Below are 72,089 nucleotides of genomic sequence, written 5' to 3' on the forward strand. Positions count from 1 at the left end.
CCGACACACACACACACACAACACACACACACAACACACTCGACGTAGTTCACAGCCTCGTAGTACGATCGCTGAGGGCAAAGTACGACGAAAAATTTCTGATGATAATAGAAGTATTTTCATTGTATTGATCGTTATTATTCTATTCAACAAAACCAGAGAACTTTTGCATGACAATTCGGCAACTATAATATACATTTACACTGTACATCTTGGTAGAACAGCTCTATTATATGCACATATTATTTATCGGCCTCCTCAGAAATCGTCATCAAAACAATTAATGCCAGACTAAGATGTAGTATAGTTTACATGGTAAATAGTGATTTTCGATTTCGTGTATCCCGAGAAGTTTGAGAATGTGAACGATAGATAATAGTCTCAAACAAAATTATATGCGATAAGACGGAACTTCATTTTAGCAGTCATATGTATATATTTTTTTCTCAATGGTTCATTTTAAGCAAAATTCTTTTTGAAGTCTTGATTTTAAGCAACGAGTAGAAATGTTTCCGAAAGCGTGACTTCGCAGAGCAAGTTGTGTTATTCTTTATCTTTACTTAAAAAAAATGGTACGAAGAATATTCTCCTTTCACACAAAAAAATTTGCACTGTATTTTATATAAATAAGGCGCTTTTTAATATTCCTGTTATTTCAAGGCCAGATTCATAGTTTCGGCCAAATGAACAGAACCTGTTCTTAAAGCATCAAAATCTGAACTCTTATGCATGTAGGCATTATCCGCCGATTAATTTAAAAACTATACACAAATCATCGGCTTGTGATAATCTTTTATATTATGATAACTACTTATGTAGGAGAGGTGTCATCTTATGACTGCATAATTATGTTGATGTAAATATTAAAGCGTACTCTTTTAATGTAAAGCGCATATTAGAGAATTAGGTGTTAATTATTATGCGCTAAATAAATCAAAAGTAATTACTACAGTTAAAAGCATGTGGAATAGTTTTGTTATTTCCGTGACATTTTCTAAAATGCATTTGTTAAATGATGAATCAATCAAAGAAATAAGAACAATTAAAAAAAAAGCATATAGTTGAAAATGTTAAAACCCTTATCTAGATTAAGTCGAGTGCACTATATATATATATATATATATGAAGAGCTTGATTCCAAAAGAAGCTAAATCCATATTTTATCAAAACTGAGTTTTTTGTCTTAAAATAATGATTTCCTACATGGGGACAAAATGCATTATATCACAGTCGAAAATTTCATCAGGAAGTATGAACAAATTTAGGTACAGTATCATGTTTCATTCCAAAAGGAGCTAAATCCAAATCGGTTATTAAAGTTATGATACAACATCGATAATTCTCGGTTTCGTTTTTTTCTGGGACGTACTGTTTGTCGCATGACCTTGATGACATTTTAAAAAACCATCGACTCGTTCATGATCACCCCAGTACGCAAACAATCACACATCAACATAGATTTCAATGGATAATAGCAACCTACCTTGTATCAATATCGGAAAACACACGAAAAGAGACAGAGTTGATAAAAACGGTATCAGCACTTTTGATGATGCCATTTTCTCCAGGATTCTCCGCAACATCCACATACAACACTCCGCACGTAATCTCAACCAACTGTCAGCCGTAAACCGTGGTCCCTCACCCGACATTTGGTGTGAATATCCACAAACAGGTTCCTAGTCAGATGCCGTCTGTATAACTGTTCTACCCGGAAGTTAGTGTTGGTGTTGTTGTATAGGTTTAAAGGCGTTTATTATTCAGGAGTAAAGCCATGATGTTAGTCTACCATCAAGTCTCTCCTGATAAAGTTGATGGCAGGGCAAAGAAATTACAATAATTCAAGTTTTAAAGTATTAACCCTTAAGCTGCCAAAACCTTGAACATTCATTTACATAGAAATACTAATTACGTGTAAACTTGTTTGCTTGTTATAAAGCAGTGGATTTACTAATTGGCTCAATGTTGTATGCAGAATGTTTTTTTGTTTTATTGTGACGCTTCACTGCCTGAGTAACATTCACATTTTGGGAGATTTTTTTCTTTTCATTTTTACTTCTTATTTGGTACAACAAATTGGGCAGAGATACATGGGTCAATTCCTGGCACAGGGCAAACTATGGGTTATAAACTGAACATGTTGAATGAGCTACAAGTTTATGGATATGTGTTTGTTTTAGTTGCTTAAAAATTAAATCAAAATTACATAACAAATAATGTACTTTATTGACAATATTCATGCGCCGTTAAGTTGTTTCTTTTAAATTTTCCATAACAGGAAGAAAAAGGTAAAAGGCAGTGCATATAATTCAGGTCTACATTACCAACAACTACAAGTACCTCTTGTTATATTAATTTAATGGTGCAGTGCAGTATTTTCTTTCAGGCCTACGCTTCATAGTATTGCAAATACATGTACAGTGCCTGCTACTTTGGAGCTAAATTCAATAAATATTATGGATAGCAATAATAGGAATACAAATAAGTAAAATGCAGTGCATATAATTCAGGCCTACACTACTAAGATTGCATGTATACGTTACTAAAACTACCTCTTGTTTTACTTATATAATGGTGCAGTGCATTATGATCTTTCAGGCTTACACTTTATAGTGTTGCATATACATTGCCTGCTACCTTGGAGCTCTAATCAATATATATATATATATATATGTATATATATATATAGATTATTGATAGCAATATGTCCCCTGAAGAGGATAGACCCTCCTGAGTAATAATTCTTTTTGTTTAACTATAATTTATTTTTGTGTTGGAACAAATAAATAATGTTGTCGGCCACTACATCACAAAGACATTACTGTCTTTGCCAAGGGGATTAGACCTCCCTGCAAGGTCACTGACAGCGCATTTAATAAGACAAACAATCATGATTACCTTTAACATAATAGCAACTACCTAATATGAAAAATCTAGAAAATGTCCATCGCCATCGGTTTTAGCTTCAGTACAGACGCCGTAAGAAGACATTGTTTTTCGTCAAATCCTGAAGCAGCTTCTGAAGCCCTGAATCGGTGATATTGATTTTATTCTCAAGCTTACCGAGTCATACAAGAGCACACAATGGCAGGTAAGATCCACTTGTACTAAGTTTTTAGAGGACTAAAAAAATGTTAAACTGTTTCTGAAATAATTTTTTTATTCAAGAAAAAGTGGAATACATATAAAGTATACATTGCATGAATAATTAAATAATTTCACAAAGTAGTGATGTAAGGGGAAAAAAAGGGGAACATGCAATTATACCAGGTCCATTTGCTTTAATAGCAGGAAGATCCCAGGCTTGCTTCATTATTTTGTACCATATAATCATACAAAATATACATCACATGCATGAAGCAGGTTTGTACTACTATAAACTGTCATATTGGCATGTAAAGTTTCCTATTTTCTATTCATCATTACGTTATTGCCAAGATCGATTTGCAATCAATTAATTTAGTTTAAGTATGCTAAAGGTTAGCTATAAACACGTTCCTTAACCCTCACTGTGAAATTAACAAAAACGCAGACTTTAATTATATATTCATGAATTTAATCTGTACACGGTAGCAAACTTAAGTAGTGACAAGACTAGTTTTTCAGTACAATGTGAAAATAAATTCATAAACGTTCCAAATCTGATAACACCAAAATTCCACTGTTTAAATAAAAATAATAATTATAGAAACAGCTTCACTGTAGGAAGATTAAGATTAAATTATAGTATAACAGTAATAAGGTTTATATTTAAGATCTAACGTCATAGAGATGCTTTTGTTGAACCAGGTCTATGTTCTAGGTGCGTCTGTTTATTATTTCAAATTATCGATCTTTAAAGTTTGCTACTAATGATCTAGTGTCATCTGTAACTGTTTTAATACAGTGATTCCTGTAATTACTGTATTATATGCACTGTACATATAAGTGACATCTCGTTCTCTACCCCCTCCCCCTCCCCGCCCCTTTACCCCCTTTATCTCTATCTCCCCTCTCTCTACCTCCCCACTCCCTACCTTTTCCTTTGTTTCTTTCCCTCTTTCTCTCTCTCTGTATCTCCATGTCCCTTTCCCACCCTTTCTCTTCCCATATTTCTCCATATATGTATATGTGTATTCATATATATAAATACATCTCCCTCCCCACCCTTTCTCTCTCCCTCTTCCACCGCCCCTCTCACTATCTCTTTCTTTCTCTCTTTATATCTGTCTTTCCCATCTTCTGTAGTCCGTCCATTCCCCCTCTGTCTGTCTGTCTCTCTCTCTCTCTCCACACAAACACATATATACACAATATATATATATATATATTTATAGATTCCTACCCTCTCTCTTACCCCCAACCCCCTGGCCCCTCCCTTTCTCCCTCCCCTCTTTTCCTCTCCTCATTCTTTGTAACTCTCTCTCTCTCTCTCTCACTCCTCTTCTCTCTTTCTCTCTCTTTCTCTGTATCTCTCGTTCTCTCTCGCTCCCCCTTACTCTCACCGTTATGCCCAATATAATCCGTTACTCTCTCCTAAATTACAAGATAAGAGATACCTCGTGGACGCATCTAACCAAGGTGCTTACGATACATCCTACACATCAAGCCCTTACGATGGGTCAATAAATTGGGGTGCAACCCCATCAAAGAACCTGGACTACTCCACACAGGGCCAGGGAATGTTTTCTAATGGTCCAGCGACTATGCGATCAACAGGAGTGGACATAGACAGTTCGGTAAGTCTAAATTCGTATGTTTGAATCCGAGGGGGGTGGGGGTGGGTGCAGTTCAACAGAGGTGGCCTTGGGTTAAAACCCCTTCCACCCCCCCCCCCCCTGGTGACAAATCATATAATGATTTTTAACCAATTTAAGCACATTGAGCTTGCTTTCTTAATGAGAAAGCGAACCTTCATTTTGTGGCGTACAGTGCATCCATTTATATAGGGGGTCCGGGCATGATACGGAAAGCAGGCATCATACATATTACATGGAAGAAAGACCAGGGTGTATTCCATATCGTAGGGGTGTCCGAAGTTGTCATTCATAGATCACCCCCCACCTCTCTCCCTCTCTCTCTCTCTCTATCTGACTCTCTCTCTCTCTATATTCCCCCTCTCTCTCTCTTTCACCCTCTGATACTCCCTATCTGGCCATCTCTCTTCCCCCCCTCTCTCTCTCTCTTTTACCCTCTGATACTCTCCCTTAAATTAAAAAAAATAATCTAATTTTCAAGGGGGGAATGTTATCGATTTTCCTTTTATTTGCAATAGTTTTTCAATTTACTCTTTCTTAATATCATTTATACTTTACCATTTAACTGAAACTTCTTTGAGGGTGTACGAAGGGGTCATAGATCACCCCCCCCCCTTTCTCCTCCTCTCTCTCTCTCTCTCTCTCTCTTTCTCTTTCACCAAAAAGTGGTGGTAGTCATTTTGAGGGACGCTATCGTGATTTTAATCTTACCATCACTTTTACCTTTTTTTACCTGGAACTATTTCTTTTTAGCCATGTAAACTCATTTTGACCCCTCTTCTACTGTCACTGGATCTTTTAAAGCGCTGGGTTTGTGCTCATAAGAGGTAATTTATGATACTGTAACTATTTGTATTTTGAGACGTGTTGCTTCTGTGAGACTTGGACTATAGTACAGTCCCATCTACCAATTTTTGCGTGCGGTCATTTACATTTTCTGTATGCGTGTGTTTACATGCCTACATGTACATCGCCATCGACTCATTTCATGCGAACTCACCTGACCTGTGCCGGAATCTGATTACTTTTACTTCCGCTGTGCAATATATTCTTCATCATCCTTCTCATCAAACGTCTCGCTACATTAAATTTACCTCGTTTTCTATTAGAGTTTTTATAGACTATCGGCAATGAATACTCGAGCTAAGCCTAAAGCACAAACCCAGGCCCAGCCATCTCAACCTCTCATCAGTGCTGAACAACTTGTTGATCCGCTTCAAAACGATGAACTTCTTACAATATTCCAAGGCGTTGTCAACAAGGTGATTGACAAGATACTGACAGGAGTGAAGGAGCAACTTCTCGAAAGGATTGAGCAGAATGCAGGAACTATTTTGGATCTGCACTCTGCTGTCGAGCAGAAAAGGAAAGAGGTTGATCATCTCAATGTTGAGCTGACTAAGCAGCAAGACACCATCGGTCGCCTGGACGGGGAACTTGAGGAGCTGAAGCAGTACTCTAGGAGAAACAACATCAGAGTTTTTGGTTCTCCTGAAAGTGCAGGTGAGATCACCGATGATGTCGTGATTGACATCATGGTAAAGCAACTAGGAGTCGAGCTTCGGTCTTCTGACATCGACCGCTCGCATCGTGTGGGCAAGCCAGGTGGACCGAAAGCGCGTCCAATCATCGTTAAGCTTACTTCCCACAAAAAAAAGAGAGAAATCTTGAAGGAGAAAAAGAAACTTAAGAAATCAAAAATCTCAGTTCATGAGGACCTTACCCGCTATAGACACAGTTTGCTAATTGCTACCCAGAAGAGCGATAGAGTCACAACCTGCTGGACTATGGATGGGAAGGTATTTGCGAATGTTCCATCCACTCATGGTGAGTCTGTAAGACGACTTATCCCAAACATTGACTTTCTAAACACTCTCCCGAAACTTCTGTGGTAGTTCTCTCTCCTCACTTGCCGGTAATATGTTTATTTTTTTTCACTGATTATGATAGTGTCAAGATTCATGACAGTGACATTTCATCTGCTGTATTTTTCATACTGATTTATATTTGTTATTGTGTACATAGTTGTATGAATATAATGTATCCTAGTCTTTGTCAATGAGACTTTACTTTTTATTAACTTAAGTAAAATATTTTAATCTTTTTTATAAAGACCTTTTTATAATTCCTTGGTTGTGTGTAATTTTTGTAATTTTTTGTAATTTTTGTAATTTTTTGTAATTTTTTGTAATTTTTTTGTTGTTCTTCCTCTTAGCTGTTGAAGATACTGTTGTAGCTTAAGTTTTATTTTAAGTTTGATGTTTGATGTTAATTATTAGTTGTTTGTGATGTTTTGTGCAGATTGTAATCTTGCGATAAACACAGATTCATTCACTTGTTCCCATTGCAGAAACTATCATGATGATCGTCATACTTCTATAGATGATTTACATGATATACATGTATGTCAATGTCAATGTCCACGATGCTTCCATTCTATTTTTCCTTTCAATGATATCGACGATACTGAACTGATTGATATGTATTTTGACAGCGCCAATACTCAATCGCTCGGAACTCAAGATTTGAATAATTTGTATAAAAAATTTAATTCGACTAGTGATTCTGATTTTGAATTGGAATTTGATTTTAATTGCAAATACTATTTAGATGATCGATTTATAGACAGTTTTAAAAATGTAAATAATAGTTTTAGCTTACTGCACTTTAACTCTCGTAGCTTGAACAAAAACTTCGATGCGATATCTGAATTTGTATCTACATTGTCGTTCAACTTTTCTATCTATGGATTTTCAGAAACCTGGATTAATAACAGTACCCCTTTATTGTTTGATATGAATGGTTATGCATTTGTTCATTCTGATCGGAATCTTGGGAAAGGTGGAGGAGTAGCTCTCTTGATTTCTCATTCATTGAATTATGTAGTTCGAACAGACTTATTAGAACAATCACAAAATTATGAATCACTTTTTATTGAAATAATGCTATCACAAAGAAAGAATATTATTGTGGGTATTGTTTACAGAAAACCCTCATCAAATATTATTAATTTTAATTGTAACTTTGAAGATTGCTTGAAGAAAATCGATTTAGAATGTAAGCATGCATATATAATGGGTGACTTTAATATTGACTTGATGAAGTATTCTAATTGTAATTCTGTAAATCAATTTCTTAGTATAATCTATGCATATAGTTTCTTGCCTCTAATAGATAAACCGTCTAGGATAACTCAGTCATCGTTTTCTTTAATTGACAATATTATTACAAACAACTTTAATTCTGAGATTTCATCTGGCCTATTTGTGAATGACATCTCCGACCATTTTCCTGTATTCCAAGTTTCAAAGAAATACAATTTATCTAAAAATGCTTCGATATATGAACGTCGTAAAATCAATGAAAATACTATTACTACTTTCAAAGAAAAACTTGTTGTTATTGACTGGAATCAAACACTATTTTGTGAAAATGTTGAAGTTGCTTACAATAGATTTTTAATGAAATTCAGTAACTTATATGATAATGTATTTCAAAAAGTTTCCAAAATCAAAGGGAATAAAAAAAGGAAGAAACCTTGGATCGATTCAACGTTATTAAAAAAGATTCGGAAGAAAAATAAATTATTTAAGAGATATCGTGAAAATCCAAACCTTAATACCAAGAAGAAATATGCACAGATAAGAAATGTTGTTAACAAGTCGTTAAAGAACGCTCGGAAAAGGTTTTACGAACATAAATTTCAGGAATCTAGTGGTAATCTAAAAAAGACATGGAACATTATTAAAGAGGTACTTGGTAGTAAAAAGAATAATTTGCCTAACTTTGTATATGATAATGGGAACACTGTATGCGGGAATAAGAATATAGGAAATAGTTTTAATCAGTTTTTTATAAAAATTGGATTATTAATAAATAATTCCGGAAATCACCTCAATAACAATGATTACACCAAATTCTTGCTACAGAAATGTTCTAAATCATTGTTTTTTAAACCTGTTACTGAAAATGAAATAATTGAAGTTACTAAAAAAATCAAATGTAGCAGTAGTTGTGGTATTGACAATTTGAGTCCGGTAGTTATTAAGAAAATAATAGTACTTATTTTGCAACCATTATGCCATATTTTAAACTTATCCTTGTCTTCTGGTATTGTTCCTTCTAAGCTTAAAATTTCTAAAGTGATCCCTATATACAAAAAAGATAACCTACATAATGTTTCTAACTATCGCCCCATTTCACTACTCCCATTCTTTTCAAAGATCTTAGAAAGAATTGTGTATAATCGATTATACGATTTCCTTTTCAGTAATCATCTTTTAAATGATTATCAGTTTGGCTTTTTAAAAAATGTATCTACCGAAATGGCTTTGATTAACCTGCATGATTATATAATTAATGCATTGAATAAGAAACTTCATACTGTTGGAATATTTTTAGACTTAAGTAAGGCGTTTGATTGCATCGACTATACCATATTATTACATAAACTGCAATTTTATGGAATAAGGGGTCTTCCTCTACTCTGGTTTAAAAACTACTTATCTAGCCGTGTGCAATATGTTTCTTACAATAATGTTTTATCCGAGCCTTTAAATGTTACATGCGGTGTGCCCCAGGGATCTATACTTGGGCCACTTTTATTCTTGATATTTGTTAATGATCTTCCAAACTGTTCAAATAAGTTGAGATTTGTACTCTTTGCGGATGACACCAACATTTTAGTTTCTCATGATTCTTTACAATCTTTGAATAATATTCTCAACTTTGAATTGCAGAAGGTATCTGAATGGTTTTATTATAACAAATTATCCTTAAATACGGACAAATCAAATTATATATATTTTTATGTTAAAAATACTAAAAAAAATAACATAGAATTATTGGATATAAAAATGAATAATCAAGTTATAAAGCGTGTAAGTCACACAAAATTCTTAGGCGTCTTGATTGATGAAAAACTTACATGGAATAACCATATAACAGATGTAACAAACAAAGTATCCAGAAATGTTGGTGTCATCCGCAAACTTAGCAATTTCTTCCCTCAACGTATTCTTATTACTTTGTATAATACCTTAGTCTTGCCTTATTTATCTTATTGTAATGTAGTGTGGGTGAACACATATCCAACAAAATTACAACCATTGTATTTATTACAGAAAAGAGCTCTTCGTATATGTTCATTTTCTTGGAGACAAGCCCATACTAAAGAATTATTTGTTAAATTTAATGTTCTCACTGTGTTTCAACTCAACTCTTACTACTGTTCAATATTACTTTTTAAACATAAGCAGAATATGCTCCATAAATCATTATCATCAATGCTCACTTCTAATACAACTGTTCATGACCATAATACAAGAAGCAGAAATAAATATCATCTATGGACTGTTAATAAAAATTACTCACTATTCTCTTTTAGACATCATGCTCCTGTTATCTGGAATAATCTGCCACTTGAAATAAAATCACTTAACTCAATGAATATCTTTAAAAGAAAACTCAAATCGTACTTAATCACAAGTGTGTGAAATTTTAAATTTTTGATTTTATTGTCTTGTATTGTCCTGTGGTGGGTTTGTGCGGTTATGTATTTTTTAAATAAATTATGTTATATTTTCATAATTGTTTATTCCTTTATGTACTTTATTATCTTTTATTTTTTTAAATATTATATTGAATGTTCAATGAAACGTATTTTACCTTCATCAAGGGTGGTCGTCTCGACAAATCCACATGGTTTTTTATGGCCACCCAATTCCAATAATCTTATGTTGTTATCTGATGTATCACTTTATAGTTTTATAATTTTACCTTATTTTGTATTATTGATCGACTTATTCTGTCATGATTGTATTCTGTTTTGTATATTTTATTGGAATTGAATAAACTGAACTTGAACTTGAATAAACTGAACTTGAACTTGAACCATCTGATACTCTCCCTTAAATCTTTTTTACAATTCTCAAAATCAAGGGGGAATGTTATCGTGAGTTGTTATATTTTTCTTTTATTTGCAATAGTTGTTTCCATTTTCTCTTCCTTAATATCATGTATACTGTACCATTTTACTGAAACTTCTTTCGGCATGCAAAATTCGTTTAGATAACCGTTATGGAGTCATGATGTGTGTAAACCTTTCTTGTTTCAAAATGTCTTTTACTTCTTCTTCTTTCATCTAGTTGAACAAAACGGAAGAATGGTCATTTATTTAGCTATTTTAGTTAGCTATTTATTGAACCAAATAGAACCAGATTGAACAGAATTAAACTGAATTGAATAGAATTGAATTGAATTGAATTGAATTGAATTAAATGAAATTGAATGGAATTGACTTAAATTGACTGGAATTGAATTAAATTGAACCGAATGAAATGAAATGGAATTAGATTAAATTGTATTTATTTAAATTTCATTGAATTCATTTAAATGAAATTGGATTGAATGTAATGGAATGGAATATTTAACAATAACACAATACAATTAAGAGAGTATATGAGCGATCATACAATGCAAAAGAATAATAATGATAAACAAATACGTAAAGGAAGAGTAATCTTGTTTGAACAGTAATGGCTTTACAAGGAGACATAGATCTGCATCCCATTTCATGTACAAGGTAATACACACAACCTTGTGTATTATCTATAGGTGATGTTGTTAATGGGAAATAGAAATTAGCACAAATGCTATTCGAACCTAGTTCAAAGGTCTTAGACAAGATCTATGTTTTTCTAATTTATGCGTATATGCATGTAATTGTTTTGTATTCAAATGAATAAAATAACGTATGCAATATCATGCAGCATTTTAAATTTCTTGAAAAATGAAAAAGAAAGTTAAAGTGGTAAAGCATTAAAATGAAAGATAACGAAACTTTAAACAAATAATGATGATTTTAATATAGTTTCATCTGGGAGATCATTCAACAGCTTTGTTCCTAAAAACAAAACAAAAATTGTTCTCGCGTTCTCTTAACATGTCTCAGTTTAAACGGAATCCCTGCTTTGTTCCATTAACAGTTTTTTATCGTCTCAAATATTCATGATTGATTGATTAATAATAGTTGTTTCTTTCTATTGAGCTCAGGTCCGTCAGACCTGACTTTTATGGGGTTCCACATTTCATGCTTACCTTCAGTTTTTTTTCAGTTATTCACTTATTAATCTATAAGTCATATGCTTTTGATAAAACGATTAATTAAAAACTTAATTACTTGTTAATTTATCTATTTATTTATTGACACATTCATTCATTAAAAAGTTTACTAATTATCAAATAAATAATTTGTTCAAGTAGGTATATTTCATTATCTAAGGATTCATGCATTTACTCATTATCCTTCCTCTCCTCATCACCCTCAAACAATCATGTCCCTCACAACGAAGTAGATAATATCGTTCTCGGTTAATTTTTGCGTTAGGAAACCCTCTATTGTCCTCTTATTGTCAGTATGTTTGCGTTTTTGATCATGTATTTGTATTTGGTAGTAAAACTTTAGGAGCGGGCATATCGTTTCTATAATAGACTTAATTTCAGTCGTTATTTACCTTTCTAAACTTCCGTTCTGTGGTTGTCTTTATCTCCGAAGCTTTCTTCACGTACCGTGGTTGTCTTTTAGATCTCCGAAGCTCTCTTCAATTCTGTGGTCGTCCTTATTTCTGCAGTTATCTTTAATTCTGTGGTTATCTTTATTTCTGCAGATATCTTTATCTCCGAAGCTTAATTTATAATTCTGTCGTTGTCCTTATTTCTGCAGTTATCTTTAATTCTGTGGTTATCTTTATTTCTGCAGATATCTTTATCTCCGAAGCTTAATTTATAATTCTGTCGTTGTCCTTATTTCTGCAGTTATCTTTAATTCTGTGGTTATCTTTATTTCTGCAGATATCTTTATCTCCAAAGCTTTCTTTATAATTATGTCGTTGTCCTTATTTCTACAGTTATCTTTAATTATGTGTTTGTCTTTATTTCTGCAGATATCTTCATGTCCGAAGTTTTCTTTATGATTCGGAGGTTTCTTTATGATTTAAAAGTTGAGTTATTTTTGTAGTGGTGTTAAATTGTGAGGTTGTCTTTATTTTTGCATTATCTCCATGTCTATTTCTGAATCTTTGTTTATTTCTGTCATTGTTTGTTTATTTTATTTGATTAGTTCTGGCCCTTTTGGCCGCCCATATTATTACACTTCCGAATTACTTTCGTAAATATGATTTTCAATTTTTCGAAAATTACTAGAAATTTTAAGTGCAGAAAATCAATTTAAAGAACATCTTACATGTTTCGTTTGAGAATGTTTCAACGCAATTAATTTAGTTATTTATTTTCATGTTTGCATTAGTGCAACTATTCCACAATCTTACTTCTTAAAGTTTTGATTACGATAACATAAATGTTCGATTTAAGTTTCTGCATGCAGTTTTGATATATAATTTCCAGACGGAAATAGTAAATCGATCGAATGTAGTCAAGTAAAATTTCTTAAAGCTAAAGTAATATCAGTCTTGAGAGGGAGCGATACAACATAACGAGTTTATTATTCACAATTGTATCACTTTAGACTCGATTTCAACCACGAAAACAATCATTGAATATTGTAAAATCGCATAAGCTTCCAATATGTTCAATGAACCAAATTCATGGCCCAATACCAAACCAACCTTTAAGGTTAAACTTTTGTAAATGAATGTCGGAAAGTCAGCTCAAATGTTAATACAAATAAAGTTAACCCATTGTTTAAAGGCTAAGTCCACTCCAAAAATAATTTGCTTTTAACAAATGCAGAGAAACAAGAGAAACGAGCAAGAACATTGAATAAAGTTTGATAACTAATAAGGAAGTTATGACAAAACATGTAAGTATGAACAGTGTATGGAACTTAAAAATTCAATACATAAATTGCCAATTTGGTTTCGGGTTCATGACGTCATTGCCTCACCATTTATCAATTATTTCTATTTTAAACCCAATAATTTACCCTTTTCCCCCTAAAACTTGAATTTTCCCCATGCCTTTGCCCAGGTTAAATGATTTGCATCATATTGCATGCATGCCATTTGATACTTTTGATACTATGATCTGAATATTATATATTCATTATCATTGATTTTTGTATAAAACAGTTTATCAAAATTCACATTTATCATAATTAACTTAAAAATCATTATTCTATATTAGTGCATCGCCCCAAAAACATATTATAAAATAAGATTTTAGGGGGAATAGGAAAATCATATCATCAATATAAAGAAAACAGTATATGGACTGTGAAGCAATGACGTCACAGACTCAAAAGTGAGTTGCTAATTTGTCTTATGATTTTCAAAGTTTATAATGTCTTGAAAATTCCTAACTTTCTTATTCGTTATCCGATTTTTTCCTGAATTTTTTTTCATTGTTTTTCTGATTTTTGTGCTTAAGCCTATGGGAATTTGATAATTCAGTAATCAGCGGATTGAGGTAGTCACAATGGCAATGGAACGGCATGGTCCCTGTGTTAAGCCTAAGGGAATAAGATAAGTCAGTAATAAAAGCAGAAAAAATAGAAAAACAGGCTGGCGAAAGTTTGAACGAATTCCGATAAAAATCAGTAAGTTATGACGTTGCATTCAATTAAACACAGATGGGTAGCTCTGTTATGAATCTTGCAAACTCCTCTCCAATTTGCTCTGTGCCAGAAATTTCATAAACTTTAATTTTCTTCGTTATTGATAACGGAATAGATCTTTTAACATTGACAATCTAAATCGTAATCGATGTAGTTATTTCATTTCTTTCTAGAGAACTGGATATCGTTGTCCCAAAGAATTTAAAACCTGTCATTTTTTTATACGAGTGTTGATCATAATTATAACACCCTTGAAATAAGCAGGATATTTTTTTTTTGCTGAAACAATTATATTATACGGAGAACGGTTGCGAGTGTGTTAAAGGTACTATGTCCCATTTGCAGGCCCAAAAAATGAAAAAGTTAAATTCCAACTGCATTTGAAAGATAATACTAATTTAGTACTTCCCTAAAAAAAGGTGGGGCTTGAAAATGTCTTCAAGTGGGAAAATAACGACTATTAGTTGTCAAATCGACTTTTGGGCTATAGAGCCCAAAAGTAATAGTCTTGATTTTCAGACAATTGTACCGAATGGTCATACGTTTTATGCTGCGCAAAGATTCACTCAGTTTAATCTTGGCCATCACAAGAAGTGGGTTATTGATGTAGACAAATGCTCATGTACCCTTTACAACTCTTTTCATGTATGTTATTACCAAAGAAGAAAAAAGCCAGTCAGTCACTCAATAGTGTCTGACAGTGAAGTCTAGCAAGTAAACGGGTTTCCTTGCATAATTTGGATATGAGGACACTGCTAACGTTTAAATTTCACAGATAGGACATATATGACATATTCATAATTCCTGCAAAGTTCTACAGAATTCGATGTTGGCTGCAAAAGGGACATAGTATCTTTAGGGCAGGACAAGTGCACGAAATTTAGTCAGTGCCCATAGTGAACTGATAATGCATGCGCCCGCAAGGCAAGTGCCTTATCGATATCACACTGCCTGAGTGCACTGGAACTGCCCAAACACACGAGCCCAAACAATTGAGCAAAACAGTGCATTATTTGTGTTATGATACGGGTCGGCATTATATTCTTACAATATAGTCTAGATCTAGAGTATAGGTAAACATTAGATCTATATCTATAGGCCTAGAATATTCTAACGTAATATTTCAAGACAGGATGTATGCACAAATTCAATTTGGCTGAATTACGCGAAAGTGATATCGGCAGATATCGAGTATTGGTTATCATGTTTTGATGGGAGATGTCTATCACGGTGGGAAAAATAAATGCACGCCCACGTGATGTCAAATGACCAATCGGATTGCATAGATTTTAGAAACCGTCTTATACATCATGATTATGTGATGTAGATACTTAGTTCAGAACTGTTTATTCATATTGTAACAACGTCAAGATAATATTGTCGAAGATAAAGAAATGTTGATATTAATCAACTTTCTTAAAAACAACTATACATATATGGTATTTTGTATAATACTGTGTGTCATTTGTCAGCAAATATGTCTTGTTTTTAGTTTCATTAAGCAGTGCAGTTATTAGGATCAATAGTTTATCCGAAGGTCATGTAGCCTTTAAAGAGGACACGATGCGAACAAGAAGAATGGGGGGGGGGGGGGTAGATCAGAGGACATTTATCTTGAATGCTACGTGTAGCATTCAAGATAAATGTTCTCCAAATGAAAGCCCAATCGATACAAGGATCAAATACAAGAATCACGATCGCAACTTTTACGAGAAAACAAACAAATGTGATTTCAGACCATTGTGGTACATTTTATTGCACACTTCGAAATCATGTTCGAATTGAGTAACGTTCGCATATTTCAAAAGGTGACGCATAAGGATACCGACATTATCTTCAGTTGAGTTTCTTAAAAATAGTTGAAATCGTGTTAGAAATGAACCATTAACATCATTGAACTTGTCCAGCAGCGAGGCGCGTCTGAAGCTAAGACTGACATTTATTTTATATATTTATATTTAGGCTGTTTAGGCCTTATAAAGACACCGTTCAAAGCTAAGACATATTTCTCTATCTCTCTCTCTCACTCTCTCAAATACCCACGCGCACCTTAACACACACGCACACGCACACATGCACATCAAGCTTGATTTTTCCTCGACTCCGGAAACTACCGAAATACATAGTACAACACATAGTTCAATGTTTTGGGAAGTAAAAAGAATCCAGGAACTACCACATCCGATGATAATTCGATTATTCGAGTAATCGATTCAGAGCAATTGTGAGGGAATGCAATGTAATTTAGTTCAAGTTTAGCATGCGCGGCACAAAAAATGAATTCACATCACACGCTCAACAGATTCCAATGGGGTAAGACATTTTTCTCTTCCCGCCTACCCACCCTTTCTACACTCCTCATATAATAGGATAGGAGAAAAGAAGAAGAGAAGGGCCAAACGAAAGGAGGATAATGCACACAGCAGAGCCCTGGGACCCAGGGGCATCAGTCATGTAGAAATATTGTAATAATGCGTTACCAAAGGTTTTCCAGACAAACTACTAAACGAGGATTTATTCTGAAGCCAACACCCCCCCCCCCCCCCCATACTCGGTGTTATTTAGGGTACGCATATGCATGTTCCCTCCTTTTGAAAACGCTACTGCGGGCCGGATTGTTGTGTACTACGAGCCGGACTTTGGTGCGTGAAAAGAATCCCTTTACCGGACATTTTGATAACACGCATGGTATCTCTCCCTTCACCGAGTGGGGGGGGGGGGGGGGGGGGTGGGGGGAGGTGGGGGGAAGGGGAGGGGAGGGGGGAGGGGGAGGGGGGGGCTAAAATACACCATAAATGAGGATTTCGTGTGTTTTTCCCCGAATTCACACCCATATCGGGTATTTCACAAAAGTGTACTCCTAAACTACTATTCTAAAATTTTGAGCCCTAGAGCATTTTAAAGTGCGATAGGGATTAACATTTTAGTTGTTGGCAATGTAAAATAAATCAAATTGCGCTTATTCACAAATTTACAAATTCACAAAGTAAACATTTATTTCAATAGAGAAGCAATAACATCAACCTGTACACTTCAAACATAATGCACAGCCATCATAAGTCCTTTCTTTGAAAAAAATATTTACATTTCGAATTTGATCTATTTTATAAAGAGTACATGGAGTGTTTACAAAATAAGTACAAGGAACGTGTACTATTCTACTATGCAAAACAAAACATTAATCTATAATACCGGAGGAACTCATAATACAAATTTACCGTATTATTTGTCAACGCGTTTAGGGTATATTAACCCCTGGGCGATCGACCCAGGCCTATTAACAGCCGGACAATCCCCCCGGAAGTTACCACCTAGGATAATTACCCCCTCGGAAATATACTCCCCTTGGACACTTACCCCCCGAAAAAATGTCTTTTTTATGTCTTCTAGTGATATGTCCTATAGAGAGAATAGACCCTCCTGCGTCGTAGTTTTCGAAAAAATGATTTCGTAATTTTGTGTTCTTGAACGAACGAAAAAGTTGCCCGGCACTGCACCACAGAGACATTACCGATTCAGCCAATATGAAGAGCCCATACATACAGTGATATAGCGAGAGATACATCAGTATGTTACTACATTTTCGAGGACACACATCTTAGTAGGAATATATCACGCCTAGAACGATCTGAAAATGTACTGTACTACCATGGACCTACTGTCCAGTGAAGTATTTATCGGTACCAGTGATACAAGGGTTATCATCGAGCTAATAATACCCAAAATATGTTATTTTACAGGACCATTGTGTTGCACAAAGCTGTTCTTTCCTTCATTGGTGCCTATTATTTTGTGCAAAGTTGCAATGGTGGCAAACGAGCTACTGACAGAGAGGTGAAGAAAGACAGTGTAGTCTTAAAGATTAACTTGAGTTCTGGTAAACAAAAAAAGAAAAAATAATTCTCACAGAATCAAACGAAACTTACACTGAATGTTCAATATTACAAATAAATGTAATTTGCCGAACAATTTTGGTAGAAAATGTATACTGGCTGAGTAATGAGCATAGAAAGATAAGGAAATCATGGTTAGTAGCCCCGAGACCATGTGTGTTGTCCCATAAACATCTTTCTGTTTACAGTGCTTGTTACTTTACCTAGACTGGGTCAAATTTATTATGATTTTGATGACTCCAGAACCGTGCAATACACATCAATACTTACAAGCTACATGATAACATTTTCTGATCCATTCCATACATTTTCTCTTAAAATGCAATTGCATGACCAGAACTCAACTTTATATGTAACTGTCTATCATGCATTTTTACATTCACGCACAAGAGTGACCGACTAGTTTTAAAGAAATTATACTAAATCTCTAAGACAATTGTGCTTGTGGGTAATAGGCCTTCAATTAAATACTGAATAATATATAGTCTTACATAATACCAAAACTAAATAGTTTTTATTATCTATACACGTCTCAAAAATCTAAAAAGAGAGCTTTGAATTATCAATGACGAACGTTTCACTACCTCAAGAGAAAAACAGATTAAAAAATATATATTTCCTGTGCAATAGTAGTGAATAATTCAAAAGCGGTATCTGTGCATTGTGAATATTTGTTAATTTGAAAAATTAAGACATAAATCTACCCTTTCATCCCTTTATTTGCAAGCCAGTAATAATATAAAAATGACATAACTGATTTACTCTTTCTATAAGATTTTGAAAGTAGCAAGTTTTGTTATAAATTCTTGTAATAATTGAAATAGATTATCTCCGTATTATGGACATTAGTAAGGAAGTATGATCATCATGATGAATATTGCCAACTATGTTAATTGCATAACATGGTCATTATTGTTGATCCAGGATGTATCACTGTCGGCACCATAACTCTCTGCCTCGCTTGATTTGCTTCTATATTTCTTCGTAAGTGTCTTCCAGATCTGATTTGTTGATATCTGGATAGGGTACGGTAATGGTGGGTTTCTTCAGACCTTGATAGGTATGGGGGTCGGTAAGATTCTGGTAGTATGGTGTATCAGTATTTTGGTCTTCGTAAGTATTGGGGTCTTGGTTGGAGTCATCAAATGCACGATTCTCATGCTTTGATGATGTCTCACGTGCATTGTTTGGTGGCGACGGTTCGGCCTTTGAACGTCTTTGTTTCTTCCTGGAAGTGAAATTCAATTAGAAAAAACACATTTATTTCCTTCTTCTTGGTAAAACATTGCGATGACACACACACACACACACACACGCACATACACTAAAAGTTGAAATACAATTGAAGGAGGAAAGGTCCCTTATAATCATAACAGCTGCATACGGGTGATTGTGGATGTACCTTATAATACACACCTTAAACAACATTATAAACAAACTGTCTGCATCCACGTAAACATATAAAAACAAATCCTGTAAAGTCTTATTATTACCAAAATATGATTAAGAATCAGATTTTACTTTCATTTAACATTCATTTTCCTCAGGTTTCGATTTGAATATCAGATTATTAATGCAACAATTGATCAAGATTTTCCTTGTCGATCCAGCAAAGATTAAGTTTTGTGTGCAAATATTTCCTTACTAACCCTAAGTAGTGTACTGTACGTAATTAAAACACACATCATTTTAAAGGAAAACCACAGAGGGTGATATTAAATCTTTGATTTCATTTACGTTGCAAATATATTGATTCTTTCTGTAGTGTTGTTGTTTTAATCATCTTTTTGCAACTTATGCACAAAATGGATGGAACTTTGTTATTGTTTTAAGTGTTTGTTAATTTGGTGTCTATTTACAGTGCATTTTAACTTACTTAATGCATGACCCTTAAATAACGGTCTCCCTGTCACTTACCTTCTAAAGATGACGAGGGCGAGAACAATGACCAGGATGATGATAATGAGGGCAGCCATGGAACCCCCTACTATCAGTCTAACTGATGCACTGGAAGGGCCACCTAAAGTGTTGCAATAAATGAAATATGCCTCACACACTGTACCAATCAAATACAGGAATCCAGTGGCTCTCGTATTAAAATCTATGGAGACTGTGGAATTTAGTATTTATTTGTATTCGTTTATTTATTCCCTTGTGTGTATTTATACAAGCGTTGTGCAATCAGGAACATTGGCCACTTTAAGATTTTTGCAATATTGACAGCTGGTCACAGCAGCAGTTCCTATGAGTAAAGATTGAATCGCTGCTGTTAAGAAGTTCGAAAGCATGAATAGAAGAAACAATGAGCTCTAAAAGTATGTGATAGAACCTTGCCATGGGTTGTGTGCTGTCCATAGATTTTTTCCCCCCGGGATTTGTGGGATCTCAATGACAACAAATTAATTACAATTGACATTCTGTATCAAAACTATTATTTATCTGGCTTTGTTCATTGCTGGAAGGTTAAAAAGAAGTACATGAAGCGTTGTTGCTAAAGGGTGTTCTGGTCTTTTTGATAAAACGATGTAATGTAAATTAAACGGTAAAGGGTTCAAGTCTATTTTACCATACATGCAACAGCGTTTTTCAATTTAACCTACAAATGCTTGTTTTGTTGCTTTTGTTAGTATAACTTATATTCTAATGGAATGCAGTACCTGACGCCGACAGGTGTTGGTTTCTGTGTAAGGAAGTAAAACATAACAATTCGTATATAGTTCGACAAAGTGTTTGCAGACATACTTTGGAATATTGTGGCACCAATGGAACAGGAGGGACTAAAGAATGACAAATTACGTTTACATTGAGATACACAATTCATTTAAGTACTAGATGTTAAGATAGAAATTTGTGATACACTTCTTAAAACATTGCCAACGCGAAACATAATTATGGTCCCTGTATCAAATATGGGAATGAGTAGAGTTTAGTAGTCAAAGTTTTAATTATCATGGCAAATGTCTTATGTTAGAACATAGTATTGATTAGCCTTATAATGCTCTTACCTGATTGTATAGTCTTAGCATTCACAGGTTCTGACCAATTACTAAAACCAGCTCCATTAACAGTCCGTACCTATAAAATAAAACATGGATATCATTACGAAAATAGTTATATACCGTTTATCTTCTTTCTTAACAATGAACGATATTGGTTATTGTCCTTTTAGCAGCCGAGTCAGGGCGAATCTCAGGTTTTTTATAAAAAATACTTGCTCTTTTATGCTTTTTCCACAATCGAACCATAATAACTAAAAGCATATCTATAGCTGTGCTTTTAGAGGCCAAGTGAGGTCAATTCTCAGACCCCTTCCCCCCCCCCAAAAAAAAAAAAAAAATAATAATAATAATAATAATAATAATAAATACAAAAATACAAAATACAAAATACAAAATACAAAATCAGCTGTCAACGTTTGGTTCAGGCTTCGCATCTCAAGTGCGGATTCTCAAAAGGGATATTTGACAAAACATGCTTATCAATGTGTGTCTAATTTAGAGGGCAATTTACCAGTCTGAATTTAGTGTTCGTGTCCTCTGAGTGCATTCATTGTTAAGTCCATTCAAATATATTGGATCTTTGCATTGTACGCCCAAATACAGTTACCCCCAGTCAATAATGAATTTTTGACACCTATTTATATATGCATTATGATTTATTAAAGTCAGCATTTTCCCTCTTACGAGGGATTACTGACTTTCACGCCCTCCCTTCGCTTCTTCTTGTCTCAACCATCCTCCTCATTTAAACCAACCTCACTGGGTTTTCTACTTTACCATATCTTTTTATCAAATCTTGATCTTCCTTTTCCTCTTATGCCACCCACCCCCAGATCCCACGCTCTTTTCACATGTTCATCATCTTCACTTCTCAAGCAAGACACATCCATGTCAATCCACTCCTCTTTACCAGTTCCCAACAGTTTCTTCCATGCCCAACCTTTTTATGCGGTATATAAATACATACAAGTACATGGCATGTATTACCTGAACTGAGTAGATGGTTTCTGCTATCAGGTCTATAACAGTATACTCTCCTTCAAACGCACCATTCAATACTTCCTCCATCTTATAGCCACCATCAGTTCGCTTGTAGCGGATGATATACTTCTGGATGTTACCATTAATGTTAGATGGTATAGGAGTAGACCAGGATACAGTGAAGGAGCTTATAGTACTTTGTGATATAGCCAAGTTGATCGGACTAGGTGCAACTGTTAAGTGAAAGCAGATAATAAGAGTTTTTATTAACAAACATTTACCAACCTTGTATTATACCATGTACATGATTGTACATATAAATCGTCTCGGACAGGTCTCAAGATGTCATAGGAAAGGGTCTACACAATATGTATTCAATTCAAACTGTATTCAAATAAATAATATTAATTTTATCTCATTTCCAGCGTAACAATAATTGCACCAAAAGAGTGAAAGAAAAAAATGTACTCCGTATTTGGCAGGCAAACTATCACTTTCTTCATATCGTTTTGCGGATAGTCTTACTCCTCCTATCATTCTCCTCATGTGAAATGTGTTTAACTCAAACAATATCAAAGTAAATAACAGCGATTTGCATATCTTTTGTATATATGTCAGAATTATAATAATAATTTTTCTTACAACAATCCAAGAAAACTAGCTGATGAGGTCTCACCTTCTTCAATTGTTTTGCCGATAGTCTCCCTGCTCATATCACTCTCTTCGTCTTTATTTGATGCAGTTATTTGAATGGTATAGTCCAGATATATATCTAACCCTCTTATCGTGTAGGAGCTTGTGTCATTAGGAACCATGAGAGAGTTCAACAAAGTTGAACCAGAGGCAGCGTAGTAGATCAGATAATGAGTCACTCCACTCCTGCATTCTGCTGATTCCGAGGGGATGTGCTTAAACATAAAGGTGCAAACACATGTTACATGCAACACATTTACATTAAAGAACTAGTAAACGAAACTAAAATATGTTATCAAAGTTTAAATACAGTTTCTCGCATTAATAAGGATGCTGCAATCAACGTGATGGAGCTTTCTGCTGAACCAGAAAATCTTGATCACAAAACATCTTTATATTAGATTTCTACTGTGAAATTAAATTAAAATTGTATTTGATGAGCCCCAGAGCACACACTTTCATCTTGCGAACAGGAAAATTGATACTCATGTTTTCAATTAGGAAACATTTCATTTAATCAAATGTTCAAGTATGTAAAGAATGTCAAAGGTATTTAAGTGAAGTAATGGAATTAAACGTTCATATTTGACATATCTCGATGAAATTTTAGGCAAAATTAAGTCTAATATGGTTAGTACATACAATTGTCTAGCTCCATTGCCTAACGTTGAGGTTGTACCTCTGTGTATTAAATTGTGACTATTACCAGTTATGCATTTGGCAGTTCACTAATTGACCAAAATAGCCATTCTTAAACAGTTCATACCTCCCATGTCACCTCTAGCTCTTTCAGGTTAATGGCTGAAACTTGTAGTCCCGTTGGAGAAGCACTGGGTTCTGAAGTTTAAAATTATATATAAGATATTAAATGGCTTTGATCTATAGTAGATGATGTCATCACAGGTACACACAGGTCATGGCATAATCGTGCAGTACTCTTACATGTACTCTTCGTGTGGTTCTAAATTATAAGTAAAAATAAAAGGAAACTACCATCAGGCAAAACACAATGAGGGGCATTATAACCATTTTGGGGGGACATGCATGTTTTGTAGAAGAAAATGTCTTTGTCACATTTTAGAAAGATAGAAAAGTTTAACGACAAAAAATATGGAATCACAAATACAAACATTTAGATGTGACAGATTTTACTCATAAAAGTAGATATTTTAAAGACCCTTCAATCCAACGCGCAAACATATCCTAACTGTATGTCGACATCGTTTACTTATAATGTTATACGTGTACTTTCTTGTAGACAAGTGTACTTTGAAAAATAACCATCTTCAAATGTTTTATTCTGCACTCTAAAATCATGTCAAATCCTTGGCAGATTAAATTATCTATCTTCTGAGCAAACTTACTTCTACAGCGAGTTATTGCTTTGCTACTAGGAGACACAGGTCCTGTTCCACCGGTTCCTTCCCTCACTGCTGCTATACGGAACATGTAATCTGTGTCGGGTGTCAGGTTACTAACGATGGCTGATGTTGTGAGTTGATCTACTCTCTGTTCCGTTACCCAGTCACCATCCTGATTTACCAAAAAAACATATCCTACAAGAGTAGGATCACCTATGTCATCTTCTTCAGACCATGCATTCCATTGAAAACCTACTGTAGTTGACGTGGTGCTCGCTATCACTGGTGCTTTCTCAATGACTGGCAGAACTGACAAAAAGAAAACAAAAGACAGAAATAGTTACTACAATCTATTGAAATACCCGTTAAAATCAATGACAGACTATAATCGAAGTTCTTCTATCCAGTCAATATGTTTAACATTTATCAAAATACACAAGAAAATTAGCAATTATTACATAACTGATGCAATCTATTGTAACCCGGCCTCTATGCAGACAGCGTGACTGGGGGCGATTTTTCGTTAAAAGCCCGTCTGAACTAGTTTGGCCAGGGGGATTTGACCACCCAGCGACGTCACTGACAGGTGGGTATCTCATCAACTCGGCTTTCAATTAACATAACAAAACGAGGATCATGGGGGACCAACGGGCACCGCTTAGGCTTTGTGTTCTGTTAAGAGGGAGCAAGTAGCTACAAGTAGTACAGTGGGGCTTTAATATATTGAATTAGTGCTTCCTATTTCACACGTATCTCACAGAAGTGCAGTAGAGTAAAGCGATGTCACGCAGTTTACTCACCATAGGTTGCGTTGGTAACGGGCGTACTGGGATAGCCGATGTTTCCAACATATAGAATGCAAACGTATCCACCATATTCCTGTGGATACACGCTATCAACATGAAAGACAACAGCTCGTTCTGACCCTGAGACAGTGCTAGATGTTCTGGTGATTCCTGTCCTGTTATTGGTGCTTCCAGTACGTCTATAAAGATCGACCGAGGATGCATCGGGAGGTGGAATATCCTCAACATAACATGTGAAGCTAGATGGTTGGTATGGGTTCACTCTCTCTGGAACCGATCTTGATATTCCTATCAAGAATTAAACCAGATATCAAATATCAAATTATTCACATCAACACATCAACACAGAGCAAACTCTAACTCAAAACAAAAGGGAGCGCTATAACAATAGAGGAGTTAGGTTAACTTGAAAATGTTGGATGGTTATTAGTTTGACATTGTATATATTTAAAGTAGAATAGAATAAGTTTCGACTTTCGAGGTACTGGTATGTTTCCGACAGTATGCCAGGGATGGGGACACAACGCCTGGCCTTAAATTTCTGCATTATATTTACGGGTGTTTATTTGCAATAGAATGTCCTAGTCATTTTAGACAATAAACTGTTTTTTTAGGGGATTTAGCATTCTTGTGTGGCTGTGGGCACCCCCTACTTTCTCCGGTTCACAGTCTGTACCAATCTAGTCATTGGTTATATTTAATTTAATTTTTAACTCATTTTAAACTCATTTTTTAACAAATTGTTAAGGTCGGTGGCTTAAGGTCATTCGACATATCTTATTTTGTAATTGGTTGTTTTCCGATTGGCTAGTAATATCATGTGTTTTTAATATTGAAGCCTTGTCGAGCGCATGAAGAGTTAAGCGCAATGTGCATGAGTTCGTTTTGGCCAGTTTAGTTTGTTCCGTTTTCGAGTTAAGATGTGCTGATAAATTCTTGTGGGTATAATTACTTTGACAGTACGGTCCAATCCAGCCTTCATGGCATTGTCGCTTGCAAAGACCCCTCTCCGTCTCGCAAGCCTCTGGAGCACAGTGACATTGCTGAAGACAATCCAAACCAAAGGTACCGACTTCACACTCTGAAATATAATAAAACAAAAGCGTGAGGTCACATATTAGAAACAAATGGTAGAAGCATAGTACTTTAACCAGTTGAAAGCAAAGCCCTGAGTAATTTGTCCTAGGGTGTAATGAAAGCGTGTTACACTAACATCAAACATGTTTCCATCAAATGATGTCAAATAATTATATTTTCATCTTGATTCCTCCTAATTCAAAATATAGTTTTTTACATAAATTGTTCACTGCTGACATGACCACTTACATCAACAATCATATAAAATCTTATTGTGCTCTCTCGAATTCGCATTCAACATATTTGTCATGTCTTCAATTATTGTTAAAGCCCCACAAGTAAAGCGGTTTGTAGCCTATTAAATATGGCTTGCTTTGAACAACAATGTGATTAATATTTGAGAAAAAATGATGGACGTAGATATATTTAGCATTTTGTCAACAGCAAATCAAGATTCTAGGTCCCTGATTGGGAGAACTGCAAACATAAAATTTACTACTGACTGCTGTGCAGAAAAGCAAATATATTATGTATATACATATACATATATATATATATATATACGCATGAAGTTAGCAATGGATACAAGTAGTTAGCACACACCCTTATTTCAGAATGTTAAACTTTACCTCCATAGATGCTTTGTCAAGATATCTTTTGGGTAAATCCACACAATGCATACGATATATTAAACAAATATTTACTGCTGATTTGTTTTAACTCACGATTTAAACTATACTACATGTACATGTAGCTCTTCCGTGTTCTCTAGACTGCACTATGCCCTTCAATTTTGTCTCGGGGCACAGTACAGATTCAAGATGACTTTGGGCGTATAGTAACCATGCCTTTTGAAGAAGTCAATATTTGTCTACCAGAATCCCCCTCTACAGTGAACATTATAATAATGTTTTTACGATCCCAGCACTATGAACATATATGTGGTTGATATGACCATTACACATACAAGTATTTATTAGCGTCATACATGTGTACTAACAAACAAAATACCGTGTGTGTCGAGCACGCTATACAATTAATGTATGGACATGTTGTATGTATTCTGGAGATAAATAAACAGGAATAGATATGGAAAATTCAACACCCTTTAATAAATAATGGCATTTCACCTTGACATTTGACCTGGCCACTGCGTACTTTGTATCCTAGAGCACACTTCTGTTCAGGGCACCGTCCAGTATCTTTACCACATGGTTCATCATTCAAGCAATGACATTTATCAGAGCATTGAGATCCGTAGTAACCGTCTTCACATTCATCTGGAACTGGTGATGATAAGAACATATTTTAGGAATCACAATTAGCAAGTACTACAAGCAAATATGTTAGCTCATTAAAACTAGATTGTTGCCTCATGAATATGTATCTAAATTATTTGCACTATCGATTTCAATTATTACACATACTCTAAACATTTAACAGTGCATTCACTAAATATATTTGTGTATTTTAAAAAAGAAATCATCTCCTCTTTTACAAAACCTGATATGGACCTTGTGGCAGATAGAGCCTGGTGCTAAACAAGATATCCCAAAATGTCGTCCGGTCGTCTGCTACTACTACTACTACTACTACTACTTCTTCTACTATTACTACTACTACTACTACTACTACTACTACTACTTCTACTACTACTACTACTACTACTACTACTACTACTACTACTACTCATACTACTACTACTAATAATAGTGATAATAATAGTAATGATAATAATAGTAATGAAAATGGAATATATGGGATGAGTTGTTCCAAAACACAGCTTAAGAGTGGGTTTGTTTACAAAAATAAAAAATATAACAACTTCAAATTTACCCATTGACTACTGAATTATCTTATTCCACACAGGTATAATACAGGAGCCATCGAGTTATGTAGGCAATGGGGTTAACAAATAACAAAATTAAAAATTAAACAATATTATATAGCTGCAGTGTTCATGTTCAATTCTGATATATCTTATTTGGGGATAGCATTTATGGCATAGTATATTGTTATCATTGCTAACCATGACTTACTTTGACAGTTGTCCCCAGACCAGCCAGTCTGACATCCACCTGTACATATTCCACTATAGATGTCACATGATGTACCTACGGCACAGTTACATATCTGTGAACATCCTGGACCATATGTATTATTAGTACATACTGTAATAGAATTCGAAATACAAAACAGATTAACAGATTCAATACAATCATCAGAAAGAAGTACAAGATACATGATATTTTATTTGGTCTTTGCAAACAAGTTACATATAAATAATGTGCATGTAACAATAACTTCTTCTTCTCCTTCTTGTTTTTCTTTTCCTTCTCTTTCTCCTTCTCATCCACATCCTTCTTCTTCTACTCCTTCTCCTTCTCTTCACCTCTGAGTCGCGCCTGACCTCACTCATGAATCCGGCCACATTATGGTATGTGCTTTTGATATTCAAAGAAAAATACAATTTATATATATATTTTTTTACTATTAGAATTTGAGCAACATTAAATGACTATCGGAATACTTACATGTGTTACAAGCAAGACCATGAGCACCGACGTCACATGAACATCCATAAGGATCAGGAAGGCAAAACAGATACCCATGACATCGTGTGGCAGCATTATTCTTATATGAACATCGAAACTCGCAGTTCAATCCAAAGCGATTTCCACCGCTAGTTCTACAAACTGAAAATAAATAGTTGTATTGTTGAATTAAAACCTTATTGTCTTTCATAATAAATGAGATTTCATGAGATAAATTTCAAATAAGGTTTTTTTCCTCTAATCTCCTTTATAAATTACTGATGAATGACCCGCATATCTGGTAGACAGGGTCACTTTACACAGTATTTACAAAATCATTTTACGTTATATAACAGACCGTGTATAATACATAACACATTATAACAAATCACAAATCTACTTGATATATACAGAATCATAAATTAAAAATCAGCATTATTCTTACAAACAATTCCTAGTAAAATAAAAGATGTACAGTACATAATATACAAATGGTGAAATACATGATATAATAGTTACGAGGTTTAGTTTAAGGGTGTTTGTGTGGATTTGTGAAAAACCGAGACAGGAGGCGTTCCATGGATTTATCAGGTGGTGTCGTAGGCCATTAGCTACAAAATTATGCAAACAAATCAAAATGTCAAAAATTGAGATACGAGGTTTTGTCACCCCACCGACGAATATGGTACTATTCTGATTTCTGTATCTCCTCGTCAGGTATAAGAAAGACATGTTAGGAATGAACATGTAAAATAGATGTACATTACTCTGTTCATTTTCAAGTGAATAAGACAATAAATATTTTCCTCAATTCCTCTATTAAGAGATGAAAATAAATATCATTCCACATGAAGTTCTACAGACCTACTTACTTTCTAAACAGTTCGGGCCCTTGAAGTTGTTAGGACAGATACATAGACCAGACTTGTCATCACAAACTCCACCATTGTAGCATGTATCACAGATACCATAACACTCAGGGGGACCCCACTTACTAGCAGGGCATTCTAATATGAGATAGGGAGAGAGAGAAAAAAGTAAAATACATGTCACTAAAGATTACATTATAACAAAGATGAGGATAGATATAAAATAAGCAGCTTAATATAACATGGGAGTAGACAATTGAAAAGTTAGATGCTGCTTGTAAGTATTGGCGTGCATGGTGATGCAGATATACAGTAGGTTTGCGGGTGCACCATATAAGAGAGAGGGAGGATTGAGAAGTCATGAAAAGGACTCTCGGTAATCTTTCTTGAGGATGTGTAATCCTGAAAAGGGACTGTTTGTGTAGTCTTGAAAAAGACTGTTGGTTATCTTTCTTAGATTATAGTTCTAAGGAGAACTATAGCGCTTGGAGAGGAAGTGTGGCGGGAGTGGCTCGACCTTTCGAACAGGTTGACTATTGGTCGTCAGGAGTTTGTTACACAATAATGTTCTCGAACGTAACAAAATAAAGTGTATGTCATTGCCTCTGTGAAATTCTAAATATACATACGGGTAATTCTGAAATACCCATATTTTCAATTCACATCACAGATCATGACTAGCTTACATATTTTATCATTTGAAGTTTCATAAATCTTCTGAAAAAAAAATTTGCAAGGGAAAAAGCGGTCCATCTTACGGTAATATTCCGTTCCAAAAGATCAGACGTTGTCATTATCTACAAGAAAACTCTGAACTAACATTTTCCAAAAATTGATCACAATCTTGTTTTCATCAATGATGAAATATAAGTGAATACGTAAAGATCACCTTCAACATTAGACCTGCACAACCCAATTAATTTAAACTAAAGATTGTTTGGGCAAAATATGAAGCAATACCTTTTGCATGCATCGTAACAAACAATAATAAATTGGATAAGAAATGACCCCTCTCAAAAAGCCGAATCTGATATAAGCAGGAATAGACTTAACATGTACCTCTGACGATGAGTCTGTATAGTCCTCCTCTACTTTGATTCCTCTCGTTATCACAGTAGATCTCGTAGATTCCTTGATCTGATGTCTGGATTGGGTTTGGGAAGCTGATCTCAGTCTGCCCATTAAATGATGTAAGAACCTTACTTCCATCTTTCATCCAAGTAGTCACGTTGTCACTCGCATCAGGACCATAATGACTAGTCATGCTGATCATCACCCCGGTGTCATTCACATTGACTGTCTTTGTAAACAATGCATCACTTGGTATGAATTTAGCTGTTATAAGAGATAATAATGAGTTAACCAAAAAGACTTTAACTTTAATACATTACATGTGGCACCTACAGGTCGAACGCACTGTAGTCATTTACTCACTGAAGGAAACTGTATGATTTTTATAAAATTTTGTATTCATTGCAATGACCGAATCTCGTCATTGCCTTGTCTTCGTTCACATTCTGCCCCATTTATATTCTTCTCCGTGTTTTCCTCCTCCTTTTCGCCAGAAAATCGCATTCGTTTCGCACGTAGTGCTTTTAGTGTGGAAGCGTCATAGGCGATGCCATTTTATTGAATCCTCTCGTTCCTGATCCACAAGAAACTGTCTTGCGGTATAAAATCTCTGATGTACACAAAATGTTTCCACAGTGGATTACAAATGAACTATATCAGAAGATTCCACACATAACATGTCATCGCCAAATAAACTTTTCTTCTGCTGTGCGTCAAAGTGTAATGAGTATTACAAAGGGACGGTCCCGGACCGTTCAGGGACTAAAGCCTACATTGGTAGAAATAGATAACAAGCATCATTGCTGCAAAGCTAAACTGCGATGATTTTACCAAGGTCAAAATGCGTACACAAATAGTAATCAGCACTGGCGAAAATAACAAATAATATAGTCCTTATTCTACACCGCAATATTAATAGATCTGTTATAGAAATCGGAATTGTGATTGATTTTAATATTTCAGTCGTATTTGCAAAGCTTTAAGCATATATAATGATACAACATGTAGTTAAAAAAGTGTTTAAAATATTAATTGCTAACACTCATTGGCTATTCAGAGTTATTCAGGTATTGTACGTGTACATATTTTTAAATATATTTAGGATATATTATGAAACAATGAAAATAGAGTCTTTAATTTTGATAATTCACTTTTATAAACAAATTTGTCCGATCAATTTGTGCATAAGTAAATAGAAAATCAGAAAATTATCAATTACAATATTTTGTTCTTCTGAAGTGACATCATCATGACCTCACACGGGATATACTCAGAACCTCACTTAAATTTACAGTAAGCTTCTATAGTATGCATTTACGAACAAATCTTTAACATAATATGGATATCCATTCCTGTTTTAATAGAGAGTGAAAATTATTATTTTACCATCAGATCGTCGGAAAAATGTAGTGACCCGTGTAATATCTCGTTCATGTTTAGAAGCCTCACAGTAGAAAGGCCCGAAACCATCTCTATCCCATCCATCTTCTGTGGGGAATTTGATCACTCTGACCAATGGCTTTCCACGTGAGTGTTGCTCATCTTTTGGTGGAGATCTGTCTGTTGTTATGGGTGCTGATCGACCAAATGATAGTGAAGCGTCTCTATCTGGTTCACTGGCGTAACATTGATACTGCGGATTGCTAGATTCACCTATATTGGTGTATCCCACGGTCAGCACTGTGATATGAACAACCTCACCTGGAATACCGAGAGAGAATTTAATTTGTTTACAGTATAAATCTATACTCATTTTTCTTTATCCCATGCATTTTGAACTTCGAACCATCTAGTAGGTTTTAAGTACTATATGACAACATGGCACTTAAACAGTCACACAAGTGTATTATAATTCAAATCTAAATCAACTGATGGCCTTTTGAGAAACAAGGACGGTGAGGGTAAGCTCCTTTCGGAAAAATAATGTTTCAATTAAGAATGGGAAATTTGATATAGAACATATTGTATATTGGATAACGCATGCACAGATCCCCTACGCGAGGTGCTCAATGCGGTCATATGTATACCCCGGTTAGGCTACCGATTTCGGCGCTCACAGTATTCAAGGAATTATATTCTACCGGTAAAACACCAGGGTATGAGTGGCACATATCATTTAATTTCTCGCCAAAGGGGCTCGATCCCACGACATTCGACTATCCAGTCATGTGTTTGACCCACTCAACAATGACTTCATACGCTTACTCGAATGTAATTGTCTAATCATGGTTCTTTACTAGAAACAGAAGTACACATAATTGTAACCGTGATTACATGCTATATAATCATCTTTTCTCATCCACTCCACACATTTTCTTTAACGATGCAATCGCATTACCAGAACTCACCTTTATCTTCAAGCTGCCAAATACTTGCTCATTTATACACATAGAAATATCATGTGTATACTTGTTTACTTGTAAAAAAAAATTGGCGTATTACGCAGAGTGTGTTCTTTGTCTTTTATTTTGACGCTTCACTGCCTGATTAACATTCGCATTTCGGGAGGTATTTGGCATTTCAGTCATCCTTCTTGTTTGGTACAACAAATTAAGCAGCATATATATGGGTCAATTTCTGGCACCGGTATTGGTATTCCATGGGCAAATTATGGGCCAACAGAACATGCACAATGAGCTAGAAGTTCATAGATATGTGTGTATCAACAAGTTTCGAAAATCACAATATAATTTCCACATTCACAGTGCTTTTATTTGGTCAACATCGTTAACATATGAACTATATTAAATATTTACATTTCATTCTTCCAAAAATATTATACAAATAATGAATGGTTATGAATTCAATAGTGCGAATATTTTCATGAGTTGAAAGATTAACATTCTATTCAACGAGGCGTCAGCCGAGTTGAATAGAATTAACGTTAATCTTTCAACGAATGGAAATATTCGCACTATTAAACGAATAAAAAACATTCATTATTTGTTTTATACAACATCAAAGAAGACTTAATAGAACGTTAATCAAATTAAAGTTGGAGTCAAGCCTTCTCGATTACATTCAGATTGCCTTCGCGTCAGATACACGCAGGGATACGCGCGCGGCAGAGAGTATGCAGTCTGCATATAACCAAAAATACACGGTCGTGCAATATAACATCTATTGAATATCATGTGACCAACAATCCTCCAATCAAATGACAAGGATCCACGTAGGTGTTGTATAAAACATATTAATTAATATGAAAGGTGAGCCGAAACATATACGAAGAAGTATCAAATTATGCCTCATGACCAATCAGAAAGTTTATAGGATCATTTGTATAAAATTTCTCGATTTTGTCAGACATCATTCAACTTTTCACCAGTCTATTATTCTGTTTTGTTTTGGTTTCCTCTAGAGTGTTTTGCGTTCAAGGTTGTCATTCAAGCCTTGTTCAAAGAAAGAAGAAAAATGGGAGGACCAAGCTTGAAGATATGGTTTAAGTCTCGCTTTATTCTCATCATCTTTTATTTCCTCGTAATGTACATAGCGACTTTCGAAACTCCTTCACTGTAATGGGAATCTGGTCATTTTAGCCCTGATTTTCACTCGCTGCTTTTTTTTGTTGTTGTTTGGTATCATTTCAATTGCTTCATTGTTCCCTACTGCTATTACATTCAAGCGTTTATTAATTACGACTGAAAGTGATTCCCCCCTTTTACTTTGCTGAATGCGAATAACTCAAGTATGCAGTTGTATGAAAACCAATTACTTTATAATGCTTTAAATAGTCAACATAATAAAATCTGTTTCTATCCTCGCTGTTATCATTATTATCAAGACATGCAATTTTGCCCTTTGTCAAACGAATACATTGATTAGGTTTCGAGTTGTGTTCATAAAGCACATTTACTAAGACAGAGAATCGTGATTTGCTTTAACATAATAGTGAATATGAACGATAGATAAAAGTAATAAAATGAGAAATGACGTTTTAGGACTAAAAGCATGTAAAATATTTTTATTAGGGGTTTATGCGAAGTCAAGATTACGGTGACATTTTGCTAAAATGCATTTAAAAAATGATGAATCAAACAAAGAAAACAAAGAACTGCATAGGGTTCTAAAAAAAAACACCATATTGTTAGAATAAGTCGGATGCAATATATATATATAGATATATATACATAAAATATTGTATCTATTTACAAATTACATGTATGTTAGAGCTAAATATCATTAACTTTTGTTAAGATCTATAGTCACCTGTAAGAACCGCAAAAGGTTGGGCGTAAAAAGAAAAAAAATATACTTTGTTCACATTTCCCAGGTATATTACCCCAAGGAGCCTTATAGATATATATATATATATATATATATATACATATATATATATATATATATATATATATATATATATATATATATATATATATGTGTGTGTGTACATATACATATATATATATCAAGGTTCAATTATTATTTTATTTTCCATATGATATAACGCAATCAAATGAATAAGCAATATACAAATTCAATAACATAATATAAACCAAACATTTTACAAATGATTACACAATTATTTGAATAAATCATTTAAGATTGTCACAGAGGTACATATATATGCTCGCATGACCATGATGACAACTTCATAAGACCATCGACTCAGTCGTGATCACCCCAATATAAAAGCAAATAATCACACACCAACATGGATTTGAATCGATGATAGCAACCTACCTTGTATCAATATCGGAAAACAGACGAAAAGAGACAAAGTTGATAAAAACAGTTTCAGCGCTTTTAAAGTTGCCATTTTCACCAGTATTCTTCGGAACATCCACATCCAACAAACCGAGTTTCCACACGTATTCTCAATCAACTGTTATACGTTTATCGTCGACCCTCACCCGATATTCAGTGTGAATATCCACAAACATCTTCCTGGTCAAATACCGTTTGTACTCCTCTTGTACCCGGAACTGAATTCGTGGTGTTAGGGCGCGTTCATGCTTGATTTTGACGGCCAGAATCAGGCATCTGTTACGCGTTTAGTTTAAAACACGCTTGCGTTCATGCTCACTTTTGTAGAATCACCGAAAAACGGCGATCACGATCGCAAACTCACAAAAAGATGCGTTTACAATTTGTAAACGCGTTTAAATGGGGTTAACGCACTGACCTCTAGTGGGTCTACGTAGCATGCGCACACAGGTTTGCGAATCCAGCTGAAGGCCACCCAAGGAGAATTGCCTGGAGAAGTGAGCATGAACAGTGCACCGTGGAACTGCGATTACGATGAGCGTTTACGATGAGCGTTACAAATCGCTCATTCTGCCTTCAAAATCAAGCATGAACGCGCCCTTAGTCTGTCATCAAGTCTCTCACTATAAAGTTGAAGGCATGGTAAAGAAATTGCAATCATTCAAGTTCAAAGTATTAACCCTTAAGCTGCAAAGAACTTGCTCATTTATATACATAGATATATAATGTGTATACTTGTTTACTTTTAAAAAAGCAGTTGATTTACTAATTGGCGTATTACGCAGAGTGTGTTGTTTGTATGTTATTCCGACGCTTCAATGCCTGATTAACATTAACATTTCGGGAGGTATTTGGCATTTCAGTCATCCTTCTTATTTGGTCCAAAAAATTGAGCAGCATATACATAGGTCAATTTCTGGCACCGGTATTTGTATTCCATGGGCAAATTATGGGCCAGCAGAACATGCACAATGAGCTACAAGTTCATGGATATGTGTTTATCAACAAGTTTCGAAAATCACAATATATCTTCCACATTTACAATACTTGTATTTGGTCAACATTGTTAACATATGAACTATATTAAATCTTTACAATTCATTCTTCCGAAAATATAACATAATAATTCATATGAATGGTGAGCCGAAACATATACGAAGAAGTATCAAATTACGCCTCATGACCAATCAGAAAGTTAATAGGATCATTTGTTTAACATTCTCAATCAGTAATACTCTTTGCCTCTGAGAAATGAAAAGGCATTATATATTCGACACTTCTTTCAGCCACTTTAGAAAAGCCCAAAATATGATAACAAATTTCAAGAATTCATAAATTTCTCGATTTTGTCCGATATCATTCAATTTTTCACCAGTTTATTATTTTGTTTTGTTTTGTTTTCCTCTAGAGTATTTTGCGTTCAAGGTTGTCGTTCAAGCATTGTTCAAAGAAAGAAGAAAAATGGGAGGACCAAGCTTGAAAATATGGTTTAAGCCTTGCTTTATTCTCATCATCTTTTATTTCCTTTTTAATGTACATAGCGACTTTCGAAACTCCTTCACTGTAATTGGAATCTGGTTATTTTAGGCCTGATTTTCACTCGCTGCTTTTTTGTTGTTGTTTGGTATCATTACAATTACTTCATTGTTCCCTACTGCTATTACATTCAAGCGTTTATTAATAAGGACTGAAAGTAATTCCCCCTTTTACTTTGCTGAATGCGAATAACTCAAGTATGCAGTTGAAAACCACTTTATCATGCTTCAAATAGTCAACATAATAAAATCTGTTTCTATTCTCGCTATTCTATGCGAACGTGACAATGAGGTAACATGATTTCCTCGAGATGTTCAATAGGGTGGGGTCTAAATTTTCCCTTGATTTGATTTTTCGGAACTAGTTGCGATCGTGATCTTTCAATCACATCATGGTGTACCTTTAATTTATACCATTACGATCATCTGTCATTGTTTATATTATGTGAACAGAAATGAAAAAATAAATTCGCTCTGTATAGAGATACTCAGGCGCGTACGCAGGGGGGGGGGGGGGGTTGAACCCCCCCCCCCCCTTGCAATGCATATGGAAACGTTGTATCATCCGCTCAATCTGACTTGCGTGCATAGAACAAATAAGCATTTTTCCATGAAAAAGTGAAGTTTTCTAAAAATGTGCGTTACTTCCAGCATTGGGGCGCCCGGAAGTCACTCGGGTAACATTTCATAAAGTATAATATAAAAAGACCATATGCAAATTTTCTGTACTTTCGTCGGAAAAAATACATTTATCCAGCACAATGTCGTCTCTTTTTGCGTTGAAGAATAACAAATAGCGAGTTTCAATCACACTTTAGCCGCTCTCGCAAGCTCTCACTCGTTTCACTGTGGTCAAGCGACTTTAGGGCAAACGGTTAATGAAAATACTAATCGTTAGCTTTCTTCTGGTATTAAACTTGTTTTGATTGATGGTATAATTATGTCGGAATAAAGGAAACAAAAAGGCTCGACCAATAACTTATCAGCGTCTGAATTGACCTTTTGACCTTGAATTCCCTGATGCAAGCGCACTAATGAGGTCATCTTCGCTAAATCGGTGTCTTTTATCGTAAAATGCGACACTTTCACAATGTTTATACATCTTTTTTAATTATTAGTAAGATATAACGTATTTTTTCTGATATCACTGAAGTTTTGGGTTTTATTTAATGAGTAATTTTAAAATAAGAGCCATTTTACTGTTTTAATTTACTGGATCGTACCATTAAAGTCGCAGGGTAGAAAAATGCATTTCCAACCGCGCCAAATTTAATTTACGTTCCGACATTCTGTTAAATGGGTTCGTGTTGTTAAGAATCCACTGCTTTCTGCTCCAACAAACGTTCACATGCGGAGTCGTTTATCAACTAAATTATTCAAATTGATGGATGCTTCCTAGCTTCCCAGGTGTTTGTGTTGCTGTTGAAACATATTGTATTCACCTGCTATCATTCTTTGTACTCCTATTGCCAGAACGCAAATTTCATTTTGGTTTTAAAGTTCATCGGAGTCGTTTATCAACTATATGTATGCAAATTTATGAATGCTTCCTCCCCAGGTGTTTGTGATGTTTAATGCATTTCATTCACCTGTTATTATTCTTTGAACTCCAATTGTTAGAATACAAAATGCACTTTGGTTTTATAGTTTCATGCAATAAGTAAGTTAATAAAAGAGTATGTTCTGCACAATAAAAACAATGTGTGTCCCTATTGTACAATGTGATGTGTCCCCTAATTTTGTAATAGTTAATTTACTCATTCACATAATGGAACTACCTGCCTGATGAAGCCAGTGGCCTGTGACCCCTGAGCACTCAACACTGTGTGGGAGTCAGTTTGTGGTCAAATTCTTTTATGAGACAAACACTAGCAAACGTTTCCATATGTTTATGTGTATTTTTTATCAACCCCCCCCCCCCGCTTGCAATTTTTATTTTTTATTTTATATTTTTTTGTAGTAAAAAAAAAAGTGTTTTGCCAATGACTGACCTAAAAAGGTGACCTTACCCCCCCCCCCCCTCCGACGGAGCAAAATGTCAAATTTTCAAATTTCGAGACCAACAAAAATTAATAATAACCTCTTCGGCCCGATTTTAAAATATTAACCCCCCCCCCTCCCCTTTAACAAATCCTGCGTACGCCCCTGGAGATACTACTACTACATACAATTTGATAGCTTATTTGATTGACAAAGGAATGCGTCAAGGACCATGACGTATTGCCTCTGCCAGGGAAACGCGTAGCTTTTGAAAAGTCACTATGTGAGAGTGATACACAAATCGGACGAAAAAGGCATCACGGTTCGTGTTTACACTTTCTTGTAAAAAACCTTGCCATTCAAAAAGCCCGTAAAGGCGTATTTTCGCCATTGAACTGACGCCTCTTAACTGAATACATAATTTAACCTTCCATTGTCAAAATACCAATTGTGTGATCAAAAACTAGGTAAAAAATATTAGGGTAGATAAACGTCAACATAAACATATATCTTACGAGTCTGACCCAACGTAGTGAACAGAGATTACCATCTCATTGGAGTAATTAACTTAATCTATTTGTTATAATTCTAAGCATTCCTATACAATATTCTCAAAATGGAGCATTAATTGGGTTTTTTCTCGACATGGCAACATTCAATAAATGAAAATATACTGTCTGACTATTGAAAAAACTATTTATATGCCTGACATCATCATATCGGATCATGGGGAACAAGGCAAAGTGATTCCGTTAATTTGCTTCTGGCAACAAGTATTGAATGGTAGTCTAGTACTTAACTTATACTGGGAATCTCGCTCAACAAGCCTAGCTAAATCAGTTAAATCAAGCAATATACAATATTTTGTCTCATTCTCATACTTAAAGAGAAGGTTGAGTTCTTGGAAAAGGCGAAAAATAATTTGTGAGCGTTAACATTTTTATTATGCAAATGTGGAAAATCATCAGATAAAAAATGTTCCTTGAAAAGCATGGCTCTTCAAATTCCTTCATTTTTAAATATGGCATATAACATCGTAAAAATCGGGACGGATTTTTTTGACACGTGTTCGTGTAGTCCCATATACATCTTTCTGTGTACAGTGCTTGTAACTTTACCAAGACTCGGCCAAATTTATTACCATTGTGATGATTCCAGAACCTTGCAGTACACACCAATACTTATATGCTAGATGAACAACTTTTTCTGATCCATTCCACATCTTTTCTTTCACAATGCAATCGCATGACCAGAACTCAACTTTATCTTTAAATCTACTCTGTAAACTTATTTTATTACGAACATACCTATCAGTATTTCGTTACTTGTATAAATCATTTGTTCTATTATATATTGTAATACTATATGGTTTATTTATGTCATTTAAACTTGTGGATATTCGAGTGTAGAAATAAATCAAATCAAATCAATGGAACTGTATCGTTCCACTTGTAAATATACACTTGCAGGAACAATGTTCTAAAGGCATGCTTAAAGTACAATGTGTATGGGTTATTTGACATCTGTCCCACAGCTTACTACAGTGCACTGTGAAAGAGAATATGCACCATTGCCCAAAGTGTAAATATTTTAATTATAACAATTATCACAACAAATGTACAGGTGTTGTGGGCGAGTGGATAGGTCGCCGGACTGTCGATCACAAGGTCCGCGGTTCGAGTCCCTTCGCCGCACTAATGTCCTTTCGCAAGACATTGATCTACATTTGCCACACTCCACCCAGATGAAGTAATTGGGTACCTGGTAGGAATTTATTCCTTGAAACGCAGCGCGCTAACAGCTGCACTGCTAAAGCCAGGGTAATTACGCTGCATTAGTGTAGAACGCTTGAAGTAAACTGCAAAGCAGAGCTGGGGAAATAACAATGATTATTTTCTACTCTTTATGGTCTATAATTGTTTTTATTTAATCGACCACGGGCCTATGAGCTAATTTAAAGACCATTAATTGTTTTAAATTTGCATTGCATGAAGAAAATTAGAGCACGATAGAAATAGAGTAATTTGTATCGTCTACCTTGTAGAAGATCAGTGTATTGGAGGTGACGAAATTAAAAAGATAATGCATGTAAACAGTAACGGAGCAAAAAAACATGTACCGTTGTTATGGCTCTGCTATTTTCTTACTTACTCCTTACATTTGCATATTATTTGATTCAAATTAAGTGAAATATATTGAAGTAAGGAGCTTCATTAAATGTTTGTAATTCCATGGCTCACAAGTAAATGTTAATTTGAAAGCTCCTGTTGGTATTCTCATAAATACCTGAATTGCAATGTGTTCATGGAATATGCTACGACTACTTTAAGTTTATATTGAAAGAGCATGATAGTCAAATCTCGCTATGCCTAGTGTATTCGAATAAAGTGTCGAATGCCAAATGCTTTAAAAATATGAATTCTCCTTTCCCGTGTCGCTTATTAAGATATTTGCAAATAATCTTATTCAAATCAGCCAACTTAAGACTCCTCTGCTATTTTGTGTCGATAAAGTGAGTCACCTTCTAAGTTCTTTTCTCATTTGTATTCCTTCTTTCTCAAATTAGAAGTATGTACCTGCCAAGTTTCAAAACCGGCATACGTATTGTTCCTTTTATGCCAAGAGTTGCAACGTGTTCTTTTAGGGTTATCTTTTTCCACGAATAATGATTCAGAGTCAATTTTACTAGTCTGTGTGCGCACATTAATTATCGTAAACTCATCTTATAGTTATTATGATAATGCGGACCAATATGAACTAAATGCTAGAAGTCGTTTATGCGAACAAACTCCTGAATACGTATACCATATTGATCCCAATGATACTACTACAGCACCACAAACTAGCAAATATTACACAATAAATCAATTTACTGAAAAAATTATTCCAAGGAAACAAGAAGCACTCTCCTGCTTTCATCTAAACATTGGAAGCTTAAGTAAAAACTTAGACCAATTCAAGTACTTAGTTGAAAATATATCTTCACCCCTATCTATAATTGGCCTAAGTGAAACATGGCTTCGCGATGAACCTCACCCAATTTATAACTTGCCTGGCTTTAACTTCATTTCAAATAATCGAAAAGACAAAATCGGAGGTGGTGTTGCATTATATGTCTCTTCAAATATTAATGTGTATGTATGATTATGTTTAGCTCGTCTGTAATCCAGTTTTCTTGAATGAGTAAATGATTTCAAAAATAGTTAAACATTTTTTGTTAATCCTCTTAGTATAAGTGAATCTCACTTGACATTGCGTTCTCTTGTATGTCTTGTTAAGCTTGAGAATAAAGTCAATAGCACCGATTCAGGGCTTCAAAAGCTGGTTCATGAACCATGCAGAGTTTGGTATGAGTTATGTCTATTGCAAGTTGCTCAAATTCAAACTACGAAAAAACACGACATCTCTGCCAAACCTATTGGCCCGAATTCACAAAGCAAGGTTTGAGCTCAGACCAAGGTTTGAGCTCAAACCTTCTTTTGTTTCGCCAAACCTCCTTTTGTTCTTTACAAACCAGGTTTGTAAAAAACGCGTAAAACGCGTCATATGACGTACGAAAAACATGGTTTGTCGACAAACCTCCTTTGTGAATTCGGGCCATTACGTTTTTAATCGCACATTTCCTTGGGGTTTTCCACCTAGTCTTTTTTTATAACTGATAACATGTTATTTGATAAGAATGACAAATATTGCTCTATCACTTCACACGAACCTTTCTGTATCCCTTTTTCTCTCTCACATTCTGTTTATCAGGACAATGACCCCTGGACAATCATCCTCCGGCAAATTGCCAACGGGACAATTGCCCCTGAGGACAATAACCCCCCCCCCCCCCGGAAGAGTAAAAATGAGTCTATCAAATAGAGAACATGTATCTTGACTGTATCAGAAACCCATTCCACAAATTCTTTTTTTCAATGAAAAATGACACAAGTCAATGACAAATCAGCTGATAACCAATTAGAAACAAGGATTTCACTAGCTTATAACAAGACTGTCATTTGTCACTTATGCAACGTTTACACGATGTTCCCAGCGGCCACGGCAGCCCCGTTTGCCCACAGCGTAGTGCACCGTGGGATTTTGGCCAATTTTATTTCTTTTTTTTAAAGTTTGCTTAGGTCTTGCCAAGTTTTCTTACGGTCAATCACGGTTTCCGAGACGGGCCGTGGAAGGGAAGGGGAATTCTGTCCCGGAGGCTCCAAGGCACACTACGGTTCAGCCTGTGGTGTTCCACTGATGCCAGTACGTTTCCTGCTGGCCCTGCACGTTCTGGTGGGATCCTTCACGTTTCTCACGTTTTGGTCAAGGTATGACTTGTTTTTTCACGTTCTGTCAAGGCTTTCTATACGATTGAGTCGTGGACGCCGGGCAGCTATGAAGCAGGTTTGGGCCCACGGTATAAAAAGGCGTCCCAAGCAACAGCAATCATTGTATCCTGAGACCAGCGCGTCGTGTCATATCGTAGCGGAACGCAACGCGCTTTAGCGCGCCGGGCTCGTAAACCGTCCCAAAACATCCACGGCAATAAGGTCTGTCACGTTTGTCCATTCCGTCCCCCGCGTTGTCTCACGTCCACCCCCATTTGTCCACGATTGCCTGACACGTGATTACCGTGGTCGCCGGGAAGCGCAATCCCCCCCCCCCCCCTTGAGCTCCGGACCCCAATATGAACTCATTTGCATACAGCCAATCAGAGCTCATCTTTTCAATAACAATCTATACGCGTCCTAAAGCTTTTACGGAAGCGAAACTCGAAACGGTGATGCGAAGCTCTAGCTTCACACACACAGCGCATGGTGGGCGTGCATAGGCACAGGCTTGCAAATGTTTCATTTGTGCTGTAGCATGTATACCTTTAGCAAATTTATTATAGATCTACACCTGTAATAATAATATCAGCTCATGAAATTGCTGTGAAAAGTTATGACTTAGTACTAATTTAAAGTTACTCTAGCAATCAAAGATAGGCCTTAGCGTCATGGAAGCCACTATATAGGGACTTATTTCTTAAGATTTTACGGTTGAGAATGTATTATACATCTAGACTATATACATCTCTAAATGGCTCCAATAATATCAGCTTCATTTTGTTACTTCCATATTGCTCCGGTTGTCTCATTTTCGCCAGCCCAAACGTAGCCAGTTCGCGTATATAGCAGACGGCAATCGGCGGATCAGACGACACTTGATAGTGATTTTGTATGTGAGATTGCTTTGTTAAATATAAAATACAAGAACCTTTTCCATATCTTTAAACTATCATTGATATCTAATACTTAAACAGTTAGTAAAATAAACCTACCAAACTACATAATGCAATGAAAATACTTGACTGAAAGTAGGCGAGTTTGATGTGGTGCACAATTGCACCCCTTTGTTAATAATCGAATAGTGCATGGTGTTCATGAATATTCATGTTTTTGCTTACCTCGGCAAAATGCTTGCCTATACTAAATTGAAAAGTTATGTTGGGGGGTTGGCTGAAATGGACATAATGAACAAAACAGAACTGATCTATGATAATTCATGCTTGTTATCCTTCGTGTGCTTGAATTATAACCTTACAATCGAGTGGTAAATTGCGTCCAAAGTTCGACTTGTTGCACATGTGTTATATAGGCAATGGCGAGCTGGCGACCTATTTTGACCAAATTACGGTGAGTAAACTTTCAAAAGTCAATGGGACATGAGGGTTCCAATGAAAGAGCTAGTGATAACGTACGCCGGGGTGGATGTGCTTTTCGTTTAAACAAAAAATGAATTTTTAACGATTTTTTTTTCTTTGGGTAAAAGTCCATAGGCTAACATGTTTATAGGCTACTGGACTCTGACGATAGGGGGAATTGTCAAATGAGACTAAACGGAGCTTTTTGTCTTATTGCAGGAATTCTTACCTGAGAACTATGAACATCACAGCAATTTATTAAGCTGATATTATTAGAGCCTTTTAGAGGTGTAGATCTATAATATATTTCTCAACCGTAAAACCTTTAGAAATGAGTCCCTATACTGCTTAAATGACGATAAGGCCAATCATTGATTGCCAGGATAATTTTAAATTAGTGCTGATTAATTACTTTTTACAGCAATTTCATAAGCTGATATTGTTATTAGAGGTGTAGATCTATAATAAATTTGCTGAAGGTAGACATGCTAGAGCACAATTGAAACTATTTCCAAGCCTAGCTGTGCCATGGACCTATGCACGCACACCATGCATGCTGACATAGGCAAGGCGCTGTTTGTGTGTGAGGAACTTCGCACCTTTCATACCCTTCCGCATCCTTAAAATCTTTACAAGCTAGATATTGACAAGATGAGCTCTGATTGGCTGTATGCAAATGAGTTCATACTGGGGTCCGGAGCTCAAGTGGGAACAAAAATTACGCCGCCGGGAAGCGTTATTTTTTTCTGCGGCACAGATTGGGGTTAGGTGTGTGTTGAGCCTATGTGAAAGTTTAGGGTTTGGGTTAGGGTTAGCGTTAGGGTTAAATCAAGACCTCTTTAAACAAAAAAGCCCCAATCTGTGCCGCAGAAAAAAAATGACGCTGCCGGGAACATAGTGTAAACGTAGCATAAACACGTTTACACGTACTTGGTATTTCTATGTGAATGAATGAGCAAGGTTTTGGCAGCCTAAGGGTTAATACTTTAAACTTGAATTATATCTTTGCTCTGCCATCAACTGTATCGAGAGAGACTTGATGACAGACTAACATCATGGATTCAGTTCATGGTACAAGCGGTATACAGACGGTATCTGACCGGGAAGTTGTTTGTGGATATGTACGCTGTATGTTGGGCGAGGGTCGACAGTATACGTGTGGAAAATTGGAGTGTGGGTTGTGGATGTTGCCGAGAATACTGTAGAAAATGGCGACGTTAAAAGTGCTAAAACTGTTTTTATCAACTCTGTCACTTTTCGTCTGTTTTCTGATATTGATACAAGGTAGGTGGCTATCATCCATTCAAATCTATCTTGGTGTGTAGTGTTGTGCGTATTATGGTGATCTCCACCGAGACGATGGTTTTATGAAAATGTCAGCATGGTCATGCAAGCATATATATATATATATACATATATACATGTATATACAACCTGTATATACATGTGGCTTCTTTGCTTAAGGTGCGGTGTACCTGAGAACTGTCAACAAAGTATATTTTTCCAGTTTTTAAGCCCAACATAATTATTGCGGCTTGTGCAGGTGACTAAAGAACATAAACACAGTTTATGATTTTTTAGCTCCAACATGTATGACATTTGGGAATACGAACAATAAAGGACTACATCGTGGCTGGATTTGGAGTGTGAAAATTCAGGTCATTTGACCGGTCCATTAGACTCGGCTGAATTTTGCTAGAAACGCAACGTATCTTTCTTGCTCCCTGAACGAGATGGCTCTACCCAACATCCCCCTCCCCCTCTCTCTCCTTTTCTGTCTCTTTTACTTGCACCCCTCCTCGCTCATGCTCTTACCCCGCTCTCTCTGCTCTCTTTCTTCCCCCCCCGTTTCTTTTGTTTCATTTTCTTTCTTGTCCTTCTTTTCTTTCTGTTCATTCGTTTCCTTTCCTTTCTTTTTCTGTATTTCCCTTTTTCTTTTCTTTTTCTTTTCCTCTCATTTTTCCTTCCCCCTTTTTCCTATTTCCGATTGCAGCACCTAATCTCTTGTTTTGCTATTTTGTTTCTTTTCTTTTTAATTATTTTTAGCCACCAAAAGAGGAAGGATACGGGCCGACTGTGCCCCCCCCCCCCCTGCATGAGTCCGCACCTTACTGTAATAAAGCGAATTAATAAAGAAGGAATTATCTATTAATCAAACTCAAACATGATCATTAATTGATATGATAAAAATGGAATTAGACAAAATATTTATATTAGATTCTTCACTGTTATAAATATTTGTAATCCTTTTCTAGTAAAGAACCTTGATTAGACAATTACATAAAGTCGTAGTCGAGTGGGTCAAACACATCACTGGAGAGTCGAATGTCGTGGGATCGAGCCACGTCGGCGAGAAATTAAATTACATTAGCCACTCTCCAACCCTGGTGTTGTACCGGTAGAATATAATGAATAATCCTTGAATGCTGTGAGCACCGAAATCGGTAGCCAAACTGGGGTATACAGGGGCGCATAGAGCACCTTGCCTGATGAATCTGTGCAAGCGTTATAGATATACCATATTGTTGATATTCAATTCTCCGTTCTTAATTTAAACGTTAGTTTTCCAAAAGGGGCTTACCCTCACAATCCTTGTTTCTCAATATGCCTTTCAATGTATTATTATTATAAGTATTAGCCCTTATACCCGCTTAGGTTGATGAGTGTGTATGTAAATTGTATAAGGGGATGTGTATGAATGTATGTGCTGTATGTATGTGTATAATTATGTAAACATACATGCATGTATGGATAGGCCTATGTTGTATAAATGCATGTACTCGTAACGAAGTATATATATATATATATATATATATATATATATATATATATATATATATTTATATATACCGTATATATGTATATATATATATGCAGTCAAATATTTCAACATTATAACCTTCACCTATATATTGCCATTATGTTTTTTTATACATGCCATACACTCCATTGCTACTTTGTTGCAGTCCTCTTCTTTTCCTCCTTCTTTTATCTTTCTCCAAGCTCTCTATCCTCCTCTCCTCTTTGCCTTTTACTTTCTTCCTTTCTTCCTTTCTTCTATTTATAATGTATATTATGTATTTGTGTATTCAGGCGTACCCATTATAAGCTCTGCTTATCAGGTTTCGCGTATTTTCCCTTGTAATAAAAATTCTTTAATTATATTCATGTTCCTACGTATAAATTGCATTATTTGAACAGATGTCAAATATGTTGTCAAATTGAATGGAATAAAATAAATGTTCAATTGAATTGAATTGAATTGAATTATAATACAGTTGTGTGACTGTTTAAGTGTCATAGTGTCATATAGTACATACAACTTGCTCCAAAATGCATGTGGGAAAAGAAAATGAATACAGATTTATACTGTCAACAATTTAAATTCTCTCTCGGTATTCCAGGTGAGGTTGTTCATATCACAGTGGTGACCATAGACTACTATATTGTAGAGTCATCTAGCAGTTTGGAGTATCAATGCTACCGCAGTGAACCAGATAGAAATGCTTCACTATCATTTGGTCGATCCGCACCTATAACAACAGACAGATCACCACCAGAAGATGTCCAACACTCAAGTGGATATCCATTCATCAGAGCGGTGAGATTCCCTACAGGAGATGGATGGGATAGAGATGGTTTCGGTCCTTTCTACTGTGAGGCATCTAAACCAGAACGAGATGTTACACGGGTCACTACGTTTTTCCAACGATATGATGGTAATTTCATTATAGAACTCTCTATAAGAATAGGAAAAGATATCCATATTTTGTAAAGATTTGTTCTTCAATGTGCATACATTGTATTCGGGTAAGCCAGAATCCGATGACCGGGGAAATAACATGATTGCAGGGCCATCAGGGAGAACAGAATGAATACTGATGAGGCTACCCTGGGTAAACAAGACATATTATTATTATTATTAATGTATAATATAGAAGCTTACCGTAAATTTACATAAAAGTGAAGTTCTCAGCATATCCAGTGTGAGGTCGATCATGATGATGTCATTTTAAGAAGAACCAAGTATTGTGATTGATAAATTTGAAATCCATGGATTGTCTCTCAGATTTTCTGTTTACTTCTGCACAAATTGATCGGACCAATTTCTTTATAAAATTGAATTATCAAAATTAAAGACATCTCTATTTTCTTTGTTTCATAATATATCCTAAGTAGATTTTTAAATGTGTACATGTACAATACATGAATAATTTTGAATAGCCAATGAATGTTATCAAATAATATTTTAAGCACTCAATATTAATATAACTTTTTCTGACAGAATAGTTACTAAATGTTGTATCATTACATTTCTAAAGCTTTAAAAATACGACTGAAAAATCTAAATCAACCACAATTCCAATTTGTTTAACAAATCTACAAATATTGTCGTGTTGAACATAATAGGAAACATATTATTCTTTTTTCTCTCGCCAATGCTGATTACCATTTTTCTACGCACTTTGACCTTTGTAAAATCATCGCTGTTTGGCTTTGCTGCAATGATGTTTTTGTTAATCATAAACAATTATCTATCTTTACCAACGTAGACTGAGCTTAAAGTTCAATTGAAGATTAAAATATTAGTGGAAGATTCGCGATACAAACTCATGGCAAGGTTTACCAACAAATCATTAACCCGTCAGTACATGAACAGCCCGGGACCGTCCCTTTTTATTACTCATTAAACTTTGACTCTTAGTAACAGCAGACAATCTTATCCTTTGGCAATGAAATTGTTATGTGTAGTTTCTTGTGATATAGTTTATTTTCAATCCGGATTACAAATGATGCGCTGTTGTGGAAATATTTTGCGTTTAGCAGAGACTTTATACCGCAAGACGGTTTCCTAAGGTTCAGGAGCGAGAGTGATTCAATAAAATGGCTCCGCTTATGACGCTTTCACACTCGTTGGCGATGAATGCTTAAGAATGGCTCTATAAAAAAAAAGGCTTGATAATTTACATGTAGAATGTGAATGAATCTAGACATTGTAGGATAGGGTACTCTTAAGTAATTAGAAATAGCTGGAAATTATTATCCTGTGCAGTTGAGTTGAGCCTGAAATTACTCAGATTATGTTGATGATGTTTATTTACATTCAAATGGTCAAAGGAAAATCGACACATTTTGATTTGGACAGGCGCCAGACTATTTGCCATGTTATAATCTTGGAAATGGTCTAAACTTGTAAGTGATAAATATCGCAAAGCAAAGTCTTATAAAAGCATTCAGGTTTTCTTTAGTGAGTAAATAGCTACAGTGCGCGTGACCTATAGGTGCGACATGTAATGTATTTTAAAGTTTACTCTTTTTTGGTTGGTTAAGTTATTATTATCTCTTTTAACAGCTAAATTCAAGTCAAGCGATGGATTAATTACAAAGACAGTCAATGTGAATGACACTGGAGTGACGATCAGCATGACTCGTTATTATGTCCCTGATGAAAGTGACAACTTGATTACTTGGATGAAAGATGGAAGTGAGGTTCTTACATCATTTGGTGGGCAGACTCAGATCAGCTTCCCAAACCCAATCCAGACATCAGACCAAGGAATCTATGAGATCTACTATAATAACGAGAGGAATCAAAGTAGAGGAGGACTATACAGACTCATCGTGAGAGGTACATGTTAAGTGTATTCCTGCTTATATCAGATTCGGGTTCTTGAGAGAGGTCATTTCTTATCCAATATAATATTGTTTGTTACGATGCATGTAAAAGGTATTGCTTCATATCTTGCCAAAAAAAATCTCTATTTGTTTAGATTCATTGGATTGTGCAATTCAAATGACGTGAACCGGTGTGTTGGCTCAGTCAGTAGTGCATCCGCCTCTCAACCGGGAGGTCGTGGGTTCGAACCCCGGCCGCGTCATACCAAAAGACGTTAAAAGACGGGAGTTGCTGCTACCTTGTTTGGCGTTCAACATTGAAGGGATACAGCAACTTCGATCTGGCGCTGCTCAGTGGCTGCCGGGCTCACGATCAATTGGGCAAAAAGAATTTCCATTTTCGGTTTAATAAAATTTGGAGTGGACTTTAAGAGAGTATTATTATTATGATCTTTACGTTTTCATTTATATTTCATTATTGATAACAAAATGAATGTGAAAATTTGGAAACAATGATAGTTTAAAGTATTCTTGTAGATAATGTCGAAATCTGATCTTTTGGAACGGCATATTACTGTGCGATGGACAGCTTTTCTCTTTGCAAATTGTATTCCAAAAGATTTATGAATCTTCAAATGATAACATTCAAGTATAATCTAGTCATTATCCGTATGTATATTGAGAACATTATTGTGTAAAAATGTTTTCAACTGTTTACTTCCATTCTATTTTACCCTGTTTATGTTCTATTTGTTCTCATCTTTGTTATGATGTAATCTTTAGTGACATGTATTTTACGTTTCTGATTCCTTTCTCTCTTCCTATCTCATATTAGAATGCCCTGCTGGTAAGTGGGGCCCTCCTGAGTGTTATGGTATCTGTGATAAATGCTACAATGGTGGAGTCTGTGATGACAAGTCTGGTCTATGTATCTGTCCTAACAACTTCAAGGGACCGAATTGTTCAGAAAGTAAGTAGGCCTGTAGAACTTCATGTGGAATGATGTTTTATTTTTATCTCTTGATAGATTAATTGAGGAAAATATTTATTGTCTTATTCCATTAAAAACGAACAGAGTAATGTACGTCTATTTTACATGTTCATTCCAAACATGTCTTTCTTCTAACTGACGAAGAGATAGAGAAATAAGAATAGTATCATGCATCATGTCTTTTTACATTTTTATATACGTACTAGTAATTCTTCATTTGACCAGGAATCGTTTCCAAGAATAATGTTGTTTTACCATTTATTATTCTGTGAATAACAATTAGATTTGTGATATTTTTTTGTATGGTAATATTTTTCATGTACTATTAACAGTCCGTTATATAACGTAAAATGACTTTGTAAAGTGACCCTCTTTACCAGAGCTGCGGGTTATTGTACATGTACATCACAGTATATGTATATAAATCAAGTTAATCATTAAAAAAAAAAAATGTCAAATAATATACAGCAGGGGAAATGATTTGTTTTTTCTCCTTTTTATTCCTTAAAGGTAATACAAAGTTTTGGTATGGGTTCGTGAATTTGGTTCAAATGAACAAATTGGAAGCATATACGATCCTACAATATTCAGTGATCGTTGTCGCGGTTGAAATTGAGTCTAAAGTTATGAAATTGTAAATAATAAACTCTTTATGTTGTAATAGCTCCCTCTCAAGGTCAAGATATTAATTAAGCTATGAAACCATGTTTCTGGACTAAAATCGACCGAATTGCTAATCCCGTTTGGAAATGATAAATCACAACTACATATTCTGAGATTTTCATGGTCGCAGCTACCATTGTACGGCTGTAGGAGCTTTTCGAAAATTATCAAAATTTACCGGGAGCACCGGTAAATTTTTATATTCAATTTTTCTCGAAAGCAGAATTATTTCAGGGGCTAAATATTCTAGTGCTTAAAATACATCCACATGGGCATCCAAATATATCAAAATTGTAAAGAATCACCATCCACCCAATTTTCAAAATTTCCCAAAACTTTGTATTACCTTTAATACCATATAAAATGTTTAAATAATGTCCAAATATATGTCTCAATAACATTAATGTTCATGATCGACAATTTTTTTTATCCATGGTATTTGAGGATCCTATTCAATTTAGTAAAAACTATTATGTTTATAGAGCATTAGACACCATTGGTAATTTGCAAAGGAGATTACAAGAAAACAACCATATATGAAATTTATCTCATAACATCTCATTTCCTATTAAAGTCTTTAAGGTTTTAATTCAACAATGCAACATATTTTTTCCAGTCTGTAGAACTGATGGTGGAAATCGATATGGATTGAACTGCGAGTTTCAATGTCCGCATCGCTTTGGTGGCACATACTGTCATGCCACACTTTTTTGCCTTCCTGATCCTTACGGATGTTCATGTGACGCTGGTATTCATAATTTTCGTTGTAATGCGCGTAAGTATTCCGATAGTCATTGAATGTTGCTCACATTTGAATGATGAAAATATAGAGGCCTCAAAGTAATGAAACATCTACCATTCTCGGATTTCTTTTTCTTGGAATATCAAAAGCATATACCACAACATGGCTGGATTCATGAGGGAGGTCAGGCGCGACTCAGAGGTGAAGCGAAGGAGAATAAGGAGAAGAAGAAGGAAAAGAAAAACAAGAAAGAGAAGAAGTTATAGTTACATGCACAATATTTCGTTCTGATGATTGTATTGAATCTGTTAATCTGTTTTGTATTTTGAATTCTATTACAGTATGTACTGCAGGTACATATGGTGCAGGATGTTCACAGACATGTCACTGTGCAGGCGGTGGTTCATCATGTGATAGGTATAGTGGAATATGTACAGGTGGATGTCAGACTGGCTGGTCCGGGGATAACTGTCAAAGTAAGTCATGGTTAGCAATGATAACAAATAATGTGACGTAAACGCTGTCCCCTAATAAGATAAATAAGAATTGTACATGAACACTGCAGCTATATAATATTTTGTTATTATTTTTATTTTGTTATTTGTTAACCCCATTGCCTAGAGAAACCGATGGCTCCTGTATTATACCTGTGTGGAATAAGATAATTAAGTAGTCAATGAGTTAATTTGAAGTTATTATATTTTATATTTTTGTAGACAAACCCACTCTTTATACTCGACTGTGTTTTGAAACAACTCATCCCATATATTCCATTTTCATTAATATTATTAGTATTATTATAATTATTATTAGTAGTAGTAGTAGTACAAGTAGAAGTAGTAGTAGTAGCAGACGAATGGACGATATTATAGGATATCTTGTTTAGCACCAGGCTTTATCTGCTACAAGGTCCATATCATGTTTTGTAATTTAGGAGATGATTTCTTTCTTAAAGTACACAAATATATTTAGTGAATGCACTGTTCAATTTTTAGATAGTGCAAATAATTTAGATACACATTCATAAGACAACAATCTAGTTTTAATGAGGTAACATATTTGGCTGTAGTACTTGCTAATTTTTTATTTCTAAAATATTTGTTTATCATCCCCAGTTCCAGATGAATGTGAAGACGGTTACTACGGATCTCAATGCACTGATAAATGTCATTGTTTGAATGATGAACCATGTGGTAAAGATACTGGAGAGTGCCTGGAGCAGAAGTGTGCTCTAGGATACAAAGTACGCAGTGGCCAGGTCAATTGTCAAGGTAAAATACAATTTTTAATAAAGGGTGTTGAATTTTCCCTATCAATTCCTATTTATTTATCTCCAGACTACATACAACATGTACATACACGAATGGCACAGCGTGCTTGACATACACAGTATTTTGTTTGTAAGTACACATGTATGAACACTAATAAGTACTTGTATGTGCAGTTGTTATATCAAACACATATATCTTCATAGTGATGGGATCGTAAACACATTATTAAAATATTACTGTGGAGGGGGATTCTAGTAGACAAATATTGACTTTCTCGAAAGGCATGGTTACTATGGTGACTATACGCCCAAAGTCATCTTGAAACTGTACTGTGCCCCGAGACAAATTGGAGGGCATAGTGCAGTCTCGAGAACACCGAAGAGCTACATATGCATGTAGTATAGTTTAAATCGTGAGTTTAAAAAATCGCAGTAAATATTTGTTTAATATATCTCAAGCATTGTGTGGATTCACCCAAAAGATATCTTGACAAAGCATTAATGCAGGTAAAGTTTAACATTCTGAAAGAAGGGTGTGTGCTATTACTGCGTGTATATATTGTTAACTTTCTTTATGCTTATCTATATATGTATATATATTTGCTTTCCTGCTCAGCAGTCAGTAGTGAATTTCATGGCTGTAGTTTTGACTAATCAGGGACCTAGAATCTTGATATGCTGTTGAAAAAATGAAAAATATACCTACGTGCATCATTTAGTCTCAAATATTGATCACATTGTTGTTCAAACAAGCCATATTTGATTGGCTTATACAAACTGTTTATTTGTGGGGCTTTAACAAAAGTTGAAGACATGACAAATATGTTGAATGCGAATTCGAGAGAGGACAAGAAGGTTTTATATTGAGGTTGATGTAAGTGGTAATGTCAGTAGTGAAAAATTTTAATTAGGAAGAATGAAGATGGAAATATAATTATTTTACATCATTCGATGGAAATGTGTTTGATTTTGGTGTTACACTCCAGGAAAAACTCGGGGCTTTGCTTTAAACTGCTTAAAATTGTTGTTAAAGTACGATTATTCTACCATATGTTTCTAATATGTGACCTTACGCTTTTGTTTTATTATATTTTAGAGTGTGAAGGGGGTACCTTTGGTTTGGATTGTCTTCAGCAATGTCATTGTGCTTCAGAGGCTTGCGAGACGGAGAGGGGTCTTTGCAAGGGACAATGCCTAGAGAGCTGGATTGGACCGTACTGTCAAAGTAATTATACCCAGCATATTATGTTTTGGTTCGTTCAGCTTAAAATTATATAGATTAAAAACAACCTCAGTGTGCATATGGAGCTGTGTCTGCATGTATTTAATGTTGTTTAACTTAGTTTAAGCAAATTTATTTGTATAGCACCATGAACATCCGTATCTGGCGCCAACTGGCACTTTGTAAATAATTGTTATTATTGTTTTTTTGAATTTTAATCATTATCATTATTGGTTCTTATTTTGCAGAGGCACGTACACATAAATATACAAACTCTCGTGTATTCTTATGCATATGTTTAGTGCAATCTTTATATTTAAGAAATTTCTCATACCCTGTACATGCAGTGAGACGAAGTGTAATGTAAAACATTCAACACAAAATCTTTTTAATCCCAAATGTTTATCTGTTATCGGATAATCTTTGTTGTACACAATTGTTTTTTTCAAGTGTATAGACATCGTGATTAATAATAGTGATTGGTTTTAAAGTGCATAAATGATTTGCTTGCCAGGAGTATTGCATTTATATTGTAATGGGTCAGCGGTTAAATGTTTAGAGTCAAATTAAAGACGAAACAGGCTCGAAAATACAGTTGAAGTCCAAGTTATTACTTAATAATGTATTACTTAATTATCGCTACAAACTTGGCCGAAGTTCCAGTACTTAAAACGAAGATTATTTATTTTATCGAATTGTATACTAAATATTCTCTCAGAGGCTGGGCGGCCCTATAGCTTATGATAATTTAGCAGCACATCTTAACTCGAAAATTGAACAAACTAAACTGGCCCAAATGAACTCATGCACATGGCGCTTAACTCTTCATGCGCCAGGCAAGTCTTCGATAACATGATAATACTAGCCAATCGGAACACAACCAATTACAAAATAGGATATGTAGATATGCCACCGACCTCGAGATTGTTTCAACCTTACAATTAAGAGAGGAGTTATACATTAAATTAAATATAACTAATGACTAGAGTAGTACTGACTGTGAACTGGAGAAAGTAAGAGTTGCCTACAGCCCCGCAAGAATGCTAAATCCCCTGAAAAACAATTTATTGTCTAACATAAATGGAACATTCTATCGGATATAAACACCTGTAAATATAATGCAGAAATTTAAGGCCAGGCGCTGTGTCCCCGTCCCTGGCATACTGTCGGAAACATACCAGTACCTCGAAAGTCGAAACTTATTCTATTCTACAATGTCAAAATAATAATCATCCAAAAGTTACAAGTTATTTAACCTAACTCCTCTATTGATATAGCGCCCCCTTTAGGTTTGAGTTAGAGTTTGCTCTGTGTTGATGCGTTGATGTGCATAATTTTATATTTAATAATTGGTTTAATTGTTGATAGGAATATCAAGATTGGTTCCAGTGAGAGTGAACCCATACCAACCCTCTAGCTTCACATGTTATGTTGAGGGTATCCCACTTCCCGATGCATCCTCAGTTGATCTTTACAGACGTACCGAAGACACCAATAACAGGACAGGAATCACCAGGATATCAAGCACTGTCTCAGGGTCAGAACGAGCTGTTGTCTTTGATGTTGATAGTGTGTATACACAGGAATATGGGGAATACGTTTGCATTCTTACCGTTGAAAATGTAGGCTATCCCAGTACGCCCGTTACCAACGCAACCTATGGTGAGAAAACTGCGTGACATCGCTTTACTCTACTGTACTTCTGTGAGATACGTGTGAAATAGGAAGCATTATATACCTCTGTTTAGAAATCCAGCCATCTGATTGGTCGAAATTGGAGTCGTAATTTTTAGCAATTCCCGTAAAGAATCGAACAATGCCAGTACCGGTTAATAGTCCATGAGTGAGATTACCGCAAGATTCGGATACCGGGGATTTTTTTTTTGGGGGGGGGGGATCCCCATTGGTTTACCTGTTCAATTTAGTTTGTGCGAGCGCGGATATGCTTTTTGTTTGCGATTGTCAAATGATTCAAATATTCATACATCTTTCCGTCGAAGATTTACAGACAGTGTCTCAGATATTCCGTGATGTTTTAACCTATCTTTACTTAAAAAAGGATAAAGTCAGAATCATTGGTCGTTTTTTGTGTCAATTCGCTATTAAAAAGGAAAACATATCAACTGCTTTAATATTCGAGGTCTGGCTGTTGGCTCTCTGGGACGTTGCATCGTTTCATGAACCCTCGGCGCGCCGCCCATCCAGGCGCGCCTCGGGGTCATGAGAGGTAAGGATGCAACGTCCCCTTGGGCGTATAAAACAACCAGGCCTTTCGTAGCAGTCGATATATCTATACTAATTCAATATCTTATATGTATAATCGTTTCCAGTCACGCTGTCTGCAAAGAGGCCGGGTTACAAGGGATTGCATCAGTTATGTTGTTAGTTTTCTTGTGTAATTTGGTAAATGCTAGGCAAATTGACTGGATAGAAGAACTTCTACTATAGGTGTGTCATTGATTTTAACGGTTATTTTTGTCAGTTCTGCCAGTCATTGAGAAAGCACCAGTGATAGTGAGCACCACCTCAACTACAGTAGGTCTTCGATGGCATGCATGGTCTGGAGAAGATGACATAGGTGATCCTCCTCTGGTAGGATATGATGTCTTTGTAGAGGAGGATGGTGAAGTGGTAACGGATCAGAGAGTAGATCAACCCACAACATCAGCCATCGTTAGTAACCTGACACCAGACACAGATTACATGTTTCGTGTAGCAGCAGTGAGGGAAGGAACCGGTGGAACAGGACCTGTGTCTCCTAGTAGCGAAGCAATAACTCGCTGTAGAAGTAAGTTTGCTCAGAAGATACATTATCGAATCAGCCAAGGATTTGTCATGATTTCAGAGTACAGAATAAAACATTTAGAGATGGTTTAACAGACATAGCCATTTACCGTTTACTTTATATTAAATCGCTAATATCCACAATACTATAAATACCCTTTTACAGCAACGCTACATGCACTTCTTTTTAACCTTCCATCCACGAACAAACTAAGATCAATAGTTTTAACACAGAATGTCACTTGTAGTTTATTTGTTGTCCTTGAGATCCAACAGATTATGGACAGCAAACAACCCATGGCAAGGGTCTATCATTTGTAAGTCGTAAGTTCTAAACACATACGTTTAGAGCACATTATTCCTCCTAGACATGCTTTCGAATTCCTTAACAGGAGCGATCCAATCTTTACTCATAGGAACCGATGATGTGACCAGCTGTCAATATTGCCAACATCTGCTGATACTTTACGTGGCTAATGTACCTGATTGCACAATACATGAATATACACACACAAAATGAATATATAAAATAAGGAAGCTGAATTTCCCCATTCTCCCTAGACTTTAATACAGGAGCCACCGCATTCCTATATTGGATTGGTACATTGTATGAGTCATGTTTCATTTATGATTGCAACACTTTAGGTGGCTCTCCCAGTGCATCAGTTGGACTGATAATATGGGGTTCCATGGCTTCCCTCATTAATATCATCCTGGTCATTATTCTCATTCTCGTCATCTTTAGAAGGTAAGTGACAGGGAGACCGTTATCTAGTAAGGTCATTAAAATAGTTAAAATACACTGTAAACAGACAGATGATAACGAAAACAAAACTATAGTATGACTCAATATATTTTTAACATAAATTAAATTATAGATTTGATATCACCCTCAGTGGTTTTCCTTTAAACTGATGCGTGTTTAGGTTATCATAATGTACAGTACACTACCTTTGGTCAGTAATGAACTCTTTGAACACAAAATTAGACGTTAAAAAAGGTCAAATACTTGACAATCTGAAGTGAGACAAAACGCTAATGGACAAAGTGATTGCGAGATTTTCCGTATGCGGGCAAGTATTGAATCCAATGACCGGTGTAATAGTATATTTGTAAAGCGCTTAGATACATTGGTATTAAGCGTTGTATAAAAACGGAATATTATTAGTTATTATTATTTTTCTTAAGGCCATCAATATATACAATGAATTGCTTATAATGTGTTTAAAGGTATTGTATTATAATGTACATCCACAATCACACACATGCAGCTATTATGATAATAAGAGTCCTTTTCTACTTCACTTGTATTTGAACTTTGAGTGTGTGGGTGTGTGTGCGTGCGTTTGTGTGTGTACATGTACTCACAATGTCGTTACAGAGAAGAAGGAAATAAATATTTGTTTCTATTTCACTTCCAGGAAAAAACAAAGGCGTTTAACGGCCGAACCGTCGCCACCAGACAATGCACGTGAGACCTCATCTAAGCATGAGAATCATGCATTTGACAACTCCAACCAAGACCCCAATATTTACGAAGACCTTAATACTGATACCGACCCCCATACCTATCAATGTCTAAAGAAACCCACCATCAACATACCCTATCCAGATAGCACAAAATCAGATCTGGAAGACACTTACGAAGATATGTGTATATACGTGTAGATAATAAAAACTATTTTGTTGTAAGATTATGTAAAGACTATTATATTATTCAGTATTTAGGTCTTTTACCCACAGTTGTCGAAACAAAATCAGTTTTATTTCTTTACACGTTTGCCACTCGTGCGATTGTGCGCAAAACAATAGGCATTATTTGACGGAGGGATTGCTTTGTGCAACGCAGTGACTTTGAAAAATTATATAATGTTGGTCATCAAGCCTCCATGATAACCCTTCTAACACGGGTACAGATTAATGTTTATAAACTGGACAGTAGGTCCTTGGTAATACAGTAATTTCCAGGTCGTACTCGGCATGATATATTATAATAAGATATGTGTCCTCGAAAATGTAGTAACATACTGATGCATCTTTTGCTATATCACTACAGGTATAGACTCTTCAGATTGACTGAATCGGTAATGTCAGTATGGTGTAGTGGCGGACACCTTTTCTCTTTGTTCCAAAACACAAAATGACTAAAATTCAAATTTTTCAAAAAACTATGCCGCAGGAGGGTCTGTTCTCTTTAGAGGACATATTGCTATCCACAATATGTATTCAATCAGTGCCCCAAGGGAGAAGGCACTTAGTTGAAGTTTCGTATAAATGCAATAGTGTAGGCCGGAAAGAAATATATGCACTGAATTATATAACTATTAAATAAGAGGTAGTTGTAGTTTTCTATAAATGCAATAGTGTAGGCATAAATAATATTCCCTGTACTATTATTTTATTTTTTTTATTATTTGTTTTCCTATCATTAAAAATCTTTAAATTAAAAAAAGTATACGGTGTTTGCTATTTATCTTGTGGTAATAGTGGTGGTTATTTTACCTGACTGCTAAGAAAGCATAGATGCGTGTTAGTAAGCAACCAGACGACCGATGGCTTTAGATCCTCTCCGAGGGACCTGGTAATAAGGATTAATGACTTACCAAAGGGCACGAGCGCATCGCCTTGGTTTCGAACACAGGTCACCGGATTACAGGACCACTGCTCTACCAACTGAGCTATTGCGCCTCCTTTATCTTTAGAGAACTAATGCATATTCTGAAAACTGGAGAGTATATATATTTCTTTATCCCGTTACGATAATGGCAGTTTTGCATGATCAAATTATTATTGGATGTGGTAGTTCCTGGATTATGTAGACTTCCTAGAACATTGAACTAAGTATTTCGGGAAGAAAAAAAATCATGCGTGTGTGTGTGTGTGTGTGATAGAGAGAGATTATTAAAATGTCTTAGTTGTGAATGGTATCTTTAAAAGGTCTAAACAGCCTGAAATAAAACTAGACGATTACAATCATCATCAATAAGTGTTTGCAGAGCACATGACTATCGTTGCTATAGTAACAAAGAGTTTGTCAGTCTGAACTTTAAACTTGTCTCGCTGCTGTTCAAGTTCAACGCTGTTAATGATTCATTTCTAACACGATTCAACTATTTTTAAGAAACTCAACTGAAGACATTTTCGGTATCCTTATGCGAACGTTACTCAATCCGAACATGATTTCGAAGTGTGCAACAAAATGTACCACACTTAGTCCGGCAGCCAAACCCGGATTTTGGGCCTAACCTTGTTTTGGTGAAATAAGTTTTTTTTTAATGTATTCTGATTGTCTAGGTATCCTCTGTGAACAAGCAAAAAACTGGAGCTCTGTCAGCCTTGAGCAATTTAAGATATAAGCAAAAACAAAAGGGCCGCCAAAATGGCGTTTTCTGCTCTAAAAATATGTGAAAATGTATACTTTGTCATGTTTTATTTCTGCATTTAGAACCCTTTTCTGATTTTTTTTACCAGATAGGATATATATGATACATATTTTGATAATTATAAATATTATTTTTAGATGGCAGAGCCTAATTCATACATTATTTATACAGGGTGATTCATAAAAAAAGTGTACGAGAAATTGGCTGTTTGCAATTTTTACTTCGATAACAAGCAATCAATGTATACACACTCTGGCAACATATTTTGTGATGTATATAAGCTGCATTATAATTGGAGCTAATTCATGTCGCCTATCATCATATAGCCTTTAGCAATTTGTGATTATAAGCAAAAACAAAATGGCCGCCAAAATGACGTTTTCTGCTTTAAGATTATGTGAAAATGTCTACTTTGTCATGTTTTATTGCTGCATTAAGAACCCTTTTCTGATTTTATTTAACCAGATATGATATATATGATATATATTTTGATAATTCTAAACATGGTTTCAGATGGCAGAGCAATTTATACATTTATACAGGGTGATTCATAAAAAAGTATACAAGAGATTGGCCGTTTGCGATTTCTACTTCGATAACAAGCAATCAATGTATACACATAAATGCTGCATTTTAATTAAAGCTAATTTATGTAGCCTATCATCTCAAAGCAAATGTATTTGTAGAGATACCCTGTTGAACATACATCTATGATGAACTGCTACGATTCAAGGAGTGTCCATCTGTAGAGGCAGGGAAAAACACTGAAGTGACAGCATTATCAAGTGCTGAAGATGGTCTTGTTCAGATCATAGTTGGCAACTTCCCTTGCAGTTCTCATGACCCAGCCAGATACAAGCATGTACCATGATGATCAGCAAGAGATTTCACAACTGAAGAAGGCTGAGATGTCTAGAGATATTGACTAGAAGCTTGACATCATGAGATACAATAGTCCAAGAAAACCAGATATGCCACCTGTCAAGAACCAAATTCCACCACTTAGTGTTCTCGCTCATATGGTTTCTCGACAGAGACCTAATGAGTGTGACCTCAGGTTCTTGACAGATGGTGTGCAGCGTGATAACTGTCCTGAATTCAATGGATATAATACGCATTTGTGTCGCAATCAAGGAGAAGCCACATAACCAAAAACTAAAGCAGTGTATCTATCGTTGATTGATATGCCACCAGCACATCCAGACACAATAATGACAGCCATGAGCAAATCACAGCAGTTAAACAGAGAAAACTGGTCAATGTTTCACTGTCTTCACTGCAGATCAACAACTGTACAGGGTTGCAGTAGAGGTACAACCTAATCAAACCAGTACTGATAATGATGCTCTATGTACGGGCTGAATGAGAATTAAAGTGATTGGCCTCTACACCTGGAGGTAGTGAGGCTTATGATGCCCTGCTTCTTTGCGTCGGGACATGTTAACTACGCGCGATATCGGTTGTTCTACCTTCGACGCATGGAAGCCCTACCAGGAGATGCACTCCAGTATTCCATGAAAGGGTCTCATGTGATGAGACACACTCAAGGCTTATGGAATGGCATATGGAGCGACATGGGCATGGTAAAGCTGGTGTAATTGGCATCACTCTAAAGCCAGAAACTCTCAAGACCTGCATGGGCCCTTAGCTTGCACATATTTATCAGACTTGTGGAAGACGTTCCAACTCTGAGAGACAAGTCGGCTAGTTCTAAAACAGTTCACAAAGAAGAGGCTCCAGCAAGGATATCTGCAGACCAAGGTGACAGAGACTGGTTGCGCAGAAAACTGGATGTTAGCATCGATCCAATGGACCCAAAGAAGCACCCAGCGAACAATGTCAATGTGGTCAATGCACAGATCGCTCCTGAATCAATGAATGTTGACAGAGTTGAAACTGGTGCTCAGCAAATGGGTGAATTTGAACGGAATTGCCTGGAGGTTTCTACGACACAATTTCGAAGAAAGTTCAAACCATGGCTGTCATGAAGAAATCAATTGTCAGAATTGACATAGCCGATTCCAAGGTATACGATACCAAGTTGATATACTCTTGCGTGATAGGTCTACAAGCAAGTTCCAGAGATGTTGAATTTCATGATGTAATGTCATGCGAGCTGTCGCCAGTTCCTACAGCTCTGTTTGACGAGTCTGGATATATGGATATCTCGAAGTCCAAGGCCACTTTGAAGAACCAGAGACAAAGGTTGAAGTATCAGCTAGACACGCGATACTTGAAGAAACGTGTAGAGTGATCGATGGATGTGCTCTCCTTTGGATTCCATAATTGGCCTTCATCATCACCAACACGACAACCAACAATGATGGACTTTTTATCGAAATTCAAAGGCAAGATTGAAGAGAGACTAAAATCCGGTGATGTGTACTTGGTCTTTGACAGGTCAATGATTACAGTACCAAGTGTACAACCAGGATATCGAGAGGCAATGATGGTTGCAGAGTTTTCCAACTGAGTCCAACTTTATCCCTTCCGTCTCAGAAACTGACTCTGACAGCCACATAGAACAAGAAACAGTTGATTAACATCATTTGTCAACATCTGCAAGGCGATGCAGGTTTCATCATAAAACACAAGCTTGTTCTCACCAGCCAAGATGGCACTCCTGTTCAACTAGGTCCAGGTGGTGTTCCAATCCAATATGGCACGATATGGCCACATATCATGAGGAGGCTGATGTGATTGTTGTGCAGCAGGCTGTCATGCTTGTCCAGTCACCCTTGATAATGGAGTCGCCCATCAGAGACAGATCTGTAATCGATATACATGCCACAGCGGACAGACACAGAGACATCATCCCTTATCATCCCTTATGTTAGCAGGTCACCCATTGACAGGTTGTGATACTGTTGGTGCACATTTTGGAGTTTGCAAAGGAACTTTACTAACTTTACTACATGCAGATATGGCCGACGTGATAAAAGATGCAACAGCGCTCATAACATCATGATATGGACAACCCAAGGCTACGACACTCTCAGATGCCCGACTGAATGTGTGGACTACACGGGTCGGGAAAGCAGGAGCTACCACACTCCAAATCTTGCTGCAATGCCACCAACAACTAAAGCTTTCAGAGATAATGTTAAGCGTGCCCATCTTCAAACATGGATTTGGAAGAGTGCTTCGGAATTGAATCCATGGACATTGGATCCCACTGCATTTGGTTACGTGAAAGATGAAGCAACAAAGTCACTCATCCCGGTAACCATTCCACCAAATGTGAAACTTGCACCTGCAAACATACTGAGACTTATACGTTGCAATTGTGCAAGTGACAACCCATGCAAATCATCAGGATGTGGATGCAACAAAGCCAAATTAGCTTGCACAATGTTCTGTGCGTGCCATGCATCCGTGCGATGTCTAAATGATCAGACTCTGGCAGCAAAAAAATGTAAATCAAAATGACAGTGATGCGTGAGCTCAGTTCAGCAAAGGAAGAAAAGGCGTATCCTCAGAAGAATTGCGTACAAGATGAATTGTGAAGGTAAAATTCTTAATATTGCTATAAAATGGTGACACATTCATGAAAGAAGAGTGATCAAATTATCATTTTTCACGAAATGGTATTTTAGGAATTCAAACCTATTGTGAAAACAAATGTTTATTACTATAGACTATTGATAGAAATTGTGTGATAAACTAACATTGCCGCCATTTTGAATATGTAAATGAGCAAACATACAACAGCCTAAAGTCAAATATCCAAATCAATTCATCTTTGATTTATGAAGTACCAGTATACTACTCTGCCAATTTCCGTAATGTATAATACTTATGGCAAATGTTGCTTAAAATTTATCATTTTGGTGGCCATTTTGTTTTTTCCCATTATCTAAATTAGTAATTATTGACAAATGAGTATGACATAAGTATATTGGTACACTTGGGTATTCTAAGAATTAGAAACATAAGATCGAAAGAAATGAGTATCATACTATTTTATTGTGATTCTTAACTTAACAGCTGGCATTTATCCGCCATTTTGAATATGCAAATTAGCAACAATTACAATGGAAAATATGCTAATTAGGTCATCTATGGTCATCTATTTTCGTGTATGGTCGTCAGGAATGTGTTGACAATGGTCTTCATGAATTATAAAGCACACCATTCTGCCAATATTTTGTAATGTATTATGAAATAATTAAAATTTTACTGAAAATAGGCTATTTTGGCGGCCATTTTGTTTTTGGCCATATCTTAAATTGCTCAACACTGACAAAGCTCCAGTTTTCTGTTTGGTCATCTGCAATGCCTAAGGAAACAGAATCCATCAAGAAAAAAAACTTATTTCAACAAAACGAGGTGTAGCTCCGTGGCTGCCGGACTAACTGTACTTAAATCACATTCGTTTGTTTTCTCGATCGTGATTCTTGTATTTGATCAATTGGGCTTTCATTTGGAGAAGATTTATCTGGAATGCTACCAGATACATGTTCTCTGATCTACCTCCCTAATTCTTCTCTGCTCGCATCGAGTCCTCTTTAAACGCTACATGACCTTCAGATAAACAATGGATCCCGATAACTGCACTGCGTGATAGAACTAAAAGCAAGATATATTTGCTGCCAAATGACACACAATATTATAATAAACTACACTCTGTGTATAGTTGTTTTAAAGAAAGTTTCTCAATATCAAAATTTCTTTATCTTCGACAATATGATCTTGACTAGTTACAATTTGAATGTATAAACATTACATAATCATGACGGTTTGTAGAATATAAGCAATCCGATTGGTCATTTGACATCACGTGGCCGTGCATTTAATTTTCCCACCGTCAAAAAAGAATAACCAATGCTCGATATCTGCCGATATCGCTTTCGCGTAATTCAGCCAAATTTAATTTGTGCATAAATCTTTTCTTGGAATCTTACGTTATAATATTATAGGCCTAAATCTAGATATAATATATATCTATACTCTAGAATTTTACTGTATTGTAAGAATGTATTGCCGACCCGTAATATAACACGAAATATGCACTGTTTTGCTCGTGTGTTTGGGCAGTTCCAGTGCACTCAGCGGCACTCAGGCAGTGCGATATCGATAATGCACTTGGCCTGCGGGCGCATGCATTATCTGACTAAACTTCGTGCACTGGCCCTGCCCTAACACACTCGCAACAATGCATTATTTGTATAATATCATGTTAAACAGTTCTCCGTATAAAGAGCTCAATAGAAAGAAACCACTATTATCATCGTTATCACTATTATTAATCAATCAATCGATAAATGAATATTTAAGACAGTATACAACTGTATATGGAAGAAAGCAGGGATTCTGTTTAAACTGAGACATTTTGTTATTAAGAATTTGTGTGTGTTACTATATGAGGCTTTTGTACAGTCTCGTCTCTCTTACGGAGTAAACGTTTGGGGAGCAATTGCAAAAATAAATCTAAATTAGTATATTAAATTTTAAAAATTACAATGACAGCATAATTATACTTTCAGTCCACTTACAACAGACTCAAATCTCTTTTTCAAAGCATATAAATATTAAATGTATTTCATCTTCATGAACTTCTTGTATCAAGATGTATATATGATTTCGTAAAAGCTAAATAACCACACTCTTAAGTAGGTTATTGTTGGATGAAACAGCACTTCACTCTAGTTATACAACAAGGAGAAAAGAAAGTGCCCTACCATATCAACCAAAATGTAAGAGAACGCGAGAACAATTTTTATTTTGTTCGTAGGAACAAAGCTGTTGAGTGATCTCCCAGATGAAACTAGATTAAACTCATCATTATCTGTTTAAAGGTTTGTTATCTTTCATATTAATGCTTTAGCACTTCAACTTTCTTTTTCATATTTTCAAGAAATGTTAAAGTGCTACATGATATTGCATAAGTTATTTTATATATTTAAATACAAAACAAATAAGTTAACATGCATATATTACAAAACTATAGATCTTGCCTAAGGCCTTTGAAATAGGTTCGAATAGCATTTGTGCTAACTTCTAGTTCCCATTAACAACATCACCTATATGTAATACACAAGGTTATGTGTATTACCTTGTACATGAAATGTGATGCAGATCTATGTCTCCTTGTAAAGCCATTACTGTTCAAACAACATTACTTTTCCTTTACGTATTTGTTTATCATTATTATTCTTTTGCATTGTATGATCGCTCATATACTCTCTTAATTGTGTTGTGTTATTGTTAAATATTCCATTCCATTACATTCAATCCAATTTCATTCAAATGAATTCAATGAAATTTAAATAAATACAATTTAATTTAATTCCATTTCATTTCATTCGGTTCAATTTAATTCAATTCCAGTCAATTTAAGTCAATTCCATTCAATTTCATTTAATTCAATTCAATTCAATTCAATTCTATTCAATTCAATTTAATTCTGTTCAATCTGGTTCTATTTGGTTCAATAAATAACTAACTAGAATAGCTAAATAAATGACCATTCTTCCGTTTTGTTCAACTAGATGAAAGAAGAAGAAGTAAAAGACATTTTAAAACAAGAAAGGTTTTACACACATCATGACTCCATAACGGTTATCTAAACGAATTTTGCATGCCGAAAGAAGTTTCAGTAAAATGGTACAGTATAAATGATATTAAGGAAGAGAAAATGGAAAAAACTATCGCAAATAAAAGAAAATCGATAACATTCCCCCTTGAATTTGAGAATTGTAAAAAAGATTTAAGGGAGAGTATCAGATGGTGAAAGAGAAAGAGAGAGAGAGAGAGAGAGAGAGAGAGGAGGAGAAGGGGGTGATCTATGACCCGTTCGTACACCCTCAAAGAAGTTTCAGTTAATTGGTAAAGTATAAATGATATTAAGGAAGAGTAAATTGAAAAACTATTGCAAATAAAAGGAAAATCGATAACATTCCCCCCTTGAAATTTAGAATTTTTTTTTTTTAATTTAAGGGAGAGTATCAGAGGGTGAAAGAGAGAGAGAGAGCCAGATAGGGAGAGAGAGCCAGATAGAGAGTATCAGAGGGTGAAAGAGAGAGAGAGGGGGAAGAGAGAGAGAGCCAGATAGGGAGAGAGAGCCAGATAGAGAGTATCAGAGGGTGAAAGAGAGAGAGAGGGGGAAGAGAGAGAGAGCCAGATAGGGAGAGAGAGCCAGATAGAGAGTATCAGAGGGTGAAAGAGAGAGAGAGGGGGGAATAGAGAGAGAGCCAGATAGAGAGAGAGAGCCAGAGAGAGAGAGAGAGAGAGAGGGGGAGAGAGGGTGGGGGGGGGGTGATCTATGAATGACACCTTCGGACACCCCCACGATATGGAATACACCCTGGTCTTTCTTCCATGTAATATTTATGATGCCTGTTTTCCGTATCATGCCCGGACCCCCTATATAAATGGATGCACTGTACGCCACAAGATGAAGGTTCGCTTTCTCATTCAGAAAGCAAGCTCAATGTGCTTAAATTGGTTAACAATCATTAAATGATTTGTCACCAGGGGGGGGGGGGTGGAAGGGATTTTAACCCAAGGCCACCTCTGTTGAAATGCCCCCCATCCCCACCCCCCCCCCTCCGATTCAAACATACGAATTTAGACTTTAATACCGAACTGTCTATGTCCACTCCTGTTGATCGCATAGTCGCTGGACCATTAGAAAAACATCCCCTGGCCCTGTGTGGAGTAGTCCAGGTTCTTTGATGGGGTTGCACCCCAATTTATTGACCCATCGTAAGGGCTTGATGTGTAGGATGTATCGTAAGCACCTTGGTTGGATGCGTCCACGAGGTAACTCTTATCTTTTAATATAGGAAAGAGTAACGGATTATATTGGGCATAACGGTGAGAGTAAGGGGGAGCGAGAGAGAACGAGAGATACAGAGAAAGAGAGAGAAAGAGAGTTACAAAGAATGAGGAGAGGAAAAGAGGGGGAGGGAGAAAGGGAGGGGCCAGGGGTTAGGGGGTAAGAGAGAGGGTAGGAATATATAAATATATATTATGTATATATGTGTTTGTGTGGAGAGAGAGAGAGAGAGAGAGAGAAACAGAGGGGGAATGGACGGACTACAGAAGATGGGAAAGACAGATATAAAGACAGAAAGAAAGAGATAGTGAGAAGGGGCGGTGGAAGAGGGAGAGAGAAAGGGTGGGGGAGGGAGATGTATATATATGTATATATATATATATATACATATATATACATATCAATATTTCTTTTTTGATTTTTGTTTAATTAACTATATTTAAATGCAGTTATTTTTTTTTTAAATAACGGTTAATCAGGCCTACCTCTTGACGAGATACTTCGGCCGTTTCTTTAATTGCAATAACGATCGCACCACATAAGTCAGAGAGCGTGAGGTTGTAGGGAAAGATGTGATGTTGCTTACGAAGTCGCCGATGACCAGGGATAACGATGAGCGTCGTAGTCATGATCAAAATAGCAACCCCCAACGTGGCGTGTCTGATAACAGACACTATATAGAAGCACAATGGGCTCGATTCATCGCCGACATCGATCGACGTCAATGACGTCGTGGTGTTGATACCAATATCCATGGTCATGCTTAATGATGATGGGACATGCGATCAAAGAAAAGGTGAACGTCACCACGATCGGATGATTATTCGATGATTGATTGAAGTGATGAAAACCTGCATGAAGTTGATCGGTATAGCAAACACCATGCACTAGTTATCATGCGCCTGCTTTCTCAATCGTTTACTTGGGATTTTCACCAGAATTCTCATTAAAAGAGATTTTGACACAAATTCCCATTAACAGAGATTGCCAGAGTTAATACACAAACTCAATAACTGGTATATTCACATAAATCAGGTGTATTTGTATTTAAGTTTGCTTAACAGACGTGGCCCACTATCACTATAGAAACGCTTTCCCTTGGCAAAGCCCAATTTGTCATTCCGAGAGAACAAATTAAATGCAAACGAAACATTTAAGAAGTCTACAATAATTGAAAATTCTTGCTAAATCATATTACAGTCTACAGACAGCATGATTGTTTGCAGGGGCAGGGAAAGAGAGAGAGAGATAGAGAGAGAGAGAGAGAGAGAGAGCTACGGCATTTTCCCCTTCTCTCAATAATGAATTATTGCAGAATGACTGGATCGTATCAGACCGATCATTAATGCTTCCTCCATCCTGAAGATAGCTAGAAGTCCTGACTATGATTATGTTTACCCTCTGACTAGTAATGGAGTGTGTACCGGAGCGTATATGCTCCGCCATTGAGGGGTACTATTATACAGTGCGTCCCAGAAATAAAAATGCATGGCTGATTGTCAACGAAACGGAGTTAATATTTTGGTCAATTCTGCTTGTTGCTACGGTAGGCAGCCAGTGAAAACAAATTCGTTTGATAAAAAAATGGAAATGCAAGCACTACTTTAAACAAACAGAACTTTATTATTCCTAGCTTATTTTTCTTAATTGAGGTGTCATATGAAAGGGCGGATACTCAACTTTCTAGAAATTTGTTTTATCTTTTTGGAATCCAGATACCGTCCGCAAAATGATTTTTTTTGGTTTCTTCTCTTCAAATTCATTTTAATCACTCATGTATGAAATATGCATCATATGAGTTGCATCAAATGAGAGAGGAGGATCTAAGCTTTCCAAATATGTGCCATTTATTAATTATAAATGTGACTAAGTTATGATAAAAACATCGATAATTCTAGGTTTCGTTTTTTTTTACGGATCGCACTGTATATATGGCGGATCTCATAAGATGAATTGCGAGGTTTGTACAAAAATGCTCCTACAACAATAGTTGTACCCCAAACCTAACTTAATTCCTATCTTCAACTTTGGATCCAATACTATACTTAACTCTTAACCTAAACCTACATTACATATTGAACTATCCCTATTCCTATACCTCAGGTTGACGAAATGAAACCTGCATGGAACAATAATTATCGCCGTACCAAATGCAGGTTCCTAATCCTTTATCTGTTTGCATCATTGCATCGAGCGGGCTAATGATAAACATCAAATTCATTATTCAATTCAATTCAATTCAATTCAATTTCGGTTTATTAATATCAACATATACAATGTACAATGCAGTAGTCCAGGGACCAATAATGCAATGTTTACATAAAATGTGCATAAAAACAGGAATGATCATATAAATGTACAATAAAAATGATAAAAGATAAAGTTAAAATTATTGCTCATACCTAAAGTTATGTACATATATAAATAAATGATAATAGATGGATGATAATAAATGTTGAACCAGTTATTGCAAGTACAAATAATCTTTAAATTCAACAGTTATTTAAAAAAAAAAATATATATACATAATATATAGAGGGAGAGAGAGAGAGAGAGAGAGAAAGGAAATTATTATATTGCAATTGTTAACATGAGATCCATAGACTGAAAAAATTATACATGCAGGTGTGTCTGTTGTGTGACAGGTAAGGTCAAATTATGTTGAATATAATTATTACATTAAGAATATATCATTAAAGCATTTCATATAAAGTGATGTATAGTGCCCATGAGCATACACAAATTCTCATAATTGTTGAGTTTCCACATTAAATTTTAAATTGGAGTTGAGTTACAATCATGTTATTGCAGCAGAATTATACACGGTGGTTTAAGAACAACTTCATAAGAAAAATGAAGAGCACTCAATAAAATGTGCACGGAATTTTGAATTTTGGATCGATCTTGAGTTGAATTAAACAAAGTAACAAAACAATAACTCCAATATTATTAAAAAAGAGAAGAAAAACAAATATGATATATTACTATAGATGATCTACAACTGAGCATTGACCAGTTTGACAAGTGTGGAGACACTTGATTTTCTATATCGTTCAGTTCTTGCATAAGGAATGTGTAGGTGGTTAGAATTCCTAAGTCCACCTCGCGAGAGATGCTGTCGTTCTGCCGGAAGCAAATCACGGTGTCGCGAGGAGAC

General features: G+C 35.7%; 2 protein-coding genes and 1 long non-coding RNA gene across 3 annotated transcripts; 1 reads left to right on the forward strand and 2 right to left on the reverse strand.

Annotated features, from left to right (window-relative positions):
- Window positions 1–18,481: 18,481 nt before the first annotated feature.
- LOC105447032 (angiopoietin-1 receptor-like) lies at window positions 18,482–28,361 on the reverse strand. Its single transcript, XM_030993298.1, has 12 exons — window positions 28,334–28,361; window positions 28,157–28,288; window positions 27,248–27,403; window positions 25,993–26,121; window positions 25,035–25,328; window positions 24,238–24,543; window positions 23,640–23,710; window positions 22,857–23,088; window positions 22,187–22,413; window positions 21,206–21,275; window positions 20,118–20,220; window positions 18,482–19,428 (listed from the first exon to the last, which is right to left on the reverse strand). Exons 1-12 carry the CDS (start codon window positions 28,359–28,361, stop codon window positions 19,173–19,175), a joined length of 2,004 nt encoding a protein of 667 aa, XP_030849158.1. The 3' UTR covers window positions 18,482–19,172.
- Window positions 28,362–28,460: 99 nt separating this feature from the next.
- LOC105447029 lies at window positions 28,461–29,644 on the reverse strand. Its single transcript, XR_004065414.1, has 2 exons — window positions 29,524–29,644; window positions 28,461–28,813 (listed from the first exon to the last, which is right to left on the reverse strand). It is a non-coding gene; the product is annotated as an uncharacterized LOC105447029 (long non-coding RNA).
- Window positions 29,645–49,905: 20,261 nt separating this feature from the next.
- Window positions 49,906–60,149, forward strand: LOC105447033 (tyrosine-protein kinase receptor Tie-2-like). The gene is made up of 9 exons (XM_030993299.1): window positions 49,906–50,110; window positions 50,933–51,067; window positions 52,835–52,969; window positions 53,609–53,764; window positions 54,860–54,988; window positions 56,354–56,647; window positions 57,468–57,773; window positions 58,415–58,517; window positions 59,191–60,149. Exons 1-9 carry the CDS (start codon window positions 49,906–49,908, stop codon window positions 59,435–59,437), a joined length of 1,710 nt encoding a protein of 569 aa, XP_030849159.1. The 3' UTR covers window positions 59,438–60,149.
- The last annotated feature ends 11,940 nt before the right edge of the window (window positions 60,150–72,089 follow it).

This window comes from Strongylocentrotus purpuratus, unplaced genomic scaffold (genome assembly GCF_000002235.5).
Source record: "Strongylocentrotus purpuratus isolate Spur 01 unplaced genomic scaffold, Spur_5.0 spur5_scaffold_20, whole genome shotgun sequence".
Classification (NCBI taxonomy): Eukaryota; Metazoa; Echinodermata; class Echinoidea; order Camarodonta; family Strongylocentrotidae; genus Strongylocentrotus; species Strongylocentrotus purpuratus.

What these genes read in the sequence shown, in the direction of transcription:
- LOC105447033 (XM_030993299.1), top strand. Translation starts at nt 49,906, where the DNA reads ATGACTCGTTATTATGTCCCTGATGAAAGTGACAACTTGATTACTTGG. An exon ending in GGGACCGAATTGTTCAGAAA is followed by an intron (nt 51,068 to 52,834) that starts GTAAGTAGGCCT and finishes ATTCTATTACAG; the next exon opens with TATGTACTGCAGGTACATAT. An exon ending in GATTGGACCGTACTGTCAAA is followed by an intron (nt 54,989 to 56,353) that starts GTAATTATACCC and finishes AATTGTTGATAG; the next exon opens with GAATATCAAGATTGGTTCCA.
- LOC105447032 (XM_030993298.1), bottom strand. Translation starts at nt 28,361, where the DNA reads ATGTATCTTGTACTTCTTTCTGATGATT. An exon ending in GTCTGGGGACAACTGTCAAA is followed by an intron (nt 27,404 to 28,156) that starts GTAAGTCATGGT and finishes TATCATCACCAG; the next exon opens with TTCCAGATGAATGTGAAGAC. An exon ending in CGTTACCAACGCAACCTATG is followed by an intron (nt 24,544 to 25,034) that starts GTGAGTAAACTG and finishes TCTTTTTGTCAG; the next exon opens with TTCTGCCAGTCATTGAGAAA.